Genomic DNA, 65,498 nt, shown 5'->3' with positions numbered 1-65,498 from the left:
GAATGTAAACTTACATTTCTTATTTTAATAGTATTGAAAGGTGGAACCATTATATACCTTCTTTTAACTTAATATTGTTTTTTTTGAGATCTCAAAAAGTAACTGTCACCGGGCGAGTTGGCCGTGCGCGTAGAGGCACGCGGCTGTGAGCTTGCATCCGGGAGATAGTAGGTTCGAATCCCACTATCGGCACCCCTGAAGATGGTTTTCCGTGGTTTCCCATTTTCACACCAGGCAAATGCTGGGGCTGTACCTTAATTAAGGCCACGGCCGCTTCCTTTCAACTCCTAGGCCTTTCCTATCCCATCGTCGCCATAAGACCTATCTGTGTCGGTGCGACGTAAAGCCGCTAGCAAAAAAAAAAAAAAAAAAGTAACTGTCTGATTTTCAAAACACTTACATAGTTGAACTTGTACGCAGTTGAACTTTTAGGCCAGCTGTATAAATTTGTGCTGTTCCATTTAAAAATATGGAGTTAGTATCAATATCTCGGTTATTAATCACCCCATGAGAATATGTACCTCATTATTTTACAAGCCCCTGTGTAACATTTAAGAATATGAAAACAGAATACCGATATCTTTAATGGTTTGGACGTTATTTCCGTGTAACATCTTACATCTATATACACAGGGTTATTCACCTATGATCTTTTATTAGTACAAACCAATAAACTGAAAGATCCCTGACCAAAATCACATATTATGTTTACTATTGCTATAAATGCAACATTTCCAGTGTTTTGATATCTTAATTTATCACCCTACGATGTTTCATTGATGGCTTCAATTTATAAACTGCAGCAACAAATTAAGTACATAAATATCATCTTATGGCAGAATGACTTACCATTAAGCTTATGCTGTTTCACTGTGATATTAGTCTGGTACAACCCAAACAGTTCCCTTATCGGCATCATACTTTTGGAAAACTAGAACTTCCCATTACGAATTTTTATAACACGGAACAGAGTGTATGTAAATCCACCTGTAGAGTGGAACTTCACAAGACACAAACATTTCTGGTTGGAACATAACTCTTGTAAATACTGTAGTGCAGGCTCAGGCATGACTTCATCTTACTGGTATTTCACAAATTTTAATATTTCCCTCCTTCTTCACTACTGTCGGTTTTTTTATAATGGACACTCAAGTTTAGGCTTTAATTACAAACGAACCAAGAGGCCTCTTGCAATGCAAGTTATACCAATATTTTCCTTGTTTAATTCTACACTAGTGCATATAGGACACATTGTTTTCGACGTTCATTAAATATTTTTTAATTGTGGTTGTAATAAATATTGCCCGCGTTTTTGGCTTCATCTCTAGGAAGCGCTCACTTACGAATATATACAAGGAAAACTACTTGTTTAAAGGTAATGAAATTTTTATATGTCATAACCACATATATTTGTAATCTAATATTCAAGTTACAATTATTTTCAACCACCCCAAAAAAAGTTCTTATTATTTTTCTAAAGCAACTCTTTCTCAGCCCAAGATAAATGTACAGCAGCAAACTTGGGCTTATTTTGAAGCACTCAGGCATGGTTATTAGAAACTACAATAACTGTAACCGTACAGTGTGGTACCGAATTTATGAAAAGTAATATTGAAGGGAGGTTTTGTGTACGCCGGACCGTGTGATTAACAGCAGGCCAGGTGGTGAAATCAGGCGCAGTGTTGCCGTGTACATCGCCCCGGTCAGTTGTGAAACGGAATGCCCGTGACCTTGGTTTGTTTGCAAGCTATTTTTGGTTGTCCTATGTTCTGCATGTTGGCCATGTTACTTCAAGATTTCTCCGAGACTGCCGTTATCAGAGGGTGAACTTGCAATAATTTTGAGTGCTATTTGTTTCTTTCAATATGAGGGGGGGGGGGGGGGGAAGTAGGGGACAAGAGGTTCCCTGTGTACCAGAAGGTGGCAGATTGTCTTCGATTATCGCTGTCATCAGTGAAGAGAGTAGGAGCCGCTTCAAAGGAGAATGATGGAAATATGTCATCCAGGTCAAGAAAGAAGCAGTGTGCGAGACCGGGGCATCCGAAAATCCATCTTGATGATTTTACTTTTGGCACAATACGAAGAAATATGCACGATTTTTATATGAATAACATATTTCCCACAATTAAAAGCCTCTGCATGAAACTTAGAAAATATGGCAGATTTTCCTGATATGTCAATTTCTATGCTTTTGAAAGTAGTTCAAAGCTCGGGATTCCGATTCAAAAAACTAATCAGGAAACCAGTGCTAATGGAATCTGTGACAGTTACTGCATCCCAACATACCTATCTTAGACTAATTAGAGACTTAAGAGCACAGGGCTACAAGATCTTCTTTACAGACAAGACCTGGTGCAGACAGAACAATACTATGAAATATGGGTGGCAAGAAAACGTGGTTGAAGCTTTAGAAAACAACTTTGACAACTATAATCTGAACAGAGGGTACATTTAGCAAATTTATGGATGGCGTGGAGGGTTCAAAACACCATCTGGAGCTGGAAAACGCATCATAATTTTACACACTGGAAGTGAAGAAGGATTTCTTGACGGTGCAGAACTTTGTTTCATTGGCAAGAAAGGAAGTGGTAATTACCACAATGAGATGAACTTGACTCATTACGAAGAATGGTTCACGAAAGTCCTGAGTTTATTGCCTCAAAGGTCAGTTGTCATTATAGATCAAGCTCGATATCATACGATCATTGATCCTTAATCTAAAAACCCGAACATGTCATGGCTGAAACCTGAAATTATATCTTGGTTGACATCAAAGAATATTTCACTACCAGCTGGAGTTGATGATTATAACAAATTAACTAAATCAGAGCTGATTGTCCTTGCCAGGCATCATTTTTAAACACTGGTAAAGAAGCTGGAACAACTGAATAAACGACTTCGACCAGATGTACAGCTTGTTTAGTTACCAGTGGCCCAATGAGAGCTTAATCCAATCAAGCTCATTTGGGCTTACGTAAAAGGGAAAATATGTCTAACACATTAGAAAATGGTAGAGGTATGGAAGCAATTAACGCTTTATGCCGAGAAGCCTTATGTACCGTGACCCCTGAACTCTGGAAACAATGTATTAAACACACTAAGAAAATTGAAGACCACTACTGGGAAAAAGATGGACTGTCTGAAAATGTCCCTTATTTCGAGTGAGTCATAATCAACATGAATGACAGCAGCACCGATTCATCGGAACACAGTAATTTTTCAGACGAAGACAATTGATAGAATTAAATATTGTAAATATATGTAAATAATAATGCAAATAACTCTTGTAAAAATTGTACAGTGTGATATTTCTAAATTAGGAAGTCAACCATTTTTAAACCTGCCATTGAAAGTCCAAAGCCCTTATGAGAAAAGGTGATGGGAAGTGGAATTTATAAGAGGAAATTACTTTTTTATTTCGTGTGGCTATTTCTAGCAGAGTGCAGCCCTCGTAAGGCAGACCCTCCGATGAGGGTGAGCGGCATCCACCATGTGTAGGTAACTGCGTGTTAATGTGGTGGAGGATAGTGTTGTGGTGTGTGAGTTACAGGGATGTTGGGGCAGCACAAACACCCAGACCCCAGGCTATTGGAATTAACCAATGAAGGTTAAAATCCCCGACCTGGTCGGGAATCGAACCCGAGACCCTCTGAATCGAAGGCCAGTACGCTGACCATTCAGCCAACGAGTCAGACGTAAGAGGAAATAAAACTAAAGGTTGAAAGTAAACGAAAAGCTGTGTTCGTTGCACGCGTGATTACTACTGAACGCGGCAACACTGCATCCGATTTCACCACACGCCCTGCTGTTAATCGCATGCTCCGGCGTACACAAAACCTCCTTTCAATATTACTCTTCATAAATTTGGTACCACACTGTACGGTTACAGTTTTTGTAGTTTCTGATAACCATGACTGAGTGCTTCAAAACAAGCCCAAGTTTGCTGCTGTACATTTATCCTGGGCTGAGAAGGAGTTGCTTTAGAAAAATAAGAACGTTTTCTTGGGGTGGTTGAAAAAAATTGTAATTTGAGTATTACACTACAAATACATGTGGTTATAACATATAAAATTTCATTACCATCAGACAAGTAGTTTTCCTTGTATATATTCCTAAGTGAGCACTTCCTAGAGAAGCCAAAAACTTGGGCAATATTTATTATAATCACAAATAAAAAATATTTAATGAACGTTGAAAACAATGGGTATTATATACACTAATGTAGAATCAAACCAGGAAAATATTGGCATAACTCACATTGCAATAGACCTATTGGTTCATTTGTAATTAAAGCCTAAACTCAAGTGTCCATAAACCCGACAGTAGTACTGTATTTCAGATCTTTGCCTATGGAAGTAGCTTTAGTGTCCCTTTGTCAAGCAGTTTTTTCACTGCATGGTAATTAAGTAGATCAAAAAATTGTTACTTAAGAATGGACATCTCTATTCTATAATTTTTCCAAAATTGTTTCATTATTTAATTGTGGCTACACCTAGCATCTGGATAATTCTGCAGAGACCATACAACAAAATATCTAACAACAATGCATCTTATATAGGCCTACAAGTTTATGATGATTGTCTATAGATACCATGGATGTGTAAATATAAACTCAAAGTAAAACCAAATTAATTTCTTGTAATCAGTAAAGTTGTCAGATTTGTAATTTGCACAATTTGTTCCCCATTTTGAACAACAGAACAGTCCTTTTGCTCTCGTGTAAAATCTGCTTTTTGTTAAAAGATCTCCATTCTTAAGTGACTAGGTTGTACATCAGTTGTAAGCACTAAATGGACTTGCCCAAGCCTAATACAGAAGCAATGCAGGGTACAAAGGAACAATGATCATGGTCCATTTTTCTTTCGATTGCAAAACATTTGTAATACTTCTATTGTTGAACAAGTGTCAGAACTTTGTACAGAATGTGTTATGGAAAAAACTGAGGGTAAATTGTTTGTACAAATTTCTTTAGCATTTATAGAAATAGCAGACTATTACAGATAACTGAACAACATTGCCAAACTAGCTGATCCAGAGCAGCAGAAACAAGTTTCTTTTTTAATTAAAAAAATCATTAAGATTGACAGATCCCAATAATGTAAATATGTTTTTTAATAAAAAACTAAGTCCAAAATGTAAACAAAGTCTGAATTTAATTAAGGGAAAAAAACTAAGTCCAAAATGTAAACATTGTTTTAATTTTTAGTTCCTTCCTATTAATTTATATGCGAGTTTGAAATAATACTTTTTTCCAAAACATGTTAGCCTTATTTCTGATATGAAATATAATGGACCTTGATCATTATTCCTGTATAACAAATTGTTTTGTCAATGTTGTTACTGGCAATACAATGGAAAGGAATGTTAACCCACTAGTAGAATGCAGAACTAGAGCTATTGGCAATGCATTCTGCATGTCAGGAACTCTGATTTCTACCTTCCATGTGGAAATACATTCTTTTCCCTTGTATGCTGAATTGAAAAGTCCCTGCAGATTCAAGTTTTAATTTTTTTTTTTTGGACAGGACACTCTGTGATTCATAAAAGTTTCAACGCTGCACCTGGACACATGAAATGAGGAGTTGGACTTAGGGTATATTTTTAGGCATTTTTCTCCTCAAATTTTGCAAATTTTTGGGTAGAATTGACCAATTTTTGCTTAAAATTTGGATTTTTTTATCTAATTTTTAATTCATTTTCAGATTTTTGTTGTGTTCTTCCTAAATTTATCTTGTTAAAATGGAACTTTTTTCTTACATTACATGTGAAGTGTTCCACAATCTGGTTGAAGACTTCACATAGTTGCAGGATGGCTGAAAAATATTTAAAACATTGAAGAACTTCAAAAATTGTGGATGTTTTTTCTATTTTAAAAATTCATTATAAGGTTTAAAAAATGATGTACAAAGAAAGTATGATTAAATATTTTATTAATAAATCAAATATAAATATACAATTGAATACCATTTTCATTATGAAACAATGCATTCAGCTTACTGTTAATTATACAAATATTAATTTTTCATTAATAATATGCAGTATAAACTTTCAGTGATGTGGACACACCTAAAGGAGCACTGCAGCCAGAATCTGAAATATAAAGAAAAAACACATTGAGATAACTTATCACTTTTACATTCTAATACACAATTTGAAACAGAAATTAACATCCCTGAGAAATATAACAGACTTAGAACAAAAGCTTAAATTATAGAAATCTAAGTAATCTTTTTCTACAGATTTATCTATTTGTATAACACTGGAAAAAAAAATCTCTACATCTCCTTAAAATGACCAAGCATTTCTTTGCATAGTAAAATACTTTAGTAAACGATTTCAATATAACCTAAATATTGAATTTTCTTCTCTCAAATGAAAACATGTAACCAATTTAGTATTTTCACTAGTCAGCAAGTTATGCATAATAGCTAGAAACTACAGATGTTTCTAGATAATTGTTAAATAAGAAAAATTACACAAGAATGAAGATTGATACTGAATTTAAACTGGTTTAAATCTGAAATATAAATCTGCAAAGCCCTTATAATATTAAATCACTAATTTTGAAACATGACAATGGTACTATAAAGCTCTTTACACCCTTTTTATTCATGAAACTACCCATCACCCCAGTTTGTGGAGTCTCAAATTGGCACACCTTTTGAAGACTTTCCAAGGAAACAGTTCCTACACTCTTCAGACACCACTGCAAGCCTCCTTTATAGGACAATACAGTGACTGCAGTAGGAAAGACTTGCCTCAATGCCAGCTTTCAAATTTTACACAGTTCAAAAAAATTAGGGGAACATGTTTTTGAATGTATGCCATATTCCACAAAACAATACCTCACACGCAGATATATTACCAACTAAACCTTTATTCTTTACCATTGAAGTATACAAAAGAACATTGATGGATTCGCATTAATTTTCAGAGCACAAACAAATGTCCAAATAAGGGCAAAACACAAAGTGATAACAGCCCTCCAACATGGATTTTTTTCACAATTGGAGAGCTTCAGTATGCTGTATGTCCTCCACAAGCATTTATCACAGCTTGGCACATGCGTGGCATGCTCTATATAAGGACACAGATCACATTGCAGTATCAGGTGTCATTCTTCAACGAGAGCCAGTTCCAGGTCTTTGAGATTTTAAGTTCCTAGAAGAAAACCAGCATTTTAAAGGCAAGTAAATCCAACCAGTCAACTGTCACATTTAATTCTATAGCTGAAAAGCCCACGAGTTGGAATATTAACCCTTGTCTAGTCACACGAAAATTATTACATTAATAGTCATGCACGGAGGTAATCTTCCGGGGTTAAAAATACCCATCATTTTTGTCCTTTGAGATATTTTGGCATGTTCGTTTGCAGTATTCTTCAGTATAATTGAAAGAAACCCTTTTAAGTACTTGTAGGTTATTTTTACACAGTTTGATCTAAAAGCAGAATGCTGTAGACCTTAACTATGTCGAATGATCTTATGATATTAAATTCGTGAGACTCGCCATTACCTACAATGATCACATCATGAAATATTTTTCTAAAATAAGTTTAGAAGAACAAAACAAGGTCATCAACCTCCAAAATAAAAATTATGCACTAAAATATAAGGTAATTTACTTAATCACACATGGAGGTAATGTCCAGGTGATGTCACTCATGAAAACAATGATCCCACACTTGCACACAGGATGCACGATCATACCAAAATGCTGACAGGAAGAATCCAAATGAACGAGAAAGGTATAGGGATCAAAATATAATCAGACCAGAGGAAATCTCCGTGAGCAACTAAGGGTTAATATTTGCAGTCTGATTGTTTCCTTCTGGACTTTATATATATATATATATATAAAATAGCTTGTCCTGACTGACTTACTGATTCATCATCACCAAGCCAAAACTACTTGACATAATATAAATGTATCCCCAAATTTTCATTAAGATGTAGGTGCTCGCTAAGAGGATATTTGGATATTCCGTTGCTAAGGGGGTGAAAATGGGGGTGAAATTTTAAAATGAGTATCTCTATCTCAAAACTTCGAAAGTTTACAGATGTAAAAATTTGTATTTAGAACCATCAAAAATAAACATTTTTTTGTTTTCAGAAAATCCCAATAGGACAGGTTTAAAAGGGTGAAAAAGGGGTTGAATGCCTTTAATCAGGATACCAGTACTTATATCTCAGAAACTGTAGATATTACAGACCTGAAAATTGGTACTTTTGATCTCTTAAAAATAAAGAAACATGTATTCTTTTGTTTTTGGAAAATCCAATTAATGGGAGGGGGAAAGAGGGGGTGAATTTTTAAAATGAGTATCTATATTTCAAAACTTTAAAAGTTTGCACATGTAAAAATTGATATTTAGAATCTACTTTAAAAATAAAAGAACACGTATTTTTTGTTTTCTGTAAATCCGAATAGGAGGGGTGTAAAAGGGTGAATAATGGGTTGAATGCCTTTAATGAGGATACATATATCTCAAACTGAAGATATTACAGAACTGAAAATTTGTGTATGGGATCTCCTTTGAAAATAAAGAAACACTTATTTTTGTTTGGAAATTCCAATTAATGGTGGTTAAACAGGAGTGACATATTGGGATGAATTTTTTGAAAGATTATAGCTACAGAATATTTGAGAAACATAGAATGATACAGACATAAAAAGTGGCATTTGGAATCTCCTGTAAATGTAAAGAAACACAGGTGATTTGTTTTTGGCAACTCCTCTTAAGGGGAACTAAAAAGGGGGTGAAATTTTAAAATGAGAATTTATACAGTATATCTCAAAAAAACCTGAACATGTTACAGAAGTGAAAAGTGGTATTTTTTATCTCTATTAAAATAAAGGAACATGTATTTTTAGTTTTCAGAAATACCCCTTGGGTGGAGGTGGGAGGTAAAGCAACTGAAAAGGGTGTTGAATTCTTTTAATTAGGCTACTGTTATCTCAAAAATGAAGATGTTACAGATAGATGTTGATGGATTGTTTCACAGAGCTACAATCGCTCTGCCCTACTGCCCACTCCCCTCTCCACTGTACAGTATACTCTATTTTATCATCCAATAGGAGTAATCCAAAGTGTATCTGGTGTCCACTAGAATTATCAGGATGTTCAAACTGAAACAATAAAAAGGGTAGTTTCTCCTTACCGTGACCTCCACCGAAGCCGCATACTGAGCGTGCCAAATCTGTCGCGCTGTCAGCTGTGTTACTGTGCAAACATGTCCTCATGCCAGCTTAATGATAGTGATATCTAAGGCTGATTCTCCACGAGCAGGTAAAACGCCGCTGTTCGCCCACTACAAACCCGCTTGTGGAACAGAACTATGCGGTATTTGTAGAACTGTCTACACGGGCGGTTTGCACGCCACGGGTGGACGCGTCCATGAGCGGGCAGGCGGGTCTAACGCCAGCAGAGGCGTCATTCTCGCTAGTGGTAGAACAGCGAATCATACTCCACGAGGCGGCAGCGAGCAGTTCACCCACCTCTGTCGCACGAAACTGAAATGAGGTCATTACAATGAGTCAGTAGGAATGGCACGATTAAAATTAATGTCATGTGAAATACTCGATCAAATGAAAAACCACACATTTTCTCAATTTTAACGAACAGTACTACGCTTCCGATCTAACAATCCAAATTTTCAGAGCTGGAATGACCAAGCCGCAGACAGCCGTGATCCGTGAACACTGTCTTTTTTTGGCGGAGGGGTCGAATAGTGGAGAGTCCCAGGGCAAAAACTATGTCATTTTACTACCGTTTCCTAGGAATGCACGATGAATCGGAAAATCTCAATTCACTACACTGGCAGGGGAAGAATGACTTGGTAGCACATTCTTCTTCAAAGCCAGAGGGGAAAGCCCCTCTTCACTGCTAATTTGGAATAAAATGAATATAGATTTAATAAAAGTGAAGCGGAAGAAGCTTTTAAGAAACGGCTCTTTTCAGGGTTGAATTTAGAGTTAATTTAGTGAATTGTGGTGCTATAATTTGGAGTAGGCCTAAATTGTAATTCTAGACCAGGTCATACTACTACTACTACTACATGAGCCTCTGCCTTAAATGTGCACACTGCTCATTCAAAACAGCGCGTCAGAGTAGGGATCGAATGGCTGGAATACTATGATGAACCAGTGTTACGTATGTATGAACCAGAGAAGTGGAATGCTAAAGAAGAAAGTTTTCTAACTCCCCAGCTATTTCCCGCCAATATTCAGTCAGGCTGTTATACTATGTACGCAGCAGTAATCCCATCTATCGGAGTTGAGTGGCAGCATAAGAGAAAAAGAACATCACAAACAATGGTCAATATGTTATTGTTGATGAATGTTACACGCTTTCGATATCGTAGGCCTCACATTTAGTTTTCTAAATATCACTCTTATAGTCTGTGCGGTAAAACTGAATAAAACGGAGGTAAGGGTGTATTCTGCCCGAAGGCAGGTCTGAACCTCCGCAGAGGTGTGCTTGAGCCGGAGTTTACGTGCGGTAGGTGGCCAGTTCCTTTCCGCTCCTCCATTCCCTTGCCCCCTACCAACAGCGCTTGGCAACCCATCCAAATCTTGACCACACCCAATGTTGGTTAAATTCGGAGAAATCACGGGATCCGGTGTTCCCAACACGGCTACGGCCGTTGGCAGTAAAACAAATGATCAAAAATTGTATTCTAACATTTGTTATGCAGTACTTTTCGATAGGACCAATAACTTATTGTAGGTATTTAAAAAAATTTTAGGTGCCTTTCCCGGAACTGCAATTTCATCCAGGGTGAATAAAATTGTTTATAGCTTAGACTGTAGTTTCTTATTCCCCCGACTATGTATCGATTTTCATTATATTCTGTTAACCCATTTTCTCCTGGTTCGGCGTTGATATGGACTTAGCAACAAAAATACAAATTCATGAATGTCTCCCATATCATAGCCAGTACGGTAAACATGTATGAGACATAAATGATCGAAAATGTAATTCTATATAACTTGAGTTATGTAATATCTATCGATAAGACCACTAACAATATAAATATTTGAGAAATAAATTTCAGGCCTTCACCTAAACTACCATTTCACTCGTTTAGTAATATGCACCTTAAGTTCAAACAGCTCATTGAATGAAGCAACTGACATTCTATAATATGGGAAAAATATTTCCAGATAGCTCCTGTGTTCACAAAACGTTCAATGAAATTGTCCAGTGGTGACCCGATTCGACAATGCAGGGAGAGTCCACAAACGCCTTTTCTTACCAGGTTTCTTTTTTAATATTACTATTAACTGTAGTTAAGCTCTGAAAACACAACCTATTTGTACGACATCCATCATAGTATGGCAGGATTATCGCTGGTGGAGAATGGCTGGGGGTGTCGCCGGCGTTTTTGGAGCTGTTCACAGGCGTCAATTCAACCGCTCGTGTAGAATACGAAAAAAGTTTGAGTGGTCAGGCGGGCAAACAGCAGCGTTTTACCTGCTCGTGGAGAATCAGCCTTAGATATTTTATCAAGAGAAGTGGATTCAGAAATGCTGTAGATTATGGGGATGCCTCTGCTTACAAACCAAATAACATTAAGTGATAGTTCTGGCAAGATTTTTATTTGTTATCTCACCTCTGAATGAAAGTTTTTAGCTGCATTATTTTACTCCATATACAAACAAAAAATACTTCACCTCACCAGAAATTTGGCTTTTTTGTTTAGACAGACACACAGGTTGCTGATAGGAGTGCAATGATGGAAATATTTTCAGGGCTATTATACCAAAGCAAACATTTCTAAGTAGGTAAATTGTTTTTTAAATGTAATTGCATATATTTGTGGTTTAAGTAGCCACCATAAATGATTTATTTTTATTGTTTGAACAGCTTTTTTGGTATAACTTGAATGCAATTTTTTTTCCTGTACATTTGTTTCTCATAAGACCAGTATAATAAAATTAGATATATCATACTTCCTGATTGACATTTTGGATGGCTGGTGCTTTCATATGATACAAAAATCAAGTATGTACTATGTTTCACTGTTGTGCAATAATGTATTAAAATTCAGGAAAAACACTCAGTTCCCTGCCAGGGTCCATGTTAAAATATAGTGTTGAAAGTGTTAAGCTTCAATATTGGTTTGAGAATGGAAACAAATTTTCCATGCAACTGTCACAACAAATGAAATTCATCAGTGCACATGCCAAACTTAATTTAGCAGTCCTCTTCCTACACATTACACAAATAATCCCACAGATAAGTACATTGCTTTCTGTACAAATTAAATATTATTATTATTATTATTATTATTATTATTATTATTATTATTTATTAGAGTAAAGCAAAACACCGCTGTACAAGACATTCAATTCTAGTGTCATGAAGAGTACAACTTTGGCAAAGGGAAGATTAAATTATAGCAGTATGTAGCCGAATGAGTTGTACGGGCCATATAGATTTAGCTTGCATTCTCGAGATCGTAGATTCGAAACACACCATTGGCAGCCCTGAAGATTGTTTTTAGTAGTTTCCTCATTTTTACACCAGGAAAATATTGGGGCTGTTATGTTCACAGCTCTTCCTTCCCAGTTCTTTCCTTTACCTTTCTCGTATTGCCAAAATCTTTCCTGCATTAGCACGACAAGCATCCACAAAGAAATCCACTCACATAATATAGGCCCTACTTTGTATGTGCTTACCTGGCAGTAAATATAATTGAATAGATTCCCTCCCATTTGATGTGACAGTCCTCAAGTTATTCTGATATGGATGTAGTTTATGTGACCTATAATTCCAGAGAAAAATTAACTACATTGGTTGCCAAGAATTATAGCCAAGTTGCCAGTTATTGGACTGTCCCTTGTGTCCAGCTCAAGAAACTTTTTGCTAGGGGCTTTACGTCGTACCGACACAGATAGGTCTTATAGCGACGATGGGATAGGAAAGGCCTAGGAGTTGGAAGGAAGTGGCCGTGGCCTTAATTAAGGTACAGCTCCAGCATTTGCCTGGCGTGAAAATGGGAAACCACGGAAAACCATCTTCAGGGCTGCCGATAGTGGGATTCGAACCTACTATTTCCCGGATGCAAGCTCACAGCGGCGCGCTCAAGAAACAAGTCAAGAAACAACCAATTTTGCTATTAACCCCTATATTTAAGACACCTTTCCTATCCCCCTTCCTCACATGAGGTGATGTGAGTAGACCTTAAACAGGAGTGCTCAATCATACATGCAACTACTGAATTGCTTGACAGAACATTAATCAAGCAAGATGACTGATCACACATCTACCACCTACATGCCAGTTTGTCACTAGAGGCTTCCAGTCATCAAAAATCCTGCCTCCATTGCAACTCCTCGATTGCTGTATGACTTCTTGGAAGAAATCTGTGTGTAGTTTGAAAACAGCTGTGCGAGAGTACCGTATTTTCTTGCACATATAATGCCCTTGCATAATTTACACATCTCAATATTTTTGGGTCCAAAGTGGAGGAAAAAATGTTCACGTATTTGACACACCCACTTCTTTGATCATCTATCACGCAGCTCTGGATGAGCTTTGAAATAAAGATTTCAACTACTCAGGTAGCAGCCTTCCTATTGCAAAACCAGGCATTCCAAACGCCAGGCAACATGCTGTTATCAGCTGGTAGGAAATACTACTGCACTAATTCAGTGAGAGCATCAGCCCATAAGTGACTAGTGATGGTCTAGTTCAGTCTGGTACAAACTTATTTTACAAGCATTTTGGGTATAGGACATGCGTTTTGTGATCTCAAAACTGTTAGTCAGCAGTGCGCAAGTATTCGAGAAATACTGCATCATATAAACTCACGGTGATCAGTTATGCCGAACATATGGGAATAGGGCAGCGGGCCGCAAGTATTCAGTGTACAGATGTAACGTGCGCTACCGCGATAACAGAGAAGTACACTTCAAGTAACCAGCCAGTCTCGCAAAGCAATTCGCAGACCAAAAAGCAGCGAGTTTCCGAAAGTAAGGGAGGATCTTTTAAATATATGATTTCGTTATGCAACGTTGGGTATGACATTTCTCATGAAATGCTGTATTTTAAAGGACAAGAAATAGCTGCTGCACATTGAATCAGTGTCTGATTTGAAGGTTAGCCAAGGCTTGATGAATTTTATGAAGTGAAATGGACTTTCTCTTCGACGAAGAACATTATTCCACAAAAATCCGAATGATTTACACCAAAAGTATTTGATTCTCATTGCTTTGTGATTGAGAAGTGTACAGTGAAGGAACCACAGGTCAGATGCCAATCAGTTTCCATATGCCACATAGTTGAACAATCTACAAGAAAGTGACAGAGTTATCGCACACACTACCGGAAGCAAAAAAGAACAATGTACTGCAATGCTTGCTTTAACAGGTGATTGCAGAAAGCTTACACCTTAGTTCTAAAATGAAAAACAATGCTTAAAGTAAAATTTCCATGAGGGGTCCATGTTCGTATCCAAGAAAAGGGGTGACTGAACAAGTCACTCATACAAGATTGGATACGAATTGTTTGGGGGAATATAATATGGGTCCCTCTTTCGATGCCCAGCCCTTCTAGAGTTGGACAGTTTTCTTCTTTGCCGGTATGTCATTTTATGTACTTACGTGAATTTTACTTTTATTAGTAACTACATTTTTTTTTACTCCAGGTCATATGTCAGCTCGTAGCAGGAAGAATATTTTCCAGTGTTGGTACTTCAAACCGATGTGTCCAAGTTACCTGATGTACCCTATTTGACTTTTCAGAAAAACTCACCAGATTTTTTTGCCAAACGACGATTAACCGCAAATGAGTTGAACCAATTGCGTACTAGCTGATGTGCCCGTGCTTCGCTACGGAATTCTACATTTTATACAGAACTGTAGGTTAGATAGAGTACACATGAGCAAGCCTGTATTAAATTGCATAGTTCCTAACGTTACCCTGGAAACGCGATGGAGATCTCACCAAACGTCTTCTCGTATGAAGACTGCGTTAGGGAATGTTCATTGGAATGGTAGGAATGCTTGCCTACAGTCACAATCAGGTTGGGGAACTGCATTATAATGGCAGACACTCACTCTCCACCTGCATCCTCAGAAAGACTGTCTTAGTGGTTTTCCCAAATGAAATGAACATAGGTCATTACAATGACGTAGGTAGGAATGGCGCGAGTAAAAGTGATGATTTCACATGAAATACTCGATCAAATGAAAAACCACACATTTGACTTAAACAGTATTACGCTGCCAATCTAACAGTTCAAAGTTCCAGCGCTGGAATAACCAGGCCACAGACAGCCATGATCCGTGACCACACATTTTTCTGAGGGGGGATGTCGAATAGTAGAGAGTCCCAGGGCAAAAACTAGGCTCTTTTACTAATCTGTTTCCTAGGAGTACCCGATGAGTCAGAAAATCTCAGTTCCCTACAGTGGCGATGGAAAAATCTGACTTGGAGGCAATTTTTTCCTCCAAGCCAGAGGAGAAAGCCGATTCACTGTTAATTTTGAACAAAATGAATGTAGGATTTTAAAAAAGGGAAGAGGAAGCAGCTCTTTTTAAGAAACGGCTCTTTTCAGGATTGAATTTTGAGTTATTTAGTGAACTGTGGTGCTATAATTTTGAATATATCTTATTGTAATTCTAGACCAGGTACTACTACTACATGAGCCTTTGGCTTAAGATTGCACACTGCTCATTCAAAACAGCACGTCAGAATAGGAATCTAATAGCTGGAATACTATGATGAACCAGCGAGTTAGGTACCAGCAGTACGGTATCAGAAAATTTATGAACCAGAGGAATGACATGCTAAAGAAGAAAGTTTAACTTCCCAGCTATTTCCTGCCAATATTCAAACTGTTATACTCTCTATGAAGCAGTAATCCCATCTATCGGAGTTGAACGACAGCATAAGAGACAAAGAAAATCGCAAACAATGGTCAATGTAATGTTATTGATCAATGTTATGCGCTTTCAATATTGTAGGCCTTCGCATTTAGTTTTCTTCCGATTCTGAAATACCATTCTTATCATAGTTGGTGTGGCAAAATTGAATAAAACAAATGGTTGGAAATTGTATTCTGAATAACTTGTTATGCAGTACTTTTCGATAGGACCAATAACATAGGTATTTAAAAATTAAATTTTAGGTGCCTTCTCCTAAACTACAATTTCCTACAGAGCAAATAAAATTGTTTATAACTGAGACTGTAGTTTCTCATTCCCCAACTCTATATACTGACTTCCATTAAATTATGTTAACCCATTTGTGGCTCGGCGTTGATACGGACTTGGCAACAAAAATACAAATTCATGAATATCTGTTATCAAAGCTGGTATGTTAACAATGTATGACAAATGATCGGAAATTTAATTCTGTATAACTTTAGTTACGTAGTATTTATCGATAGGACCACTAATATAAATATTTGGGAATTCAATTTTAGGCCTTCCCCTAAACTACCATTTCACTCGCTGTGAATGAAATGATTTATAGCCTACATTGTAGTGGCTCATCCGACTTCACATACCGATTTTCATTAAATTCTTTTCAGCCGTTTTCTCGTGATGCATGTACATACAGAGACAGGCAGAAATTCCATAAAAGTAAAAAATGCATTTCCTTGTTACTATGGACGTGACTGATACAGAAATACCATTCTTTTCAAATTCTGAGCAATGTACAGACAAAACTCTTTATATATACAGATATCTGAAACTTACATGAACTTAATATTTTTTAAATACCTGAATTTCTCGAATTTATTCATCCAAAATTTTTGCCTGTATTTTTCATCAAAAAAAGGTGTGAATTACGTGAGAAAATACAGTATTGCGATACTCCACTGTACCTTATTTGAAAATTTGATGACCAAGGAACAGGTTTCTCAATGATGAACAAGTCTTAGACAACTTAGGAATTCAGTCACTGCAACCTTCAACATGCCATCGTTATCCTATGCCTAGGCTGCTATTGAGGACTTCATGATGCTGCCCTTAATACAGAGAACAGAAACAAGACTACTTTTAGTGGCATATCCTTCACAGAGAGATCACGCCCTTCTAAGGGAGCTCATCTGCTCTTAGCTTTTTGCTCCCTCAGGGAGTCAGGTGGGTTATCAATGCTGTCCAACAACCTGCTTCTAGTTGCTGGCAGTAGAGTCTACTCCATTACCATAGCAGAACCACTTGCAGCCAGACAGAAGTATTAGTTCCATCTGAAAGATGTATGCAAATTAAAATTTCTTCAGCACATTCCAGGTATTTTTGGTAGGCTCATTTTGGTTTTGGCTTGGGGTTTAAGGCCAATTGACCTACCTGGCACCATGGGATTAGAGATTAAATCAACCCAGGATTGAACAGGATTTGAACCTCAGCCCTTCAAGTGGGAAGCCAGAAGCTAAGCCACTGTGTTAATCATACCCCCACAAAACAAACTATAGAAATACAGATTTCTAACTTTTTATATCCAGTATATTTTTACTGTTCAAGCTATAATAATGCAGATGTTCATAAATTGTCAGTAACAAGGAAATATTGTTCAGTCAGTTATGAACTGGCAACATAATGGTCATTTTTGTAAGCTATAAAACTGCATGGTTGCTCCTACTGTTCAGAAAGATTTCCATTGAAATAAGAATAAAAATATTAACAATTAGGATTCCAAGGTTGGGGAGATAGGGTAAAACCTGGGCCTCAACGACATTACATGTGAATTACAAAAACAGCAACAAAAATTCTCGGCTCCTTACACTACACCAGTTGAGTAGGAGAAGGTATTAACTCTGATGATTATTTCACTTGAAAGGCACCACAGACTAGTTTACTTATATATTAATTTAGCAACCAACCTTGTTTGAGTTATATTTTAGATTCTTATATTACCATTAGTCTTTCAGTGTTCTGAAAGATCAGAGGCAGATCCAGGATTCCCTAAAGGGAGGGACTTAAAGCAAGGATAAGCAATTCAGACATTTTACTTCTGTAGTGATGAAATTTCCCAAGTTTATTTTAAGAAAATTTTTACAGTATAGTAAAATCTAGTTTAAGGTAATCTCTTTAAAATAACATGTCCTGATTTAGCATCGGCAAGTCAAAACTGCTGGACATAAAGAAATTAAATTTTGGAGATACATTTATATAAGACTGTAGGTGCTCACTAAGGTAGAATTTTTGGATATTCCATTGCTAACGGGATGAAAGGTGTGTGTGGGGGGGGGGGGGGGGTGAATTGTTTAAATAAGCATATCTATATCTCAAAAACTTAAGTTTACAGATGTAAAAAATTGGTATTTGGTATCATTTAAAAATATATTTTTTTGTTTTCAGAAAATCCCCTTAATGTGGTTGAAAAAGGGTGAAAAAGGGGTTGAATACCTTTTATGAGGATACTTATCTCAAAAACTGAAGTTGTTACAGACATGAAAATGGTATTTGGAATCTCTTTTAAAAATAAAGACGCATGCATTTTCTTTTGTTTTCGACTTAAGACTCTCACATGTACAGTTCTATATCGCATGGTCATCTTAGCCCCAATGGGTAATACTACAAATGTGGTTTGCAAAGAGTTTCTGGGGTAAATGAAGCTCTATTTTTCAGTGAGTTATTGTACTTTAAGGATTTTCAGATAAGGACTTAGTACAGTACTGAGAAACAATTACTTTTATTAAATCACGAAATCCACGTGAGCAAAGCCATGGGTAACAGCTAGTTTATTGATATTTATCTAACCATAAAGTAATGTTTGAAGTACAGCAGCTTTACTATGTACAGCAGTATTAGCAATTCACATCAATCAACACTTGACCAGTTAGAAATATCCAGCCTTCGTGGTTTTGATGTAGGGTATCTTCAGTATTTATTGACCTTTCCTTATGGTTGTTTGCTAATGCAAGGCCATTAAGCTGGTTCTCTCCCATTGTACTTGGTTTGTAGCTTGCGTAGCACCAAGAAACTTCTCTCAGTAGAGGCTCTAATGACTGGTAGGGTGGCATATATATTTGTAGCAGTAGTCTAATATAAGGAAAGAAGTTCATTACATAGAGCTAATGTACATTTTTGGCTATTTTCTTCTGGATGAGACTGTCTCAAGTATCTTTCCTTTGTGATATTTCTGCTCTTAATTCTACACTTGTTGCTGTGCAATCTGCTTCATACATTTCTACTGCTTAAATAATTTTGTCTACTGAAAAACTTAGAAAAATTACTGGAACTAAGCCTTTCTGGGGATCACCATGTTAACATTATCATAGTCTTATTAAGGGGTCTAAAAAAAGGCAAGAATAACCTACTATCTTCTTAAGAATTCCTCAGGATACTTAGTTAACACATTTGTTCTTTTGAGTTCACCTGCCACATTTCTTCACCAATTGAAGCAGCCACGTCAATTGCTGCCATAAAAATGCTCTTACACTATTCATCGGTATTTTTATCATATTCAACCTTCTAATTATGGTGCCAGTGTAAAACAAAGCTGTTTCCAAACCAATGATAAATTCACTTCTCGAAGCCGCACCTATGGCAACAGCTTTTCTTAACGTCTCACTGTCTATCATTTTCTACTTTTTTTAAAATTTGCTTTACATCTTATGGCAATGATGGGATAGGAAAGGCCTAGGAGTGAGAAGGAAGCGGCCGTGGGCTTAAGGTACAGTCTCAGCATTTGCCTGGTGCAAAAATGGGAAACCACAGAAAACCATCTTCAGGGTTGCCGACAGTGGGTTCAAACCTACTATCTCCCGGATGAAAGCTCTCGGCTGCATGCCTCTAACTGCACTGCGAACTTGCCTGGTTCCATTTGTTCAAGAAGCCTTACGTGTAATATTAGTTCCTGAAATACAATGAAGCTATCATGTCTCTACCCAATGAGGACAACTTTTATTTTGTCCCTTTTTTTACTCACAAGATATCAGGTTCACTATTAACACTCTTTGAAGAGCAGACATTCTCTTCGTAGAAGCAGAGACAAATGTTCTCACTGATTAGATAATCCCTATCATTCTTAATTTGCCTAACATCACTGCTTTTTGTAATGCACAACGTCAGCTGAAGGCTGAAGCAGGATATGTAAAATGTCAGATTATCATTTAAAATTAGTGCTTGCATTCCAAAAAAATTACCTGAAATTTGACCTGCCATCAAACCCCGAGCCCAGAAATCTTTAAAGTTTAATCAAACATTTTAACTTTCAAATGTAACTACAGAGGGGGAGGGATTGGCTAAAACTGCCCTTAGGCCCTCCCTGGATCCACCTCTGAAAGTTTCATCCACCAATTATCCTATGAATGAATAATTTGTTTTTAAATTCCTAGAAAGTATTTTTTTTTTTTTTACACTATAGACAATTGCCGTGATTGCTCAATGGTGTTTGAGAGCCTCCATATTCTCTACTATTAATAAGAAATTAGAAAAACAATTATTGCAATGATAAAACATCTTGCTATTTCCCAAAATCATGACATTTAAGGATCGAAGATCCAAAAAAGGATTTTCTGTGAAAAAGGTGACCTATTTAATAAAAGTAATGTAGATCCTGCACATTGCAGACACCACCTTCAGATGATTAAGTCCATAAATACATTACTACCATATGGCAATGCAAAATTAATTCTCTAAATAACCGCTGAATTAAATAGTCACTGTACTGCATTTCCTATGTAAGGACACGGTAACTGTTATACCAGTCACTGTAGCAAAAACAGGTTAATGAAGTTAAGGACTGTTTTGCAATGTAATTCAGCTACTTTTACATAGTCCCCATTTTTATTAAAATTCGTCATATTGTGACAAGTTTTTGCAAACTTTTTTATAGAAGTCTGCTGCCTACGATGAGAGCCATGTCTCAACCATCGTTTTCACTTCGTCAGTGTGGCAATACTTGCTGGTGAGGAACCTTATCAGATGAACACACACTAGTCACTAGCTGCAAGATCAATGCTATTGGCAGTGGGGGGCAGTGGGGCAAATGAATTGCAGCCAGCCAAACTGCAGTATTTAGTGAGAGTTTGCATTTTAACCACAGAGTGAGGTCTTGCAATGTCATGAAACAACAACAGTTCAATAGACAGGAGGCCATGGCACTTATTCTAGGGTGCACAGTGAAGTTTCATCAATATTGCACAATACACAGCTGCATTTTATGTCCCTTGTGGCATGAAATCCATTAGTAGAACACCTCTTACCTAAAAGACGGTTACCATCATCTTTGGGTTAGAAATTCTGCTTGAATTTCATTCACCTTCTGAGACAATCTCAGTCACCACTCCACTGATTGGATTCCATTGTCACACGAGACTCCCATGTCTCATCCCATGTGATGATGTGGTCCAATAATGCAGCACAATGTTATGGCAGTGATCAAAAATGTTTATGCACTTGTGCATTTCTTCATTGTGTGTTCCTTGGTCAGCATCTTCAGAATCTACAAATTGCACATTTTTCTGAGTCCACTTTTCTGGACGATTTTATAAAGAACCAGCTTTAAAACTTTGGGAAAGTGAAATTATAGGATATTGTGACATATGCTTGTAAAAAGGGTGGTGTCAACCTCACATGCAGTATTGTCTGATTACAGACAACCACAGTTTGGGTAGTCATGAACATTCTCCTAACCACATTTGAATAACCTTGTCCACGTACCCCTTTCCCTGCTAATGGTACTTCAATCCTATTATACATTATTTGTACTTCATGCATCAAATTATTGTCCGTAATGTGTTCTTTCCCATAATAAATTCATTTAAAAGTGAAGCAGAACACATCACATTGCAAATTTTATGAGCTTTTGTCTTGACATACTAAAGTTTCAGAAAGTTACCATTTTGTTTATAGAATAGTATACAACTTATGTTTGTGATGCATAATTGTGATCCTGGGAGTTTTAGAGTTAAAACTGGACCTTCTGAAGTGGAAGCTGGATCCAGTGGTATAAAGAACAATTTGTCACACATCCTTCCAAGAAGAGGTGAATGGCTATGTAACATTTCAGTCAGTGTTCGTGGGTGTATTGCAAAGACCATGCAAATCATTGCACAAATTGTTCCTGATGAACGAAGTTGCTGTGTGCGACATTTGTATAGTTTCCTGAAGCAGACTAGGTAACTAGTGGCAGGGAGATCACAATTGGCCACGTTCATGCCATGTATGAGGGACAAAATACAGTATAATGCAGTTAAATATCTGAAAGGAGAGAAACTGAAGTAAACATTGTGAAAATTAAGTAGGACTGCTCCTTATTGAAAAAATAGCTTTTGCGTGGAATATTTTTGTAATGTAGTGTAATGCAGTGCAGTAACAAATATTACGAGGTTTTTTGTCTATACTATTAAAATAGATTTTGTGTTCTAGGGTTAAAATGCCAAGGCCTAATATAACACTAGGAATTTAACTCAGGCTTTGAAATCTGATGGCACATGCCAGTACCACTTCTCTGTAGATTCCTTAGTAGCCGGAAGGCAGCATGTATGCTGTGCAAGCCCAATTTGTTATTCCATGGAGGTTCGAACACAGCTATGTATTTTAATTACGCACCGTTTGATCCTAAGATGACAATCTTTAGGAGTAAATTAATGCCTGTATCACCTGGTAATTAACCAGAATATTTTTTTCTCAATAATTTAAATAATCCATAGATTAGTTCTGTACAGTATTATTGCATTTATAGCTGACAATTACCATGTCAAGATACAAAGTACCAACAGATCATTCGTGATACATTCTAGAATATTTCAAACGGAAATCCACCTACTCATGCTTTGCATTTACACATGCAGTTTAGGTTTGGTTTTCTAATACAGGTGGATCAGCATTAAGCTAGTGTGAAAATGGGAAACCACAAAAAACCATCTTCAGCGCTGCTGACTGGTTCAAACCTACCATCTCCTGAAAGCTAACAGTTATTTGACCTGAAACCCGTACGCAACTTGCTCAGTATTATAAAAAATGTAATATAATAATACACTGTCGTAACAGGGGGAGAGGCGATATTCCCATGTCGTGCGTCCCAGATGGTGGCTAGGGGGTCCTAACCGGCTTGCCAGTGGACTTGAGTGAAATACCTCTTGGACCAAACCTAGAGGCGGCTGATGCACAGAAGCCGTAGAACAGCCAGAGCCCATCTTGAGGTAACCTTTAAGGCTCACTACCTTAGTTGTTATAGATCGACGATTTGCAATCTCCCCATTACCTTCAACTTTGTAACATGATTGAAATGTCACCTGACAAACTACCCCAGGCCCTAGTGACTGCAGTAGGTTTTCTTGGCCATCAGATTCTGGGGTGACCCAAGAACATCATGCAGGAATGTGTCAGCTTGCTGTCACTATCAACACCAACACCTCAAAACTGGGAAACTGAAGCTATTAACAGACATGTTTGACAGATTAAATATATAAATTTTACCTCTTCATGAAACCAGATATACAAATGAAAATCACTTCAAGTCAGGCAACTACAGAATATATAAAGGTAAACCAGCATTTCCAGTCCTTAATACACTATTGCAATTTGGCACTGGGTTTGCAGTAAGAAAGAATATCAAATTTAGTTGAGTTTCACAGCTCCCTCTAAAACATTGTAAGTGCTAGCAATCAAATCAGGAAACAAAGCCTATTCACTAATCATTGCTCATGCACCTACAAATAATTACAACCAAAGTAGATCCAGACAAGGTGGAAGAATTCTGGAACCTACTAGAAGAAACAGTAGCTCAAGTTTGATGGGCAATTTCAATATACAAATAGGCAAAGAAAAGTACAAAGCCACTGTAGGACTTTACCCTGCCCATAAAAGAACCAATAAAAATAGGGAAAGATTAATCAACTTTTGTGAGACCTTTGATCTGAAACTAATGACAACTCATTTTCCAGCATGCCCACATAAGAAAACCTGGAGGTCCCTGAACATCCATTTAGAGGTCCCTGAACATCCATTTAGGAGAATTTTAGATAGACCATGTGCCTATTGCAAAGAGAAACCAAAAGGAAATCATGAATGTAGAAGTCAAGGATATCATCGACTGATCACTTATCTCTAATCAAAGTGAAGTTTCAACCTAACAGACCCAAATGTTCTAAATTGCAAACCTCCTGACCAACTCAGTTTTGAAATATCAGAATCAGAAGCCAGATTCAGAGCCCCCAACAAAATTTGAACAAATACAGTAAACTAGTTAAAAAAACAACAAAACTCTCCAGTGAAAGATTGTATAATTGCCAAAATGTGGAAACTAGGCAGCAAAAACCCCAGAAAATTGATCAAATCAACATCTGATACGTTTTTGACATGCTCTATTGGTGAAAAATATCTAATTCCCTCCATGGGAATTTAGAATTTTCCAGACCAACAGTTTTCCGTGTACTGAAGGGATTCAGAGTAGACTGGAAAACAAGAGAATTAATCATGCAAATGTTAATAGGCACCACTTCAAAGGTGTTAGGGGAATTGTCTGAACCATTTGAGCTAAAACAGAAGTCCAACAAGGATACGAGTTTCCCTCTTTGTTTAATCTTTTTTTAGAAAAAGTTATTAAGACTTGGGAAAAAGAAGTTAAAGGAATAACTCTTGGCAGATTACATGAAAACAAAACAATTAGCTTACAGTGTTTGGCCTTTGATGACATAGCAGTGTTGTCCAATAACACAGGTAACTATTGCATCCAGAACAAGACTTCAGATCTCATACCAGAAAACTCACTACCTAGAAGGATCTCTTCTAGATGGACAACCAATGAAAACCCAATATGGCAAACTTAAAATACCTGGTAGAAGTCATCCAACCTTCAGGACTGAATCATGAAGCAAACAAAGAAACTAAACTACAAAGAGCATACAGACTCCTGAAATGCAAAATTAAGGCATTACAACTTTGTAATCAAGCCTGAAGCACTATATGCATCTGAAACAGTGATCATTGGGACAGAATTGAATAAAGATGTAGAAAAGCAAGAAAGAAAAACCTTAAGGAACATTTTTGGACTAGTCTGAACACTGAGAATCTGGATAAGGAGATCTCATAACCTGTACCAACACAGAGGAAATTATGACATTCAGGAACAGGCATTTGAATTTTATGGGCATATTCTCAGAATGAGTAGTCAGAGATTGACCCAAAAAATTCTAAACCTTGCACTATCAATGAAAGTAAAAAACAATTGGCTGTTCAAAGTTGGAAAAGATCTTCAGGAAACACAAATCGCAGAAGACTGTTAGATCTAAGTTCAGAAATTTTTTTAACAATCACTGCTTTACATGCCATCCAAGCACTACCACAAACAAAACCGGGTCAGAAGATTGCAAGAAAAGCCACAGTGAGAACATGAGATTTTGGGAGAAGAAAAAGGCAACGACATCAGCTAAATAAGTCAATCGCACTGTGTAGCATAATGAAGAAATAATAATAATAATAATATAAAAATTATTTTTCTACCCCTTAAGTCATTTTTTGCTGTAGGGTTGGGTATGAGGTGAGGAATTTTTACGGCATGCTTTATAGCAGATGCCTTTCCTTATGCAAACCTTATAATGAAGAGCTAATGAAGGTGAAATGGATAACATTGGTTTCATGTTTTACTACCTACTTTTATGGTTTTTGGTGATGAAGTGCTGGAATTTAGTCCCACAGTAATTTTTTGTGCCAATAAATCTATCAACACTGAGCTGGAGTATTTAGGCCAGGATCAAATCTGCCAACTTGAGATCAGAAAGCCAGTGTCAAATGTGACGTTAGCTACTTAATAGGCTTGACTGTACTTTTTAAGTACTAAGATTATTTTGCTCAATAAAGTCTTTTTACCGAGCTCGATAGCTGCAGTCGCTTAAGTGTGGCCAGTATCCAGTATTCGGGATATAGTGGGTTCGAGGCCCACTGTCTGCAGTCCTGAAGATAGTTTTCTGTGGTTTCCCATTTTCACACCAGTCAAATGCTGGGGCTGTACCTTATCCATGTTGGTGCAACGTAAATCAACTAGCAAAAAAGCTTTTTAACTTTGATATAATTGATAATTTAGCACTGAATGGGTTATGGACTTTTCTATCACCCATAGCATGGGGCTGTACACTTCATAGATCTAGTGCTGAATCCCTACCAGAGGCACATTCCTTGCTGTCAAAAACAGACAGCGTGCACACAAGCGACACTAGGGTCAGTACTCTTGTGCAAAAAAATGTAAGTGCAGCGTTTAAGATGGACAACCAGTACTTAATTAAAAAATAACCTTCCTACCACATCCTAATTGCTTTGAGAAATTTGTTCTAAAGATGGGATAATTATACTGGATAACTAACAAATGATTTGAAAGGAAAAAGGCCCTCTCAACACCTGAGATATATATAAACTACATGGTGAAAATTCTATTTGCCAACTAGATAACACCATATCACGTAACATCTCCCATCTTTTCAAGATTATTTCTTAATTGGCTTAAAACCTAACATTCCCCTTGGATATCATTTAAATTTGGTAGTAATTAAGACTGCAAAATTAAATCCAAGGTAACACTGAAGTTGATCGACATCTGACAGGTTTTTTGCTACTTGTTTTACGTCGCACCGACATAGATAGGCCTTACGGCGATGATGGGATAGGAAAAGGCTAAGAGTGGGAAGGATGTGGCCGTGGCCTAAATTAAGGTACAACCCCAGCATTTGCCTGGTGTAAAAATGGAAAACCACGGAAAGCCATCTTTAGGGCTGCCGACAGTGGGGTTCGAACCCACTATCTCCCAAATGCAAGCTCACAGCTGCACGCTCCTAACCCCATGGCCAACTCGCCTGGTACTGGCAGTTAAAAAAAAAATTTCAATCAGAATCCATGCTATTGAGACTTCATTATAAATCTTGATGATGATGATGCTTGTTGTTTAAAGAGGTCTAACATCGAAGGTCATCAGCCCCAATCTCGATATTAACAGTGCCTGAAGATTATACTGTACTACAGAATTGTTGCCAAAGAAAATAAGGTAATACAGGCTCAGTAGCAGTTGCTTGGTAGCCAAGACTCATTAGCGCCGTAGCACCACAAATTTCTCTAGATACAGCGAGAATATAAAATGAGCTCCAATTTCAAATAATGCCCTGACTATTTTGTAGAATCTGCATGGCAGTTCGGAGGTGTAATGGCTAAAACTCTTGGTGAAAATCTTCCTTAAAAATATTTTTATTTCTTCAATGAAAACTACCAGTCAATTCACGTAATTCTGCTATGCTACAAAATTTACGAGCAGTATAATTTGTAATAAATATAATTTAAACTTTTACTAAAAGAATAATAGTACACCCTCTTATTTGCAAGTTTAGATAAGCCCTCTTTAGTAGCCAAGAAATCTGTGATAATGTGCTCCTTTCTTTAGATCATGCTTTTACTCAACTGAGGTGGGGTTAGAAATTTTCAGCTGCTAACACTGGTCGACAAGGTTACCTTCACAAAAAAATCTGATTAGTGAATCTAGTGCATTTTGTCATACTGAATTCAGATATGAAGTCAATTTTCCATCAGGCACAGTCTGTGATGGCAACCTTTTAAAATTTGATTTTAGCACTCTTACCAGTCATAGCAACCTTTATCTTACCAGTCATAGCAACCTTTATCTGATGTATTGATTTCATTTACACTGCATTTAAGGAAATTATATGTAATATCATGCTGTAGCACCAAAAGACAAGACTGTGCAGGTTCACACCTGTTTTGACATGCATAGACCTGTTAATCTGCCATGGTGATTTGTCAGTATTGAGCAAACTCTGCGTGTTAGCACGAATATCACCAGTGAAATATTTCCTTCCATTCGGTTTACAGTGTATTGTGCATGTTGTGTTTCAGAATGTTTATCCATAGCTTTTACATTACTTCTAATTTAAGATGCAGTGGAGGTAAATATATTTTTGCAGGACTCACTAAAGGGACATGTCACATTTCTCTGGCCAGGGATAAGAGATTCAAGTTTAGGCCATGAATTTCTAACGTAGTGAGACTTATCTATCTCATTTGCACAAAAGCAGCAGAATTTAGTGACGCATGTTGCAAACCAAACAAAGCAATGACCTATAAGTCACCACAGATATTCCATTTGTATTTTCCATAGTGGATTTTCTCTAAAAACTAGTTTCATGTTTTCATGTCTTTCATATCAGCAGCATGCATTACAGGTACTAATGGAAGTTCATTGCAAATAAATAGCAGCACAGCCTTCAAACTGAAGATGAGTCTATGAACAATTGCCACTCATCTGACCAGTGTTGATGCCAAAGATTTTCCATAGCACAACAAATACCATTGCAAAACAAAATGCCACTTTTTCAGGAGAAGCTGTCTTTGCCATCACTATGGTGGGTTTGATAGAGACATTTGTACATTGTTTTGGAGTAGTTCTCAGCCTTGAAGTCATAAAGTTGAAACTTGCTGTTTAGACAGGTTTAAATTCTGAATCAGGTCATTAAGGTTTTGCTGATTGGGGAAGCATGGTTCTGATAAACAGCTACTGCGTTCATATGTAGGACCATTTTTATTTTGGTCTCGTTTTTCAGGTTGACTTAAGTCAGAATAAGAGTTATATGTTAAGGCCTTATCTGCATATACTGGTACAGGGAAATCTTTGTGTATGACTGGCCTCATTGGAGATGGCAAATTTGGATATTTACCTAACTGTATACTAATATTTTGATTTAGATGGGATTCCTTTGATATTTGTTAGACAAAAATAATTGCTTAGATGATCTTTCGGTTCCTTCCAAATCATGGGAATTGCAAATGGCATATGATTCATACCATTTTTCTACCCAGCCCAGTTTAACACATGAAACACAGCATATATTTGGGACCCAGCTCTTATTAAAATCACCCATTTGACAGTCCAAGTAAAGTTCATAACACTTTCACAAGTCGCATGAAATATTGCCGCTGAGACTTGGTCAGCTCACCACAAATATAGCAGAAATTATTTGCATGATTTATGCACTTTGTTTTTGTATTTGAAATATCAATTACCCAAAGTCAGTGATGCTAAACTGAAGGAGGAAATTTTTGTAGGACCACAAATACAGTCATGATGAACATTTCAAAAGACCGTTGAATCAACTAGAAAACAGCCTGGCAGTCTTTCAAAACTGCATACTGCAATTTCCTTTGGAAACCATAAAGCAGGAAACTGACAGTGGCTGATCTGCATTCTTATAAAGCTATAGGATGCAATATGTCCTTAAAAATGCACTTCATGGACTCAGACTTCTTCCCAGAAAATCTTGGGGCCATCTGATGAGCAGAGTGAGTCCATCAGCAAATTTCTACAATGGAGAAGGTACTAAGGCAAGTCGAGTTAATATGCTGGCTGACTGCTATTGGACCAAGAAGAGATGTTCCAGATGCAAAATATGTCAAAAAATCACTACCACTTTCTAGGTAAGTCAGAATAAGTAGTATATCATTTAGAGTTAGCTACATACCAATTTTATAGTAAATTATAAATAATTCAAATGAATATGACACAAAACTCCTGCCTGATGGGGAAAAAAGTAAAGTATTTGAATTCAGCATGAAATACTTCTAGAATCTTATTTTTATTCTTGTGGAAAAAAAGTGTTTTTGTCAACCAGTATAACTCTCCTTTATAGGACAATGCTCTAGCCAACCAGCATCTCAGAAAAGTGTGGCAATCCATCTGATGAGTTCACTGCCACACTGGGGCAAGATACTGAATTTCTTGACTGAAAAAGCCTAGTGCTTTGATGTTCTAATATTTGCAGTGTGTGAAATTATATTGCTATTTCCTTCTGAGAAATTATTTTTCTATATTTCAGTACTTATTTATGACACAATGCTTGGAGGTACATGAAAAACTTAAGCATAGTACTCCGATACTTTATAGAATGGATTTGTACTGTTGTCTACCTCTTGTTCAGAGCCATTAATGCAGTTCACCACAACTAACAATGAATAAATAATCTATGTTCCTATGTAACGGTACAAGCTATAGAGGCATTGCATGCAATATTTCAATCCCCTCTCGAAGATCTATTGTCTTGTTCCCATGTATCTGTTGCCTTCTACTATAAATGAACTATTCAATTCAGTGACCTTTACACGTGCTGTATTTTCTACATTAGATTCTTAACAAAACCAACTTATCAGTCTATTCAGCGAGTAGCTATATAATTGGTCATTTTCATTTACTAAGGCTAACAATGTTTATGAAAGTTAGTATAAAAGATAACAGTTCATTAATTTTGTGTTAAATATGTACAGCACCATCAAGTTCAGTATTGTGAAATCTACTTTAGTTTAAGATGGGCCGAGTAGTTCAGAGTGCTGGTCTTCTGACTCTGAAATTGGCAGGTTCAATCTTGGGTCAGTCCGGTAGCATTTTAAGGTCCTCAAATATGCCAGCCTCGTGTCTAGATTTACCGGTGCATATATAAGAATTCTGCAAGACAAACCTCCAGCACCTTGGGGTCTCCAAACACCGTAATAGTAGTTGGACATAAAACCATTATTGTCATATTTTCCTTTCTTAGTGAAAAGCACGAAGAACATTTATAATTAGTCCCATGTACTAAGTGTAGGACTGGTCAAACCTGTTTGAGGGCAGTGGTGATTTTCACATCTAAAACTGGATTACACCTTTCCTCTGCAATGATAAGTACAACCATCACCTGCATCACAAGTGTCTTGTATTCAAGCTGGAAACTAGTCAATTACATTTTTCTACATTAAAATTCTGTGTGCATGTCAGGTTGTATTATCAGCAAGGCCATTTTTCCAATGTACATTTTGCAGGCCACTACCTTCACATAACTGGGAATCTGTATAACATTGGAAGTACAGTTGACAATATATCTGATAGCTCGAGCCAAGGTTTTTTTTTTAAGGAAAGAAGCCTATTAACATCCAAACCTCTCAAACGTTAGTAAAATCTTTCATCTGCTATTATTAGGAACATACACTACCTCAGCAACCTAGATTGTAAGAACAAAATAACAATTTAAGGCTTTTTAGATGTGGTGTTGGAATATGATATGCTGGGCAGAGAAAGCAATTACAGTAAATACTTGCAGAAGTAGATGAAAGGAAGAAATTCCTTAAAACAGTATCAAAAATGGCAAGGTTAATTATCTACTGCAACATTTAACCATTTCTTCACATTACTTCATGAAAGTATTGAAGGGAATAATATAAAGGGAAGACCAAGACAAGAGCTTATGGAATGAGATCAAGGCCAGAAATGGATACAAAGATTTGAAGAGATGCTTTAAAGAGGAATTTACAACCCCATCAACCTACAGGTTGAGGAGATGTTGGTATAAAATGGTACTCTCTTCAAGAACAAGAGCATAATTAACAACCAAGAAGTCTTGTAAACATTGAGCAGAAGTTCCTGTATTAAGGACCTATCAGAGTAGTATCACCTGCAAGTCTGTAGACTATAATTCTGCGAGTTATAGCGATTGTGAAGAAACAAATGGTGATTGAATCCTCCACACATCAGGCAAATAGATGAAAGTTTCAACACGCATCGTAAAGACTTTAGTTAAATGTAGGGAAGTTAAAATTTCTCAAAATATCATATGGAGTGATTAGACATGCTTTACACAGGCACATGTCCTTTTAGCAAGCTCCCTGCTCATCTGCCACATGTACAAAAGGGATTGCAAAATACACCATTGTGCTTTTTGTTCCCTAACCCTGGCCTTTGTCTTGTGGATGCGCACATCCCTGCTAGCTAACCTTTTATGCATGCCCAATGTTGCAGTCTTATTTCAGTCATTCCAGAGTATGCACCTGCATGCGTATTGGTTTTTTTTCTTAATTCTGTAATTAGTTATAAGGGCATTATGGCTTATATGTTTTCATCGGCATAGTATGTATGATTTTAGTATGTTAACAGTCAGCTCATGAAGTTCAGAGACTATTCCAAGGAAGATTCCTGGGTGCAAACGTTTCAAGTTTTAAAACAGTTCATAATCTATAAATTTCAGGAAACGTGAAGTACCCAGACAAGCAGCACAGGGTTCTCATATATGAAAAATTATCCTTTAGAATATCAGAAAACGTATATCATTATTCAGTACTTGTGCGCCAAGTGCCAGCAACAATATTGTCATTTGAACAGTGTGCCTTACTATCTGCATTTAGCATGATGAGCAGCAGATGACAATATCTTTTGTTTCCACAGAGTAAAGAACATAGCTTGTAATTTTATCACTATGTGGCTCATTTGTTCATTTATTTACACACATTGGATTTCTGAATTTCATGTGTGCCTCTGGTCATGTGACAATTGGCAGTTACGTAATGGTAATTACCTACTGAACTACTGAACACAATTTTTAAAATTTTCTGTGGTTATTCACTTGTTTGGCTGCATTGAAGGGGGATTACCTCATTTTATCTAATTTTAATTTTGCATTATTTTTATTGCTATTTTTGAAATTTGATTTTTTTGCTTTCAAGATGTTTGTGAAATATATTTTTAAATATATATTTTGAAAGTTAATGGTATTGTAATCCTTATCTATAGTATGTACATACCATCCTGAACATTTCCTGAAATGCTGAGTCAAAATATTCAAAATTGTAAATTATTTGACTCTTGAAATAGGGATTCGCAAAATGCTACTAAATCAGCCTGGCCTTCTTGACACATTCTCAACAGGAGTATGGCACTGAAATGAAATGGTGTATGGCTTTTAGTGCCGGGAGAGTCAGGACAAGTTTGGTTTGCCAGATTCTGATCTGATGTCCATAGGTGGCCTGTGCGTTATGACCACAGCACACACACCCAGCCCCCATGCCAGCAGAACTAACCAATTATGGTTAAAAATTCCTGAACCTGCCAGGAATTGAACTTGGGACCCCTACAATCAAAGGCCAGCAGGCTAACCGTTTAGCCTTGGTGCCGGACAGTGTGACACTAAGAGGGTGAGATGACATTGATTATATGGAAAATTCTCCTAAGAAATTATTTCATCTCGCACAAGTGAGAATTCCATAAGAGGCTGTCCAAAACTCTACTAAGTAATACACTTAAACCCGTATAAAATAACTATGGCACATCAACTACATGACCCTGTACATAGGGGGACATTTTGAGTGGATTCTGGAGAATTTACAAATGGACAAATTGTCCCACATTTAATGTTCACGGACAAAGTCTGGCTCTGCTTCCATGGTTATGTGTGTACACAAAACAATCTTTACTGGAGTGCTGTTAAATCTGATGTTCTTTAAGTGCCCCTCCATGATGCCCCTTTACTGAAGAAATGAAAAAAATAGAAGTAATACCTGTCTCCGAAAGTCATGAATTTCCTTTACTCACCATTTCTGTAAAGATTGCGACTAAAAAACCATCGTATTCGGTAAGTGACGTGATGTTTTAAATAAGTTACGGGAAGAAGTACAAGCCATTAAATTAGAACAGTGCCAGAGGGAAACTGATCTGGGGAATTCACCGAATGCATGTCAAACTGGATGGGAATAAGCGTCTACTAAAAAATCGGCAGCATGACATAGCTCAATGTTTGCCTCAGATCGAGTAACACAGGAGAATGCTCAGTTGCGCTCTAGGGTGAAGGCTTTTAGAGAATCAGGTAATGGAGTTGGAACAGTATTCAAGACAGAACACCCTTGAAATACAAGGTGTTCCTGAGTGTAGGAATGAGAATTTGCTCGAGACAAACAGGGAAGGCTCTTGACATGGAAGCGACGGACAGTATGGTGGATGCATGCCACCATCTGCCAAAGCAACAAAGTCAAGAGCACAGTGTAATTATTGTGAAGTTTGTGAGGAGATTTGATAAAGACAGCTTTATAGAAAGTCATGGAGTGAAGAGGAATCTGAGCACAAGACATCTTGGGCTACCTGGAGACAACACAATATATGTCAACGAGAGTCTGGCTCCAGAGAGGAGGAAATTACTGGCAACTGCACAACAGAAGAGGACTATGCTTTCTTATGGGTAAGAAATGGAACAATAAAAATGCTTAAAAATCACGGTTCTCGTATTGTTAATAATGTTGATCTAGATAAGATTTAGTGGGCAACGATAAAAAACTATAATTTATTATCAAAATGTACATGGACTGAAAAAACATTCAATGAGAAACCATTACCGGTGTGTAGTAATATAGACATTTGTATCTTAAGTGAAAGCTGGCTTGACTAGTGTGTATGACAGGGGTCAACAGTGGGCAGTACAGAGTGTACAGAGCCAACAGAACCAGGGGTGCGACAGGGAGGAGAGGTGGTGTCCTCACAGCAGTCAAGAGCGGATTATCCATCTTTAAAGTTGAGCAAGTAATGAGGGGTTTCGAAAGATTGCTTCTGAAATTACTGGTTTAAGGGAAAGACTGGTATGTTTGCAGTATTTACATGCTACCTTCTTCAAAGCTAGAGATATATTCCGAGATAGTTGGATGGTTGGAATCTCACTATGAGATCCATGACAGTAATATAATTGCCAGAGATTTTAACATACCATCAATATGTAATAAAAAAACAGATCTAAATTTAAAGACAAACACAGGAGCTTAGAAATTTCGTAAACGTATACAATTTGAGTTCGTATAACTGCTCCATACTGTAATGATGGAACTTCGAATTTATTGTTAATTAGTAACAAACTTAGCATGCATAAAGAATGATGATCCCACTGTCCCAGGATGCTCACCACCCCGCCCTGGAAATAGAACTCCAGGTCATTTCAGATCGTAGAAAGGCTATGGAGTCTCCCAAACAACTTACAATTTCAGGAGAGCCAACTTTGTATGTCCGTACACTGAGCTAGGAAATATAAATTGGGGAGCATTATACAAATGTACTTGTCGAATATACAGTAGACTGCTTTTCAGCAATAAACATACCTGCTCCTTGAACATGCAAGGCAAAGTCTAGGAAGTATCCGGTTTGGTTTATGGAGGACATGATGAAAACAATGAAAGAAAAAGAATACTTCAGTAAATGAAAGCACACTTGAGAATATTGCAATAGACAATTTAAATTATTAAGGTCAGAAGTAGAGTCTGTGATAAGATCAGCTTATAAAACATATAGCATCAGTAGAAGGTATATCAGGTAATACAAAATATTTTTGAGCATATGTTAAAAATAAAAGAAAAAAATGGTAATTGCAATGCAAATATGAGGATAAAATATTAGATAACGATCAGAATATAGCAGAAGGATTTGCAAATTTATTCTATTCTGTATATGTTCTAGACACTGCGCAATGTATTTGTCCAAGCAATTCATGTGTTAATACATACTGTAAATATCAATGCTATAAACATAAGAGGTTGAAATGGTGAAGAAACTTAAACCAGAGTCATCCGCGGGGCCAGATCAAATTCCACCTTATGTAATTAAAGGTTGCATGGAGCATCTTAACCATTTGAGCACCGCGTGCTATTACAGTTTTCCTACCACTGAGCGTGAAGGCCAGTTTCCGTTTTTTTGCAAGCTTTTGTTTGATCATTCACAATTCAGCTATTATTGTACGTAGAAACTTGAAATTTATTATTTTACTAATATGATTGCCTATACGAATGAAGCTTTACTCAGGTTCATTTATGACCATTAGTAAATATTTGGCAGCCAAAACCCAAAAGTATTAATTAAAAACAAAAAAGTTAGCAATAAAATTTAGGTAGAACAAAAATTTCATTATACATTGTGAACATATTTATTGAATAGTACAACCTATTAAGAAGCTATGTTGAAAATTTCATTAATTTTGTACCTAAAATCTGTAGTAAAAATAATTAGTTTACATATCCAAATGAGCCAAAAATACAAGTCTAACAACACTTGTTTGGTTTATACGTCAACACTCATGAAATACGGCACAAAATTATTTTACTAACACTTACATAACATACTACAAATAATAATAATAATAATAATAATAATAATAATAATAAAATTCAGTACAAGTATATTTTCCAAGACCCCTCAAACACACTTATGTTTTGTCAAGGACAGTGGGTATATAACCATTTTCACAGCAATAAATGAACAAGCAAAAGATCGAGAGCAACTAGACACAGAGCGGACAAGGTACACAGCAAAACTGCTAGTGTTGTTGCCGCGCCAATAAATATGCCTGCTGATTGGACCGATACTGAAACAATGGCCTTGAAAATAAAGAAGCTGTTTATTGGGGAAATTCTGAAAGGAAATGACTTAATAGAAAATAAGTACTGAACATCCTTTTGAAAGGACATTGGCATTTTTCAGATGGAAACCAAACTGGCTTTCAAAAGGACATTGGCACTTAGAAGGCTAAGTACCCCTTCTTTTCATTTACAATTTAATTTTCAAAATGCCGAAATTTCCATCCCCATGAAAAGTGTCGAGAGTGTGCCTAATATTTAAATCCCGAGACCCCACGCTGATTAGTAACTACAGGCCAGCATCCATATTGTCAGCAGTAACAAATTTTTGAATTTGTATTATACTGTATCTTAGAATATCGAATCACGCAAGACCTTTAATAACAGAAAACAGCATGGATTTCTTTCAAAATGACCTACAGTTACAAATTTGGTTAATTTCACGCAGTCTGTATCCACAGCTCTAGAGAGCGGCAATTAGATGGATGTCCTATTTACGGATTGAGAATTTTTTTAGAATGAAGCCATATTTCCCAGTGTCTTAGTACAGTAGTTACATGTAACAAAACTCTTCAGTCTGTCAAACACACAGCAATTACAATATAAATTATAACACTATAAACACCTGTAAAAATACCACTATCATACATGTTTCATTCTACAAGAACATCCTCAGATTCTATCAAATCACTTAAAACATGCTTATATATGTACAGTATTGTTTTTGTTGCATAAACTTGTCAATTATAGAGTTTAGTGATAACATGAACCAGTAATGGCAAAAAAAATATTCAAAAGTATTAATATAATGCAAACTTAAGTACTTATCTGGACTACTGATGCTAAGTCTGTTGGTCACCAAACAGTATTTCAGGACTGTTGTCATGGAAAGTTTTGGATAAGGCACACTGCGCGGAAAGGAGAGGGGAAGCATGGGAGCTGCCTTGTGGAGCGTTTTGGATTTCTCCAATTGGATGATAAAATCTAGTATACTGTACTGTGGAGAGGGAAGGGGGAAGTAGGGTGGAGCGACTGGAGCACTGTGGAACCTATTAACACTGGGGAGGGGAGAGAAGGTTAATGACCCCTACTTCATGTTAAAATGTAGGTACTTTTATGTAATATGGATGATTTCATATTAATGATTTTAGGTGAATAAAGTAAAGAACTGAAACAGACTAACTATTGAATGTTATTCTGATAAAAGCTAATAAATAATGTTATTTGCTTTTCGTCCCACTAACTACTTTTACAGTTTTGGGAGACGCCAAGGTGCTGGAATTTAGTCCCGCAGGAGTTCTTTTATGTGCCACTAAACCTACCAACACAAGGCTGTCGTATTTGAGCACCTTCAAATACCACCAGACTGAGCCAGGATCGAACCTGCCAAGTTGGAGTCAGAAGGCCAGCGCTTCAACCATCTGTGCCACTCGGCCCAGCAAGAATAAAGTTAATTTAATAAGTGTTGTCAGATGTGAGTAGAGCGAAAAGGGGGGAATTTTTTAAATGTGTATGGTCATTCAGGTTAGTTACATTAGCATTTGTTGCAATGTAAATTGCAATTGCTTCCTTGATTTACTTTTATTTTCGATGTGTAAAATTTTTAAATCAGTGTTGATGTGTGAAATGGAATGAACAGTCGTACATGTGCTCCTGAAAGCTGAATGCCAATTATATCTTATCATGCTTGTGTGTTCTTTGTATCTTGTGTGAAAATTACGTTTTGTTTTGCCTTCATATGTGGCATAGCAGTTAGGTTCTTCGCACTCGAGTTCATATACTACTGACTTTGAGAAAGGGTCTTTTTTGTTTAGGTTGCACTTGCTGATGCGTCTATGTTCTAAAGGCTACTTTTAAACCTTGTTTCTTGAAAATATTAGCTACTTTGCATTATTGTTAACGTAGTTGAGAACCATGTATTTTCTTTGTCGTGTGCTGCTTTCCTGGCGATTTTTCTTATGTTTATTTAATAGTTTACCTACTGTGTCTGGAGGGTGGTCGTTTTCTTTTGCGGTTTGTTTAAGTATTTGTATCTCTTCAATGAAATCCGTTGTGCTCGTTTGTATGGAAATAGCTTTGTGTATCATTTTATTCAGTCCTATTTTGTGTGTGTATGGGTGGTTTGACTCGTAAATAGTGTGCGACGTCTGAGTGGGCTTTCTGCATACTTTCTAAGATAGGTTGTCATTCCTGTTGATTGTGATCTCTAAATAGTTTATTTTCTTGTTAGTTTCTGGCTCCATTGTGAAACTGATGGACTTGTGTAAAGAATTTAGTGTGTTTAATAACTGGTGTGCATTAGTGATGTCATCATACATACATGTCATCCACGTATCTGCTCCAATGTAAGATTCCTTTTGAATGTTGGCCCATTAAGATGTTTTCAAAGTTATTGAGGAAAATGTTTGCTATTATACCAGATAATGGTGAGCCCATGAGCAACCCTTATTCACAATAGATTGTCATTGAATGAAAAGCAATTTTGGTGTAGTGTTCTAAGAAGGTTTATAATTTCTTTGGTTTCTTGTAGAGAAGCGTTTTCTTTAAGATTTTCCATAATTCTAATGGATTCATCTATTGGTATGTTGGTGTACATGTTAGTGATGTCACAATATCCTTTGAAATCACAAAATTCTTTACACAAGTCCATCAGTTTCACAATGGAGCCAGAAACTAACAAGAAAATAAACTATTTAGACATCACAATCAACAGTAATAATGACAATTTACCTTACAAAGTATACAAAAAGCCTACTCAGACGTCGCACACTATTGACGAGTCGAACCACCCATACACACAAAATAGCAGGACTGAATACAATGATACCCAGAGCTGTTTCCATACTAATGAACACAACAGATTTCAATGAAGAGAGAGAAATCATTAAATTGCAGAATAAAACAACCACCCTCCTGGCACAGTAGATAAACTATTAAATAAACATAAGAAAAATCGCTGGGAAAGAATCGACACAAAGAAAAATATGTGGTTCTCAACTACATTAACACCAAGTAGCTAATATTTTCAAGAAACAAGGTTTAAAAGTAGCCTTTAGAACAAACACACTACTGAGACACATTGGCAAGTGCAACCTAAACAAAAAAGACCCTTTCTCAAAGTCAGTAGTATATGAACTCAAGTGCGAAGAACCTAACTGCAATGGCACATAGGTCTATATAGGTCAAACAAAATTTCAACACAAGATACAACAAAGAACACTAACGTGATCAGGTATAATCAGCATTCAGCCTTCGGGGAGCACATGTACGACTGTTCACACCATTTTACAGACATCAACACTGATGTAAAAATTTTACACATCGAAAATAAAAGTAAATCTTTGAATATAAAGGAAGCAATAGAAATTTACATCACAATAAATGCTAATGTAACTAACCTGAATGACCATACACATTTAAAAAATTCCACCCCCCTCCTCTACTCATAACATCTGACAACACTCTTAAATTAGCTTTTATCATAACATTTAATAGTCTATTTCAATTCCGTATTTCATTCACGTAACATCATTAATATGCATTCATCCATATTACATGAAAGTACATTTTAACACGAAATAGGTCATTAACCTTCTCTCCCCTCCCCAGTGTTGATAGATTGTTCCACAGAGCTCCAATTGCTCTGCCCTACTACCCCCTCCCCTCTGTACAGTATACTCTATTTTATCATCCAATAGGAGAAATCCAAAACGCTCCACAAGGCCCCTCCCATGCTTTCCTTCCCCTCTTCACGTGCAGTGTGCCTTACCCAAAACTTTCCTTCACCATAGTCCTGAAATAGTATTTGGTAACAACGGACTTAGCATTGGCAGTCTAAATAAGTATGCAAGTTTTTCATTATATTAACACTTGTAATTTTTTGTCATTACTGGTTCACATTATCACTAAACTCTCCATCATTGACAACTTTACGCAATGAAAACAATACTGTGCATATATAAGCATGTTTTAAGTGATTTGATAGAATATGAGGATGTTCCTGTAGAACGAAACATGTCATTGTATGATAGTGGTATTTTTACAGGTATGTTTATAGTGTTATAATTTATATTGTAATTGCTGTATGTTTGTCAGACTGAAAAGTTTGTTACATATTTTAAAAAAGCTTTCGACAAAATTAATCACGATATACTTTTAAATTAAATAATTTACGGTTCTCTCATTGTTATGTTTCTTCTCTTCCTACCCAACTGGAAGGAAACTATACGTGTCTTATAGAAGATTTAATTCTAAGGAATACATGGTAAAATTAGGAGTAATTTCAAGGATCTAATTTAGGCCTGTTAATATTTCTCGTGCTTATAAATGATCTACCTGATCGAGTGATTTATTCTGTTTGCCTACTATATGGCAATGACTTCAAAGTATTCAAAGCTATTTCAACAATGAGCGACAATGAACATCTCCATTTAGACCTGAATAACGTAACAGGCTGGGCTATAGAAAATAAATTGTATCTTAAACATTCCAAAATGTGTGTCCACGTTGCTCACCCAAAGTAAAGCACCCTCTCTCTACACTTTCAAGTTAGGGTGCGATGAACCGAGAGCCGGAAGAGAATGGAAAGACCTCAGTATTATCAGACCGGGAGCTGACCTTCACTTAGGTGCAGAAAGTGGTCACTGAAGCATGTAGAACTTTAGGATTTGTGATAAATGTGAAACCATTTAAAAACATAAAAACATGTATTAAGTTGTACAACACCTTGGTCAGGCCAAAACTGGAAAATGCAAACGTGGTTTGGAGTCCTAGGTGCAAAATGCATATGTATCAACTTGAAAGGTTTGTGAAAAGAAATACTTGAAATTTTTACATTTTAAAAGAACATCTCATTATCCTTAAATGATTTTGTACAACAAGCTTTTATTAAATTTATAAATGGAGATTTTAGAAGATTGAAGGCAGAAAGATACAGCAAAGTTCATATATAAAATAAAAAATTCACAAATTTGTAATCCTGAGTTCCTTTCCCTCCTGAATTTCCATGCGCCATGCCCAAATTCAAGATTTCATTCAACATTTTCAAATAAAGAGCAAGCTAGAACATTTGCCCATCAAAATTCACCACCTTACAGACTATGTAGTATCTGACAGTGCATTTCACAAAAAATGCTCTTGATTTCAGTGCGAACATATTTTAAAAAGAATTCATGACAGCAAGAAAGGCCATGTAATTGATCCCAGTCAGAATGGAGCATCACACTGGCCAGCCTTTATATTCCCATTAATGTCATAAGCAATGTATTATTCTTTGATTTTTTGTGTGTGTGTTTCCAATTGTTAATGCTGTCGACTGTTACTGTTATGAATTGTGATACTTTTATTTAGGTAGTTAAACTTTGTTCTTATGGCAATGTAGAATGTCTAGAAAGTAGTTCAGTTTTTCAGTAAAAAGGATTAGATTAAGATTAGTTTAGAATAGAGGAAGTGACTTAATCAGCAATGAAATATGACATTCACCATACGGCACCTGCCCATACTATCCTGAATCTACTCATTTTGACTAACATGACCGTAGAATCTCCTCGTCCCTATTCACCAGACTTGCACCCTCAAAATTCTTCCTATTCCTGAAAATGAAAATGCTGCTGAAGGGGCAAATATTTCATACAGAAAATTCAAACCAAATCGCAATCCACTTTGAAAATGCTGTGAGAAAATTACTTCCTGTAATGTTTCCGATCATGGCAGTGTTGCTGGAAACTATGAGGCTATCTAGCCCTAAAATGCAATTAAGTTACACAAACTATTTTTTAGTTCAATCCAGGAATTTAGCGACTACCTCACTTCGCCACATTGAAACATAAGATCATGTGAAATCTCTAGAAGTAACCAAGCATAACTTAAGTTTGAAACTTATCTAGTCTGCAGTTAAAGGTGTGAAGAAAAACTTGATCAGCCTACATCTTATGAGCTTCTATACTGCTAGGTTTCCTCAACTCAGACTTATGACTGTCCTGTAATCTCCTATCCATTAACAAAAGTGTTCAGCATTTATGTCCATTGCATAGTAATAATGCAGTTTTAGACCAGCTTTGATGATGACTACTAGTACTACTACTACTACTACTACTACTACCACTACATTGATAAATGAATTTAAAAGCTAATATTTTTTCAGGATACTATGCTGTTTTGAAGTTTTAAGTTATGTTAACATTTCAACTGGCATGGAATTTTACATCCCTGTCAATGAGCAATTAAATATATCAATATCCACTTTATCAATTGACAAAATTTAGAAATCACTTCATAATCTCCAGAATTGACTATTACTTTCCTGTGCTTACTTGTAATATAACTTGTGTAGGCTATATATCTGTACATTTTTTCTATTTATACTTTACTGAAGTGTTTTATTTTTCTTGATTGCTGTGTAAAATGGTATTACTGTAAATATAAGTAGTATTATTACTCTTAATTTGCCCTTGTCAAGGAGATTTGGCAAAAGCTGACACCTTGCTACACAAGGTGTAACATTATAAGCAAGTAGAAATTATGCAAATCTTACTTTAAATTGCTTTCAGAGGATAGGTGTTCTTTGTGCTATCCAGGAACCCACCAGCCTGCCCCCAGAAGTACATTTATTTTTATAAAATAACTAGCAAGATACCCGTGCTTCGCTACGGTATTATACTGAAATTTATAATTGAATGCTTATTGTTTTAGATATATAATCCGCCGAAATTCGCAATCTGGCTCGTTTTCTGCGAGAATCCACCAAAATTCCCGATCTGACTCGTTTTCTATTTGATTACGGCACGTTTCCTCCCATTTTTCAATCGTCCTTTCCAGCAATCGATTTTGTACTTCCCGGGCTAAGCTCAGGTATTCCTCCCGGTCGGTTGAGTCCGTATATCTTTGCCATCTTTTCCTATAATCATTTTTGATATGGATAAAATCCTTCAGGAGATCCGGCGTGGTGTCATATTGGGTGCCTTGGCGGCACCGAACCCGCGGCCGGACTGCATTCTTAGTCATTACCCGTCCAGGAGCCGTTTCCAGCACGGTCCGCACATTTGACGACGGCCCGGAACATTATTATTATTATTATTATTATTATTACTATTATGTGTTGCTGGAATGGCTGATGACAGGGAAAGCCTGAGTATCCGGAGAAAAACCTGTCTCGCCTCCGTTTTGTCCAGCACGAATGTCACATGGAGTGACCGGGATTTGAACCACGGAACCCAGCTGTGAGAGGCCGGCGCGCTGCCGCCTGAGCAACGGAGGATCCTTATAAGTATACTAGCAAGATACCCGTGCTTCGCTACGGTAATATACTGAAATTTATAATTGAATGCTTATCGTTTTATATACAACCCGCCGATATTCGTGATCCGACTCGTTTACTGAGATATTACGGCAACGTACCTCCCATTTTTCAATTTTTCTTTCCAGCAATCGATTTCGTATTTCCCGGGTTAGGTCCAGGTATTCCACCCGGTCAGTTGGGTTCCTAAATCTTAGCCATGCTTTCCTATAAGCATTTTTAATGTGGATCAAATCCTTGAGGAGATCCGGCGTGGTGTCCTCTTAGGTGCCTTGGCGGTAATAAACCGGCGGCCGGACTGCAATCGTAGTCATTACCCGTCCAGGACCCGTTTCCAGCACGGTCCGCACATGTTGACGACGGTCCAGGATATTATTATTATTATTATTATTATTATTATTATTATTATTATTATTATTATTATTATTATTATTGTTATTAGGGTGGTTGAAATTGGATTTAGGTTTTATTATTATTATTATTATTATTATTATTATTATTATTATTATTATTATTATTATTATTATTATTATTATTATTATTATTATTGATGTTCTGGACCACACAGCAATATGCAAGACCGCTACTTGGCGGTAAAATACATCTGCTGCCATTGTCATTGCTAACAATGTGACCAGCACCATTGTTGTGCGTAGGCAAGTGTGCGGAATTTCTGGCGATACGAATGACATACCTCCGTGTATTATTGACCTTATTATAGAGGTGAACAATTTCACGGCCAATCTCATTCCTATCGTTTATTTCAAATGTGTTTAAATTTTTATTTATATGCCAGGAGAATCTACTCTAATCTAAGAACGTTCTCCGAAGGAAAATATGGCTGTTGAAAAAGAACCCAGGAAAGATAAAAAATGATCGGTTTATGATCAGAATAAGTACATCGCAAGTCTACAGCCTGTTTCCTGTCATTCGACAGGATCAATGATGGAATGAATAAAGCCCCATCTAGCGGCGACAATAGGAATTGTGCCGGCTGAAGAAGCTCCCCTCTGGGGCAATGATCGATGAGTGACAAATGAAATGAAATATTGGACAGTGTTGCTGGAATGAATGATGACAGGGAAAGCCGGAGTATCCGGAGAAAAACCTGTCCCGCCTCCATTTTGTCCAGCACGAATGTCACATGGAGTGACCGGGATTTGAAACACGGAACCCAGCTGTGAGAGGCCGGCGCGCTGCCGACTGAGCAACGGAGGCTACTTATAAGTACATTACGAACAGTAAAATCAATTGGTCTCACCTCCTTTTACACCCCACCGCCGTTAAGTTAATTAAAAGAAGGCGTGTTTCTTTATGTTTAAAGGAGATTCCAAATACCAATGTTCACGTTTATTACCTTCAGGTTTGAGATATAAGTATCCCCTTAAAAATAATTCACGTTTTTAACTTCCTTCCACACTCCCCCCCCCCCCCCTCCCTCACAAAGTGATATTAAAGCAAAAAATACTTGTTCCTTTAATAGTAAAGGATCTTCTAAATACCAATTATCACCACTCTAACCTCTTCAGTTTTTTATTTATGTGTCCCCATGAAAGGAATTCAACTCCTTTTCACTCCCGCCCTCCCCCCCCCCCCAAGATTGTTTCCCCCCAAAACGCGCTTTTCTTTTCTTTGTTTTTAAAGGAGATCAAAATACCAATTTTCACGTCTGTAACAACTTTAGTTTTTATTAGATGTATGTATTCTCATACAATTAAGTCAATTAATTTTTTCTATCCTTTAACACTCCAAATCCCCTTCATTGGATTTTCCGAGAATACGTGTTTGTTTACTTTTAAAGCAGATTCCAAAAATAAAATTTCACGTGTGTAACATCTTCATTTTTGAGATATCAGTAGCCTAATTAAAAGAATTCAACACCATTTTCAGTCACTTTTACCCCCCCCCCCCACCAGCCACTACCCAAGTTGTATTTCCGAAAACTAAAAATACACTTTTCTTTATTTTTAATAGGATAAAAAAATGACCATTTTTCACTTCTGTACATGTTAAGTTTTTTGAGATATACTGTAGAAATTCTCATTTTAAAATTTCACCCCATTTTAGTTCCCCTTAAGTGGAGTTTCCAAAGACAAATCACCTATGTTTCTTTACACTTACAGGAGATTCCAAATACCCACTATTTACGTCTGTAACATTTTACGCTTCTCAGATATTCTGTAGATATAGTCTTTCAAAAAATTCACCCCAATTTGCCACTCCTGTTTAACCGCCATTAATTGAATTTTCCAAAAGCAAAAATATACGTGTTTCTATATTTTTAAAGGAGATCCCATTTACAAATTTTCAGTTCTGTAATATCTTCAGTTTCTGGGATATATGTATCCTCATTAAAGGCATTCAACCCATTATTCACCCTTTTACACCCCTCCTATTGGGATTTAGAGAAAACAAAGAAATACGTGTTCCTTTATTTTTAAGGGAGATTCTAAACACCAATTTTTACATCTGTAAACGTTTAAAGTTTTAAGATGTAGACACACTCATTTTAAAAATTCACCCCCCTTTTCACCCCCCATTATTTGGATTTTCCAGAAAGGAAAAAAATACCTGTTTCTTTATTTTTAAAGTAGATCCCAAATACCAATTCTCAGGTCTGTAATATCTTCAGGTTCTGAAATATAAGTAGCCTCATTAAAGGCATTCAACCTATTTTTCACCCTTTTTCACCCTTCCTATTAGGACTTTCCGAAAACAAAAAAGTACGTGTTTCTTTATTTTTAAAGGAGATTTCTAAATACCAAATTTTACGTCTATAAACTTTAAAAGTTTTGAGATATAGATACACTCATTTTAAAAATTTCATCCCCTTTTTCACCCCCCATTATTTGGATTTTCCCATAACGAAAAAATACCTGTTTCTTTATTTTTAAAGTAGATCCCAAATACCAATTTTCAGGTCTGTAATATATTCAGTTTCTAAGATATAAGTATTCTCTTTAAAGGCATCCGAACCCATTTTTCACCCCTTTTCACCCCTCCTATTGGGATTTTCCGAAAACAAAAAAATACGTGTTCCTTTATTTTTAATGAAGATTCTAAATACCAATTTTTACATCTCTAAACTTTAAAACTTTTGAGATTAAGAACAGTAAAATCAATTGGTCTCACCTCCTTCTACACCCCACCGCCGTTAAGTTTATTTACCGCCACCCACCCCAAAAAAAATATTAAAAGAAGGCTTGTTTCTTTATGTTTGAGGGAGATTCTAAACACCAATGTTCACGTCTATTACCTTCAGTTTTGAGATATAAGTATCCCCATAAAAATAATTTACTTTTTTCACTACATTTCACACTACCCTTCCCCCCTAAGTGAATTTTCCCGCAAAAAATATTTGTTTCTTTAATAGTAAAGGATCTTCTAAATACCAATTATCACGACTAACTTCTTCAGTTTTTGATTTATGTGTCCTCATGAAAGGAATTCAACTCCTTTACACTCCCGCCCTCCAAGATGGTTTCGCCCCCAAATGCGTTTTTTTGTTTTTAAAGGAGATCCAAATACGAATTTTCACATCTGTAACAACTGTAGTTTTTATTAGATGTATGTATTCTCATACAATTAAGTCAATTTTTCAATTCTTTCACCCCCCCTCTTCGTTGGATTTTCCGTGAATGAGTGTTTCTTTACTTTTAAAGCAGATTGCAAATATCAAATTTCACGGCTGTAACATCTTCATTTTTGAGATATCAGTAGCCTAATTAAAAGAATTCAACACCATTTTCAGTCACTTTTACCCCCCCCCCCCCGCTCCACACAAGTGGTATTTCAGAAAACTAAAAATACACGTTTCTTTATGTTTAATACAGATAAAAATACCATTTTCCACTTCTGTAACATGTTAAGTTTTTTAGATATACTGTAAAAATTCTCATTTTAAAATTTCACCCCTTTGGAATTCCCCTTAAGTGGAGTTTCCAAAAACAAATCACCTATGTTTCTTTACATTTACAGGAGATTTCAAACACCCACTTTTTATGCCTGTAACATTTTACGTTTCAAGATATTTTGTAGATATAGTCTTTCAAAAAATTCACCCCAATTTGTCACTCCTGTTTAACCACCATTAATTGGATTTTCCAAAAACTAAAAAATACGTGTTTCTTCATTTTTAAAGGAGATCCCATATACAAATTGTCAGTTCTGTAATATCTTTCGTTTCTGAGATATATGTATCCTCATTAAAGGCATTCAACAAATTTTTCACCCTTTTACACCCCTCCCATTGGGATTCAGAGGAAACAAAAAAATACGTGTTCCTTTATTTTTAGAGGAGATTCTAACTACCAATTTTTACATCTGTAAATATTGAAGTTTTAAGATGTAGACACACTCATTTTAAAAAATTCAGCCCCCCTCCTTTTCACCCCCCAATATTTGCATTTTCCAAAAACGAAAAAATACGTGTTTCTTTACTTTTAAAGTAGATCCCAAATACCAATTTTCAGGTCTGTAATATCTTCAGGTTCTGAAATATAAGTAGCCTCATTACAGGCATTCAACCCATTATTCACCTTTTTACACCCTTTCTATTGGGATTTTCCGGAAACAAAAGAATACGTGTTTCTTTATTTTTAAAGAAGATTCTAAATACCAATTTTTACGTCTATAAACTTTAAAAGTTTTGAGACATAGATACACTCATGTTAAAAAATCACCCCCTTTTCACCCCCCCCCCATTAATTAGATTTTCCAAAAAAAATACATGTTTCTTTATTTTTAAAGGACATCCCAAACACAAATTTTCAGGTCTGTAATATCTTGAGGTTCTGAAATATAAGTAGACTCATGATAGGCATTCGACCCCTTTTTCAACCTTTTCCACCCTTCCTATTAGGATTTTCCGAAAACAAAATACACGTGTTTCTTTATTTTTAATGAAGATTCTAAATACCAATTTTCACATCTGCAAACTTTAAAAGTTTGGAAATACAGATTCACTCATTTAAAAAATTCACCCCCTTTTCACCCTCCCATTAATTGGATTTTCCAAAAACAAAAAAATACGTGTTTCTTTATTTTTGAAAGAGATCAAAAGTACAAATTTTCAGGCCTGTAATATCTTCAGTTTCTGAGATATAAGTACCGGTATCCTGAAAAAGGCATTCAACCCATTTTTCCCCATTTTCACCCTTTTTCACCCCTCCTATTGGGATTTTCTGAAAACAAAAAAATACGTATTTCCTTATTTTTAAAGAAGATTCTAAATACCAATTTTTACATCTGTAAACTTTAAAAGTTTTGAGATATAGATACACTCATTTTAAAATTTCACCCCCCTTTTCACCCCCTTAGCGACGGAATATCCAAAAATCCTCTCTTAGCGAGCACCTACATCTTAATATGAATATATCCCCAAAATTTCATTTCTTTATGTCCAGTAGTTTTGGCTTGGCGATGATGAATCAGTCAGTCAGTCAGTCAGGACAAGTTATTTTATATATATATATAGATAAAGAGCAGTACCATTCTTCATTGCTGAAGTAGTTACTAGCATTCCTGTTGGCCAATGTAAAATGGGATGTGATGTTAATCCCATCAATGATAAGATTCTGTTACCAACCCCAGCAGAATAAAAGCACATGTGCTGCTATTGCCCTAAACCAATCTGTCATGAGAACAGTGGCACCTTTGAATCCACACTTTCCGAGAGGCTTATCTATAGCCATGATGCATATTGTCAGCATGGAGAGAAAAGTTTTAATTTACCTTTCGAATTAGTGCTTATCTTAGTTCCTAAGTAGACAGGTTGGGAGCGTTGTGGACTGCCCAAACATGTCCGCGAGAAGGCTGCAAGAAGTATACGAACGATAGTCATTCTGCACATAGCTGAATGTGGTGAATATTGGGCAGCACGGGGTCAACTTTTAATGAAGAGGTGACATGGGCTGATACTTGCCTCTAGATTAGTGAGCCTTAGTGCTTTCATTCTTCTGACAGCAAGTAATGTTTGCCAAACTCTGCTGATCTGTAGGCCCTCTTTCCTTTTGAAACAGAAATGTTTTCTGATATCCACAGCCTCTCTTTAGGTGGGTGTTAGCTACAACTATTGTTTCCTCAAATTTCATTTCGTGATTGAAGAAACTGTGCTCCACTACTACAGGTTTCTCGAGTGAGATGGCAGTGACTTATGAAATGCCTTGTTTAAGCATTTTGAGTGGCTGAAGACTTACCATGCAGCAAGTGGTTAAAAGTGCTCCAAGATGATTTTAATTACTGTACAGTCTAATTCCTTGAATAATATTCAAGCTTCTTGTTAAAGACGGTATGAAACTAGTGGATCAAGAATAATGTCTGTAGAATGTAATATGAAAGTGTTAAGAGGAAATTCAGTGCTGCAGTAGTGTAATCTTCCTCCCAGCAAAAACAAGCTGTAGGCATGCATCAAAAGCCAATTAGAGATTCAGCTGAGCTTTGTCAGTTCAGGAGTCAAGCTGATCAGTCATCTCTTTTTGGAAGATAGACCAGTAAATTACAAATCTGATTTCCTTGTCCTGAGTAGTCATTCAGTCTACATTTGCTAGAAATCCAGTCTTTTTTAATGTTTTACATGGCACTAACATAGGGAATTCTTATGGCAACAATGTGATAAGAGAATTGGGAAAGAATCAACTGTGGCCAAACCATCTTCGGGGCTGCCAGCAGTGGGGTTCAAACAGTCTCCCATATGTAAGCTCACAGTTAAGTGACCTAAAACCATGAAAGCAACTCACTATCAGAAGTTTAATGTAATTTCATTCTTATCAATAGTACTTCCAACAGGCATGTTGAATGCAAAGTTATTCAATAAAATTTTAAGCAAGTTTTCAAATCCTTCATCTGACAAGATGCCACATAAGATTTTGCACATTAATGCAACAGTTAGATAATAACCAAGGAGAAGTGATGCTTCATCTAAATTAAAATTAGGTTATTCACACTTTTAAACAAATCTCAGCACCTCAACATGCTCTTAATATTCAAATGGAAATGTGACAATTACTCCCACATCAAAATCTGTAGATACTTTCAGGACAATGAAACTAACGAGCTGTGAGGAAAAACAAGAAATTGTTGAAGACATACCGTTTGTGATCAAGTTAGAAGAAAATTGGAAATTAAGTTACAGTACAGGAAAGCAGTAATTTTCATCAAGTATTATTCCATATATCAGACATATCAGATTATGGAGCCTCCGTGGCTCAGGTGGCAGCACGCCGGCCTCTCACCACTGGATTCTGTGGTTCAAATCCCGGTCAATCCATGAGATTTTGTGCTGGACAAAGCGGAGGCGGGTCAGGTTTTTCTCCGGGTACTCCGGTTTTCCCTGTCATCTTTCATTCCAGCAACACTCTCCATTAACATTTCATTTCATCTATCAGTCATTTATCATTGCCCCAGAGGAGTGCTACAGGCTTTGGCAGCCAGCACACTTCCTATCCTTGCCGCTAGATGGGGGCTTCATTCCATTCCTGACCCAGTCGGACGACTGGAAACAGGCTGTGGATTTTCATTTTCATCAGATTATGGAGGATAGCATGTGTTTGGTATTAGGAACATTACAACAGGAACTTGAAGCAACAGACTAAATAAATGTCATTCAGTCTATTGACTCTGAACATGCGAATGATCGACATGTTCAATTTCTTTGGGCCAAATGGAATTTCTGATTAGTATTAAGAGATAATCATATCAATGTGGTTATTCTCTGAACTTTCCATGCTCAAATTGGCTGTAAATTGTATTTCATTTCATGTGCAACACTTCAATAAATGTCCAAAGCAAAAAGGCCAAAAAAGAATGTGGAATAGTTTATGGGTTACTAAAACCTTGCCGACACTCTCCTTAAGTGAAGGACCTTAAATTAGGGGTTTCTATCCCAATTCTGACTAAATCCATATCCAATAACATCTGAGAATGAACCAACATACCTACGAAACTTAGGAAATGGTTAACTTTTTAAATTCTATGAAGCCACTGAGAGTTAAGTTGACCATGTATCAGTTATACCTTAACATTGGATGGTTGCACCCTGGAGACAGTGGGTTCAAACCCCACTGTTGGCAGCCCTGAAGATGGTTTTCCTTGGTTCAGCCACTTCCTTCTCACTCCTAGGCCTTTCCCATTCCATCATCGCCATAAGACCAATCTGTCGGTGCAACTTAAAGCAAATTCTAAAAATAAAATAAAATAAAACGATCACTGGATGGAATGAAATATGGAACAATAAATATCCTTTAGACAAAGTTCTAACAAATATTGAACACTGACAATTACAACTACCCCAAACTAATTTGTTATAATTCTTATACTCACCAGCATTATCATCAGAAGGCTGCCTCTCAAGTAATAGATGATCCTCCTGAACCATGATCCATGCTCTTGCACCAGTTCTTGCCAAATTAGCATATCCTATAAACCAGAAAGATCTATTATAATGCAATATTATACATTTTCTAACTTCATACTGTTGGTACCCAGATTACCTTTCCATTCAGGCATCTTCATGGTATGAAGAACTCTCCAAGATGATGTTAAACCACATTAGGCATCATCTGCTAGAGCTACTGTCAGAACTTTCAGACCAGTCCAGATGTATTCAATGATTGTCCTGGAGCAGATATAGTAGTGCCACCTATAACAAGAGGTATTCACAAATTACTAACTTAAGAAATGATAAGACTCAAAAGTTAGTTATTAAGAAATGCTCCTTCCATTATTAAAAGTGAAATTGGCACTTGTACATTCAGGCTTTACAAAAATTTGTGGCAAATACAGTTTAGTTTTAATTGTTTTAGGTATAGAGCATCACTTAATATGTAGCAAAGTTGTGATTATTCATATTTAAACTTGCATCAAATGAAATGCATCAAATTAATACCATAATGTTACAAAACAGCCAATTATCAGAATCAAATAAGAGTTCAGCTGCCAAGAGATGAGGCAGAGACCAAAGATTTGGACCAGACTGAAAAGTATCTCTGTAAAGAAAGCAATTTATGTCAATATTTACATTCAGTGTCAATACTGATAGGAAAGTATTGGGAAAAAGGTAAGAACTTGTTCATGGCATTCCTTGGTTTTGGAATAGCATACAGCAGTGTTGCAAGAGATGATCAGGTAGTGCTTGTGAAAGATGCCTGAAGGATTTTTAAGGAAAGTCCAGAGTTTGTACAAAGACTATTTAGCTGCATGAAAGTTTGAGAGGGCCATTCATGGTTTTATGACCACAAGAGGATATGAGCACTGTCCCCAGAACTGTTATCACAGCTATGGATGATATGAAGAGCTTTATCACTGCATTAGACACATCCTAAAAGTAGCATTAGTGCTTGCATCATATCAGAGATACATAAATTCAGTCCTACACAACCCCTATATAATTTGTGGAAGATAAAAACCAACATAAAATGCACTTTAAGGTTTATTTGAAACATATAACTTACCATACATTGAAATATTGAGAAAGGGGACTGGCATATTTGGAACAATTGAACTAATTACCTGATTGTTCTTTTCACTGTCTTCAGGAGCTGGAGATCAATGTTACTGATTGGTCAAACAACTCACTGCACACAATACAGTTTTACAAATCATAATTTTCATTTTCAAAAGACCTCAAGCTGCAAGCACAAGCACACTCACAGCAAATCAGATGCATTAGAGATAAACATGAATACTTCACATATTTACTTTCACTGTGTTTGAGATAAAGCTGGCAGCAGCTCTTGACCTTTTTATTGCATGAAGGTCACAACGCTAATTACTTGATGGCACTCCTGAGACAGGAAGCTAAGAGGAGAGAAGAGCTTTCAGCCTCAAGCAAGCTCAAGTTTCAACACAATCACCACCATATATCTCTCAGATAACACGATTCATGCAGTGTTAAGGAAACAACGGCTAAACTCTAATACAATTGCCTTTGCCGACTTCAGAATTTGAGGGGGAAACAGAATAAGTGCAGACTTGATACATGAAACACCAAGTTTCAGGAATTCAACCTAAAAATTAGCAAGACTAGGACAGTGGTGATGGTGAACAGATTGCAAACCAGCAAGCATCAGCCTAGCAGACCATTTGGAGAGTGTGAGCAGTTTCACATACTTTGGCAGTAGTTTCCAGAGATAACTTACCAGTGACCATAGAGATCAAAAGGGTGCAAAAAAATTCCATTTTCTACCATCAACAAGGACCCTCTTGAGATGTTGAAGTTCCAAAGAAAGCAAAATTAGCTATGTTCAAACAGCTACTTCCTATCAGTCTTTACCTCTCGTATCAAAACGTGCACCTTCATCAAGTGAGGCTCTTCAAGACTGCAGGTATCTGAAGTTTGAGAGGTCCACTATCCAGAAGAGCAGTATGAAAAAGACGAAGTGACAAAGCTGGGATTAAGATATCTACCTGTCCTATAATGTCAGCACATCCAGATTATGATGGTTAGGATACGCAAGGAGATTGAAGCCTACAAGAACAGCCCTTGTGCACTTGGAAAGAGGTAGAAGGAAAATGCCTGGTTGGAAGACCTATAACCTGCTGGATGGATTTGTTCAAGACTGACATTGCACCTAGGGGAAGACACTGGATGAAGTCATAATGAACAAAAATTTCTAAATCCTTTAATACAAGTATGACTAAGACTCCTCAGACACTTCTTGGCTAATTAATACACTACTGTATCTACAATTTACTAATAAAAGAGGTCACTTTTCTTTTTACAATCTGCTTTATGTCGCACTGACAGATAGGTCTTATGGCGACGATGGGATAAGAAAGGGCTGGGAATTGTAAGGAAGTGACTGACCTTAAGGTACAGTCTCAGCATCTTGCTAGAATGAAAATTCTAAACCATGGAAAACAATCTTCAACCACTGGGGTTTGCAAGCACAAGCACACTCACAGCAAATCAGATGCATTAGAGATAAACATGAATACTTCACAATGCACTGTGAGAGCTGTGTCTCAATTTCCAAAAATAGATGCCTGCCTGGGAATCAACATCTACATCATTTGATGGCCAGGCAGGCATCTATTTTTGAAAATTGAGACATAGCTCTCTTAGTGCATTGGCACTGCTGGTGGCTTCAAATAGCCTATGCAGTGGCCTCCATGGTATGCACTAGCCTTGCGTCTTGGGTGGTGTGCTAAGTCCCAACTGACGAGCCTAACTTAGCACACGAGGGCGAAACGCAGGCAACCAAGAATGAGTTAGCTGGATAATTTATAATGTCCAATAACGGACCATAATATTGGTATTATAAATTTACTCATTCAGGACAAATATTTTACGTTCCCTATGGGAATCAACATCTACATCAACATACCACTTAGTCGAGCAGCTCTTCTTTCTCTCACTTCTTCCCAACCCAAACATTGCAACATTTTTGTAACGCTACTCTTTTGTCGGAAATCACCCAGAACAAATCGAGCTGCTTTTCTTTGGATTTTTTCCAGTTCTTGAATCAGGTAATCCTGGTGAGGGTCCCATACACTGGAACCATACTCTAGTTGGGGTCTTACCAGAGACTTATATGCCCTCTTTTACATCCTTACTACAAACCCTAAACACCCTCATACCCATGTGCAGAGATCTGTACCATTTATTTACAATCCCATTTATGTGATTACCCCAATGAAGATCTTCCCTTATATTAACACCTAGATACTTACAATGATCCCCAAAATGAACTTTCACCCCATCAACGCAGTAATTAAAACTGAGAGAACTTTTCCTATTTGTGAAACTCACAACCTGACTTAACCCCATTTATCAACACACCATTGTCTGCTGTCCATCTCACAACATTTGAGGTCACGTTGCAGCTGCTCACAATCTTGTAACATTTATCACTCTATAGAGAATAACATCATCCGCAAAAAGCCTTACCTCCAATTCCACTCCTTTACTCATATCATTTATGTATATAAGAAAACAAAGGTCTGATAATACTGCCTTGAGGAATTCCCCTCTTAATTATTACAGGGTCAGATAAAGCTACTCTAATTCTCTGAGATCTATTTTCTAGAAATATAGCAACCCATTCAGTCACTCTAGTCCAATTGCACTCATTTTTGCCAGTAGTCTCCCATGATCCACCCTATCAAATGCTTTAGACAGGTCAATTGCAATACAGTCCATTTGACCTCCAGAATCCAAGATATCTGCTATATCTTGCTGGAATCCTACAAGTTGAGCTTCAGTGGAATAACCTTTCCTAAAACCGAGTTGCCTTCTATCGAACCAGTTAATTTCACAAACATGACTAATATAATCAGAAAGAATGCCTTCCCAAAGCTTACATACAAGGCATGTCAAACTTACTCGCCTGTAATTTTCAGCTTTATGTCTATCACCCTTTTCTTTATACACAGGGGCTACTATAGCAACTCTCCATTCATCTGGTATAGCTCCTCCGACCAAACAATAATCAAATAAGTACTTCAGATATGGTACTACATCCCAACCCATTGTCTTTAGTATATCCCCAGAAATCTGATCAATTCCAGCCACTTTTCTAGTTTTCAACTTTTGTATCTTATTGTAAATATCATTGTTATCATATGTAAATTTTATAACGTCTTTGGCCTTAGTCTCTTCCTCTATCGCGACATTATCCTTGTAACCAACAATCTTTACATACTGCTGACTGAAAACTTCTGCCTTTTGAAGATCCTCACAATCCTTGTTCATTATTACTGGAATGTCCTTCTTGGAACCTGTTTCTGCCTTAAAATACCTATACATACCCTTCCATTTTTCACTAAAATTTGTATGACTGCCAATTATGCTTGCCATCATGTTATCCTTAGCTGCCTTCTTTGCTAGATTCAATTTTCTAGTAAGTCCCTTCAATTTCTCCTTACTTCTGCAGCCATTTCTAACCATTTCTTTCCAGTCTGCACCTCCTTCTTAGTCTCTTCATTTCTGTGTTATAATAAGGTGGGTCTTTACCATTCCTTACCATCCTTAATGGTACAAACCTGTTTTTGCATTCCTCAACAATTTCTTTAAACCCATCCCAGAGTCTGTTTACATTTTTATTTACCATTTTCCACCGATCATAGTTACTTTTTAGAAACTGCCTCATGCCTGCTTTATCAGCCATATGGTACTGCCTAACAGTCCTACTTTTAAGACCTTCCATTCTATCACATTTATTTTTAACTACCACAAAAACAGCTTCATGATCACTAATACCATCTATTACTTCAGTTTCCCTATAGAGCTCATCTGGTTTTATCAGCATGACATCCAGGATATTTTTCCCTCTGGTTGGTTCCATCACTTTCTGAATCAGCTGTCCTTCCCATATTAACTTATTTGCCATTTGTTGGTCATGCTCCAGTTCTAGTTGCGAACCAACCTGATCTAGCTTCTCAGTAATTTTTTTTTTTTGCCCATGCCACTATGCCTTTTGGCACTCCTTTTCATTTAATACTTCCCAAATGTGGCAACTTAAGCATATGATTGTATGCCTTCTCTATATCACTGATTACTTATGACAGGCTTGTTCTTTTCCCAACATTTCTTAAAATCCTGAAAGCAAAGATGAGATTCACAGCTCATTTAAGTCTGACCAGATGAACAGTCATCTATTTTTCTAGAAATATTAATCTGAACAGGAGTGAATCTACAATCTTCAGCATAAAGTATGCAAACTTTTTCAATTTCCATCTTAATCCTTATTGGACAGTTGCCTAATATGTCCAGAGCTGTAATTGATCACAAGAATTAACATACTGGATATATCCACAAATTGGGCTTTTGTTAAATTACTTAAAATATATAGCTGTTTCACATACTTGCAACAGTTTTATAACAGTAGTCTTATACTGTAACAAAACTTTTTCCATTGGAACACTTTTCTGTGCTAGAAGTTTGTTAAAGGTCCAGATTCAAGGACGTCCAACCTATAGCACTGGATTAAAAAACAATTTTATTTTTTTTTGCTAGTGGCTTTACGTCACACTGACTCAGATAAGTCTTATGGCAATGAAGCACTGGAATTATGTTGCCAGTCATGTCTTATCTTAACATTATGCACCTTCTTTATTGGCTGTCATTTATTCATTTTGTTAACACATTTAGTGCTCACCAAAGTAAATGGATCCATTTCACTTCTTTATCAAGCAGTAGAATAAAACCAAACATTGAAATAGACATTCAGGTAACTAAATAGCATTAATTCAAGATTCCTGCACACTGCAGCCATCATCATCATCATCATCATCATCATCGTTGAAAGGGGAGGAAATTGTCAATTGTGAACAATCAACTTCTAAACAAATACCTTAGTTATACAAATTTAAAAGTGAGCAATTTCTACATACATCTTTCAGTAATAGTGGAACCTATTCTTTTCATTCCCAACATAACATTTACAATCCCTCCATCACCTTGGCCAAATCGTCACTGTCCTGGGTTAATAACGGCCAGGTCAGATTTCAGGTGTGTCTGATCAATTCCCCTGACTCTGGGACTGGGTGTGTCTCAAACACTTCACATGCACCCAAATACACTATCAACCGCCACAGAAACAAATACATCCTGCACCACAGGAAGAGATCCAGCCGTGAAAAGGGACCAAGTTCACATTTGTGACAAAGATCATATTTGTGACCCCCTTAAGAGTGTAGAGAAAGTGGCAGGAGTAGTTTGTCCGTACCTAAGAAGGTAAGCGTAAACTTTGGCATGTTTGCATTGCCCAGGATTCCTACCAGTAGCAGCGATTGGGAATTAGAAGTAAGGAGGCAAAAATTTTTACAGTACACCAAAACGTACCCAGGTTTGTGGGATATAGCAGATAGGGGGGATGCATCAAAACTCAGTGGCGGCTTGTGAAGTTTCATGTAGGAGGGTCAAATTTTTAATACACATGGACGGAAACACACACACACAAAGACAATATGTCAAAACACACATAGAATTTATCATTAACTAGCAATTACCCGCGGCTTCGTTCACGTGTACCTTCGTAATTTGATCAAAGTAATAGTTCCTCAGCATTGTACTAAGACATTATCTGAAAATTTCTGAAGTATAAAAAAATCATTTCAACTACTTTTCACATCTTTTCACCCCCAAGATAAGTGCCTTCTCTGAAAACAAAAAGGACTTTAAAGGACTTTCCAAATACCAAGTTTCTTTTTTCTAACATGGTAAGATTTTGACATAACGTAGATACACCGGTACTCATGTTAAAATTTCACCCGCTTTTCCAATTATTTTCAGCCCCTTAACTTAATTTTCCGAAAACAAAAAAATACGTGTTTCATTATTTTTAAAGGAGATTGCAAATACCTGTTTTCATGTCGGTACGTCTAACACGTTCAGTTTTTGAGATAAATGTATACTCATAAGAATAATTCAACTTCTTCACTTTTTTCCACCCCTCTTTCGCATTAAGTGGACTTTCAGAAAACAAATACGCGTTTCTTTATGTTGAAAGGAAATTCAAAATACCAACTTTCACGTCTGTAACAGCTTTAGTTTTTAAGATAAAGTATCCTCAAACATAATTCAACTCCTTATGTACTTATTTTCAAACACCTGCCCCTTACGTCGATTTTCCGAAGAAAAAATGTGTATTTTTAAAGGAGATTACAAATTCACGCCTGTAACGTCTTCAGTTTGAGATAAGTATCCTGTTAAAGGTAATATAACTCCTTTTTCCGAAAAAAGTGCGTGTTTATTTTGAAAGAAAATTCCAAATACCAATTTTTACGTCTTTAACATGTTTAGTTTTTGAGATATAAGTATCATCATACCAAGAATTCAAATAATTTTTCAATTCATTCACCCCCCTTAAAGTGGAATTTCGAAAGACAAGATTACGTGTTTCTCTACGTTGAAAGAAAATTACAAACACAAATTTTCATGTCTGCAACATCTTCAGTTTGAGATATAAGTATTCTCATGAAAAGAATTCAACTCCTCTTTCACTCCACCCCCGCCCCTTAAGTTTGTTTCCCCCACCCAGAAAATGAGTTTTATTTTTAATGGAGATTCCAAATACCAATTTCCACGTCGGTAACCTTCAGTTTTTAGGTATAAATTTCTGCAGAAAAAGATCTTCAATTTTTCTTTCACACTCCTCACTCAAGTGAATTTTCCAGAAACAAACAGTACCCGTTTCTTTAAAAGAGCTCCCGAATGCCCATTATCACGACTGTAACATCTTCAGTTTGAGATATAGCCTATGTATCCTCGTAATAGGAATTCATCTGTTTTCATCCACCCCCCCTATCATGTTGATTTCCCCCCTCCCCAATGTTTAAAGGAGATTCAAAATATCAGTTTTCACGTTTGTAACATATTTAGATTTTTGTTATATATACATACATTATCATACAAATAATTCAACTAATTTTTCAATTCTTTCACCCCCCCCCCCCGTTAATTGTTTTCTTCGAAAACCAAAGAATAGGCGTTTCCTTATTCTTAATGAAGTTTCAAAATGTCATCTTTCACATCTTTAACATGTTAAGTTGAGATATACTGTAGATATACTAATTTTGAAAATTCACCCCTTTTTAGTTCCCCTCATGTGGATTTTCCGGAATTTTTTTATGTTTTTCAGGAAATTATAAATACCAGTTTTCAAAACTGTAATATGTTACGTGTCTGAGATAATTTGCAGATTTAGTCTTCTTTAACCCACCCCGTTTTTCACTCTTGTTCATCCCCTATTCATCGGATTAACCAAAAACACAAAAATACGTGTTTATTTTCAAAGGAGATTCCAAGTACCAATGTTTATATCTGTAACATATTTAGTTTTTGAGATATAAATCCCTTCATAATAGGGCGTTCAACCACTTTTCTCCCTTTTTCATCCTCCCTAATGGGATTTTCCGAAAACAAAAAAAAATACGTATTCCTTTATTTTTAAAGGAGATTCCAGATACCAATTTTTACGTCCGTAAACGTTAAAGTTTGAGACACAGATATCCTCATTTTAAAAGTTCACCCCCTTAGCGACGGAGTATCCAAAAATCCTCTTAGCGAGCACCTACATGTTAATATGAATGTATTCCCAAAATTTTAATTCTTTATGTCCAGTAGTTTTGGCTCAGCGATGATGAATCAGTCAGGAAAAGTTATTTTATACATATAGATGATTGCATCAGCTGTTTACAAATCTCCATGTTAGCAGGCACTTTTCTATCTCGGTTGCTATTGCACTTCCCAGGGATGTCTATTCTACTTAATGTAGATAAACACATTTTCTTTCCTCACTAGTCATTGACATGCTTATAATATCAATTGTGGCACATTTGGAAATACAAGTCAATTTATTGCGCAGCTTTCCTTTTGAGAGAAGAGACCTACCTGCTACCCTTCTCTGGCACAGTTTGCCTGTGACCGAGGCTCTCATTACAGCCGGCCTATTCTCCAAGGAACATAGCCAGCAGCAACTTTTGAAGACCATGTACCGTACGCGCACCTTTTAGTGATACATGCTAGTGCTGAATCGGTCGACCTCGGTTATCTTCGAGATTCATATTGGCAACCTTTGAAACAAACTATGAATCGCTTATGCATCGCTGTGAGACATCTGACGTACACTCTACGTACTGGTACTGTTTACACAGCAAAGCCAAACTATTGAATATTCAAGCTAGGAACACGATTCCCATCGAGAAATGTTATATAATGTTAAATAATGTATGTGTGACACTGTTGTTGGCGTAAGATAATAAATGTTTAGAAAATTCATATCGATCGATCACATCGATTCAATTCAGATTTCTTTTCCATTCAGTTGGCAGTATAACCGGAACTGGGAGACCTCCCTCCCTACTCCTCACTCCGTACAAAGTAATATTAAAGTCTTTGGTAATATCGCTAAAAGGTGCGCGGACTATACCTACTTTAAACATCTGCTCTTCGGTCACATGTGAACTGTGACCGGGAGCTGGTAAGTTATTGCGCTCTATCCTGAAGCCAGATTTTACAGCGTAGAAGTACCAGCCACCTTCCTTATGAGCTTAAAGCTCATATCCTGCATTGCATAATGTAGGCTATTGAGAAGTAAAACTTAAACATTAATGTTCATTGGGAAAGCACGTGACCCTGTGACTTTATGGATCAGCCGCTACTGCTGTGCGAATTTCGACAGATAAAAGTTGATAGGTTACCAACTTAAGTGCGGTAATAGTTTGATATTTCGATTGAATACTATACTGTAAAATAAAATGTTCAAAGGAATATTATTATACACTTATTACACTTAAATAGATGTACGGCATCATACAATTAAGAATCAGTATTTGACTACATACTAAGAAACGAACACACAGACTGCTAGACTGAGGAATGACCGTGGTAAGCGGTGAATCATACCTCAGTGCCCATGATCTTCACACTATATATATTAATACATACCCCTGCTAACCTTCCTCACAGCACATGCAAAGTCTCCACTACTTTGCGGTGGCTCTACACGCTACAAATGTTAGCCGCGACGAACTACATTTTACATATTTCCGCTAATTTCGTTAATAATTGAAAAATTAAGGAAGGAATTAGCTGATAAGATAACAGGACTTGTACAAATTGACATTTAAAAAAATCCTCATTTCAGCCGGCTGAAATGAAATAAAAATGTAATCTTTTCTCCACAAACTGGAGGGGGGTGGGGCTCGCCCCCCCCCCACCTAATCGCTACTGATTCCGGCTACAATACAGACTGCACAGCACGCCAAGAGTCTGTATGATATGTCCTTTTAACAAGCGCTCCTATTCTGCCGAAAATCTTCCTAATTTATCCCTCGAGAATTTTTTCGAAATAAGGTGGGTTGGGCAAGGTTATTGGTTTTTACGTCCCACTAACTGTTTTGGACGCTTTTCGGAGGTGCCGAGGAGCCGGAATCTTGTCCAGCAGGAGTTCTTTTACGTTCCAGTAAATCTACCAACTTCAAATACCGCCGGGCCGGGCTAGGATCGAAACTGCGCAGTTGGGATCAGAAGGCCAGCGCCTCAACCGTCTGAACCACTCAGCCCGGCAGGTGGGTTTGAATTGCCGTCTTTCGAGCCATGGTATTTTTATTCCAACATTGCATTGCGGCCATAGCAAGTTTCTCTGCATAGACTACCGTACTTTGAGGCAAGGCATACCGGAGAGTAATATGTACTCAGCTCTTTCAAGGGATAGTTTTCTGAAGTTTAAACATTGCAATAAAATTACCGCCAGATTGTAATGATCGTGCATGAAGTGTAGAATAATCAGTAACCCCTAAGCCTCCCTTAAACTAGCATGTTAAAGCAATGAGCATTGTTATGATTCACAAGCGTAGAGATCGAAGAGGAATCTTAACACTGCAATGTATCTTGTTCAAACAGAAGAGTCGTCAAAATTTGAGAACGCTGTGTAAATGAATTATTGTGACAGTTAAATCAATTTACCGTAACTTTCAGTCAAATACTGTGGCGAATAGAAGCGCTACGTGTTATTAAATAACTACGGTATACAAATTTTGTTAAACTCTTGAATAAAATCATTGTGCTAAAATAGAAACATGTAAAAAATTTGTAAGATTCTTACGGCACAAATACACGGAACAATTGTTACCATAAAATAACATGTAACTACAGCTCCCTTCAAGTACCGGAAGGCCATGGAAAACTCTTCAGGGCTACCGACTGCGAAGTTCAACCCAGTATATCTTGAATACAAGCTCACAGCTATAAGAATCTGTCACGTTGTCAACTCGCTCGGCAATTTCATTCCAAATTTATATGTTAAACGCAATATAGTTTTCAGGTTAAAAATCCACAACTGTGTATTCCATTTCAAATATAGTATATTTTATAATTAGTATAGATACAACTTTGATACCAGCCCTACCACTCCACCCATTCTAACTAACCCGAGTCAAGGCAACATCTACAAAAAAATAAAATTCGAAATAAAGTCCGAGTCAGAGGAAACTACGAAACTGGAGAACGCTGTGTCCTAATTTCGTTAATGATTAAACTATCGACAAAAGGATGAAGACACTTAATACTATGAAGTTTCATCTATAATGAGAACTAACAATTCTAGAAAATTCTAGACAATGTACAGCACGGTGAAAATTTCATGAAAGGGCTTAAGCTGAACTCTGCTTTTAACATTAAAATGTAGTAGGTATGGTACGAAATGTGCTCTGTAATTTACTGCATGCCAGAATTTCATAAATGTCTAGACTCTTAGAGCTTATATTTTAATTCATTCGAACCACGAAGCACGTTATAGAGAATGTCTTACAGTCGCACTGACTTTCATAGTGACATACCGGTAGTATTTTACTGAACGTAAAATATGTTATTTGTACTATAGCAGCACATAGTTCGAACTTACTTGTATATTTTTAGCAGAAAATGTTATAAAGGAGATTTCACTTCGAATATTCGAAAGGCAAATACTTTTTAACAGCCGAGCATAACTGTATGATAGGGCAAGATTGTCCTTTTCACTTCCATTAGTTACAGTGTGCCCGAGGACATGTCTTAAATTATTTTACTACTCTATCGGTAAGTCTGCCATTACGAACTGCTAGTACAAGTTAAATCCAGTCAATCCACATATAGATCAAAACTGTACTGTATAATATTCCAGTCTTACCATGAACTTCCAAATGGGACCTCCAAGACGTTTAAAATGACGACCCACGAGCTCGCCTTCATCAGACATCTACCTCAAATGGAGTTGAATGAACAGAGCTCATCCTTCTACCTAAGCAAATAATTTCGACTTAGTGACGTAATGGCCAATCGAATTTGATTCGATTCTCATCCCCACCATGACGACCAATCACCGTCGTAATAACAAAAGCTAGTAGTAGCGCCTTATTTTATTATCAATATTCACTGAATATTACTTTGGTTGTATTTAGCAAATTAATTATTAAAATGAAATACACTCCAAGCATTTACCCTTTAATAAATAATTAATTGCCGTTGCGTCAGAGAACGTAGTTGAGACATCTACATCGTCTTTGGATTCACCTAAGAGTATAGTAAAGAGGATATCATCGCTGCCTTTGCGAAAACTGCTGTGTGAAATATTTCATCTTAGAACTTTGACCCGTTAAATTTTGTCTTTTTTTTTTTTTTTTTTTTTGTTATTTGCTTTACGTCGCACCGACACAGATAGGTCTTATGAGGCAGGAAGGGGCTAGGAATGGGAAGGAAGCGGCCGTGGCCTTAATTAAAGTACAGCCCCAGCATTTGCATGGTGTGAAAATGGGAAACCACGGAAAACCATCTTCAGGGCTGCCGACAGTGGGGTTCGAACTCACGATCTCCCGAATACTGGATAGTGGCCGCACTTAAGCGACTGCAGCTATCGAGCTCGGTAATTTTGTCATTTAGGGTTCAGTATTGTGCGTATGACTTCAAAGAATTCTCGTTCTTGAAGATACGAGCTGCGGGTCAGTATTTCTCCCACAACATTATCCCTTAGCGGTTTTCGCAGGTGCAACGACGTTATAAAGGAAGTATACCCTTCAAAAAGTCCTCGGTCTTGTACGGGTAGTCAAAATGCACACACACCCGTACAGCAAAATTTACGGGAAACAGTACCCATTGGCTGCGAGGCGAGTGGCGTCACTGCGAGGATCCGAGCGGGCTACGTGTACGGTAGCTCCATATCGCATAATACGCAATTTATGGGACTGAATTAGAAACAAATTCAATTCGCAGTTATGCAATGTTTAAATCTCACATAAAAAAAAAGAGAGAGAGAGAGAGAGAGAGAGAGAAAGACTACACTAACTTACCTCTGTCAACTCCAAATTTCCAGCAGAAGGAATATCCAAAATTACATCAATTTTACTGCAGGTGAAGCAATCCACAGCTGATTCTTTTTCTGCAGCATATTTTTTTTGCATCGCGTGGACTTCCGGTACCTGAGCCCATAGATGATGATGATGATGATGATGATTATTATTATTATTATTATTATTATTATTATTATTATTATTATTATTATTATTATATCCGGCTCCATGGCTAAATGGTTAGCGTGCTGGTCTTTGGTCACAGGGGTGCCGGGTTCGATTCCCGGCAGGGTGGTGAATTTTAAACATCATTGGTTAATTTTGCTGGCACGGGGGCTGGGTGCTTGTGTTGTCA

The 65,498-nt window shown here is 36.8% G+C and overlaps 1 long non-coding RNA gene across 1 annotated transcript; it reads right to left on the bottom strand.

The window, feature by feature from the left end:
* Nucleotides 1-9,468: 9,468 nt before the first annotated feature.
* On the bottom strand, nucleotides 9,469-64,096 carry LOC136871158 (uncharacterized). Its single transcript, XR_010859763.2, has 5 exons — nucleotides 63,988-64,096; nucleotides 51,868-52,016; nucleotides 51,698-51,793; nucleotides 51,392-51,555; nucleotides 9,469-9,513 (listed from the first exon to the last, which is right to left on the bottom strand). It is a non-coding gene; the product is annotated as an uncharacterized lncRNA (long non-coding RNA).
* Between the last annotated feature and the right edge of the window lie 1,402 nt (nucleotides 64,097-65,498).

This window comes from Anabrus simplex, chromosome 1, assembly GCF_040414725.1.
Source record: "Anabrus simplex isolate iqAnaSimp1 chromosome 1, ASM4041472v1, whole genome shotgun sequence".
NCBI lineage: Eukaryota > Metazoa > Arthropoda > Insecta > Orthoptera > Tettigoniidae > Anabrus > Anabrus simplex.
This window is presented reverse-complemented; position numbering and strand designations above follow the sequence as displayed.